Source organism: Trichosurus vulpecula, chromosome 7, assembly GCF_011100635.1.
Source record: "Trichosurus vulpecula isolate mTriVul1 chromosome 7, mTriVul1.pri, whole genome shotgun sequence".
Lineage (NCBI taxonomy): Eukaryota > Metazoa > Chordata > Mammalia > Diprotodontia > Phalangeridae > Trichosurus > Trichosurus vulpecula.
In genome coordinates this window covers 8505915-8568978 of record NC_050579.1, presented here as the reverse complement: position 1 = coordinate 8568978, position 63064 = coordinate 8505915, and the positions used below count along the sequence as shown (strand labels likewise).

The 63064-nt window shown below is 42.5% G+C and overlaps 1 protein-coding gene across 1 annotated transcript; it reads right to left on the bottom strand.

Moving 5' to 3' along the window:
• Positions 1-5035: 5035 nt before the first annotated feature.
• LOC118856154 (UDP-glucuronosyltransferase 1-6-like) lies at positions 5036-46348 on the bottom strand. Its single transcript, XM_036766275.1, has 5 exons — positions 45314-46348; positions 13002-13133; positions 10849-10936; positions 8820-9039; positions 5036-5941 (listed from the first exon to the last, which is right to left on the bottom strand). The coding sequence occupies exons 1-5, from the start codon at positions 46172-46174 to the stop codon at positions 5644-5646; spliced, it is 1599 nt and encodes a 532-aa protein (XP_036622170.1). The 5' UTR covers positions 46175-46348; the 3' UTR covers positions 5036-5643.
• Positions 46349-63064: the final 16716 nt, after the last annotated feature.

Below are 63064 nucleotides of genomic sequence, written 5' to 3'. Positions count from 1 at the left end.
TAATCCTCACCCTCTGAGGCTATGCATTCTTCTAGGAGAATTGAACATGTGAACAGATAAGCACACACAATATCGAGAGAAGGAGAAATGGGGCAGTGGGAAAGGCTTTGAGTTCTAGATGCCAATTGACCATTGCTTTGAGGAGGAATTACACAAGGCTGAAGCAAGGATGAAGAATATCAAGCCAACTGTGAAAGGGCATGGAGGAAGCAGATGGGGTTTGCCCACTGTCTCCTCTGTTGATTCTTTCCTAGGCTTCCCCCTTGACTACTATGAGGAAATAAGATCTATTCCATCACTGTCCTTCTCTTGGTCCCAATTTCATCAGGGCTCAGCCTCATTTCAGAAGCCTGCTGTTGTGACTTTGGTAGCAGCAAATTGTTGAATCTCAGAGCTGCAAGGGAGCTGAAAAGGCATATCTGGCTAATAATAAAAATTAATAATAATAACAACAAGCTAGCATTTCTGCAGTGCTTTAAGGTTTGAGAAGTCCTTCACAAATATTTTGTTATGTATTCTCATAACAACTCTGGGAAGTAGGTGTGCTCACTATCCCCATTTTTACAGATGAGAAAACTGAAGCCTGAGAGAGCGTAAGTGACTTTTCCAGGGTCTCACAGCATGTGTCTGATTTGGGATTTGAACTCAGGTCTTCCTGACCTAAGGAACAGCACCAAGCCTGACACATAATACTTGTTGATTAAGAAGCAGCATGCATCCCAGGATAGTGAGGGGACTTGTGCCTCTGAGCCCAAGAAGACAGACTTCGGGAACCTCTCCTGACAAGGAAGGCCAGACTCAGCTGTGCTCAGAAGAGCAATGAGGGTGAGAAGGAACCAGCACACGTCAAGTGAGTGCAGAAGCAGTGCAGCAGAAAGCCCCCGCCTGTGGGCATTTACAGAAGTTTGGAGTTTTGGCTTTGGCTCCAGGCTAGAGGAGGGAACTAAATATTTGGGGCAAGAGGCACCAGTTCCCATACACCAGAGCTAGAGGTATTACTACAAAAAAATTCGAAGACGAAGAAAGAACCCAACCATAAAAGCCTATTATGGAAACAGAGATGACTGGGGTTCTTCTTCAGAGGAGGATATTGAATTAAAGACAGCTCCAAAGAGCCATATCAAATGGTCACTTGCCCAAAAAGAATTTATAGAAGATCTTAAAAAAGACTTTAAAAATCAAATGACAGAAATGGAGGAAAAACTAAAAAAATAAAAATAAAAATAATCGAAGAAAAACAAGAAGGTTATGAAAGGAAAATCATCCAATTAGAAAAGGAGATTAAGAATCTCAAGGCAGAAAATGACATCCTGAAAATTAGAATTGGGCCAAGTGAAGCCAGTGAAATTATAAGAGATCAAGAAATAATTAAACATAACATGAATAACGAAAAAATAGAAGAGAAAGTGAAACATCTTATGAGAAAAACAACAGATTTGGAGAATAAATCAAGAAGAGAAAATATAAAAATATAACTAAATATATAACTAAAGAATAACTAAAAGTTATGATCAAAGAAAAGAATCTTGATATAATAACACAAGAAATAATTGAAGAAAAATGTTCTGAAGCATTAGAACAAGGAAGGGAAGTAGAAATTGAAAAAATCCATCGCACACCACTTAAAAGAGATCCTATGAGGAAAACTCATAGGAATAACATAGTCAAATTCCGGGAACCCCCACCTCAAGGATAAAATGTTAAAAGCATCAAGATTAAATCAATTCAAATATGATGGCACCATAATTAAAATTACACAAGACAGAGCAGCAGTGACATTAAAGGACCGCAGGTCTTGGAACACAATATATCGAAGAGCAAAAGACATGAGGATCTGGCAGAAAACATCATACCCTTCAAATTTCAGTATTATATTGAATAAAAAAACGTACATTTGACAAACCCTCAGACTTTCAAGACTTTATTTTAAAAATCCTCAACTTAGGACCACCTGGTGGGAGGAATAAAGTGGTGGATCACAGCAAGAATGCAGAGCCTGCTTAGATCTGAGTCCAGTCCTGGCTGGTGGTTCTTGGGGGAGGAGGAGCACTGGTTTGGCAGAGCTTGCTGTGTAGAAATATTTATGAAAACATCAGCACAGCCCCTCAAGCTTGGGACAAAGTACTGTGTACTCTACAAGAAGTCATACACTGACGAAAAACTCAAGGGTCAGGTAGTTGGCTGGGAACATGGCCAGGCAGTGAAAATGGACTCAGACTCAGTCTCAGACTTTGGAATCTTTCTTTGGTGACAAAGAAGATCAAAGCATACAGCCAGAAGAAGTCAACAAAGTCAAAGAGCCTACATCAAAAGCCTCCAAGAAAAACATGAACTGGTCTCAGGCCATGGAAGAACTCAAAAAAGGATTTGGAAAAGCAAGAAAGAGAAGTAGAGGAAATATTGGGAACAGAAATGAGAGTGATTCAAGAAAACTATGAAAAACAAGTCAATGACTTGCTAAAGGAGACCCAAAAAAATACTGAAGAAAATAACACCTTAAAAAATAGACTAACTCAAATGGCAAAAGAGCTCCAAAGAGCCAATGAGGAAAAGAATGCCTTCAAAGGCAGAATTACCCAAATGTAAAAGGAGGTCCAAAAGACCACTGAAGAAAATACTACCTTAAAATTAGATTGGAGCAAGTGGAAGCTAGTGACTTTATGAGAAATCAAGATGTTATAAAACAGAGCCAAAGGCACAAAAAAATGGAAGACAATGTGAAATATCTCATTGGAAAAACCACTGACCTGGAAAATAGATCCAGGAGAGATAATTTAAAAATTATTGGACTACCTGAAAGCCATGATAAAAAAAAGCCTAGATATCATCTTTCCAGAAATTATCAAGGAGAACTGCCCTGATATTCTACAGCCAGAGAGTAAAACAGAAATTGAAAGAATCCAACGATCACCTCCTCAAAAAGAAAACTCGTAGGAATATTGTCACCAAATTCCAGAGCTCCCAGATCAAGAAGAAAATACTGCAAGCAGCCAGAAGGAAACAATTTGAGTATTGTGGAAAAACAATCAGGATAACACAAGATCTAACAGCTTCAAAACTGAGGGATTGAAGAGCTTGGAATATGATATTCCGGAGGTCAATGGAGCTAGGATTAAAACCAAGAATCACCTACCCAGAAAAACTGAGTATCATGCTCAAAGGTAAAATATGGATTTTCAATAAAATAGAGGACTTTCAAGCTTTCTCAGTGAAAAGACCAGAGCTGAATAGAAATTTTGACTTTCAAACACAAGAATCAAGAGAAGCATGGAAAGGTAAACAAGAAATAAAACTCATAAGGGACTTAGTAAAGTTCAACTGTTTTGTTTACATTCCTACATGGAAAGATGATGTGGATAATTCATGAGACCTTTCTCAGTATTAGGATAGTTGAAGGGAATATAGACAGAGGGCACAGGATGAGTTGAATAAGAAGGGATGATATCTTAAAAAATGAAATAAATTTAAGGGGTGAGAGAGGAATATATTGAGAGAAGGAGAAAGGGAGAGATAGGATGGGGTAAATTATCTCACATAAAAGTGGCAAGAAAAAGCAGTTCTGTTGGAAGGGAAGAGGGGGTAGGTGAGGGGGAAATGAGTGAATCTTACTCTCATCGGATTCAACTTGAGGAGGGAATAACATACACACTCAATTGGGTATCTTACTCGACAGGAAAGTAAGGGGAAGTGGATAAAAAAGGGGGGATGATAGAAGGGAGGGCAGATTGGGGGAGGAGGTAATCAAAAGCAAATACATTTGAAAAGGGACAGGGTCAATGTAGAAAACTAAATAAAATGGGACAGAATAGGATGGAAGGAAATATACTTAGCCTTTCACAACATGAGCATTGTGGAAATGTTTTGCATAATGATACATGTGAGAGCTATGTTGAATTATTTGCCTTTCTAGGGAGGGTAGGTGGGAAGGGAAGAGGAGAAAATTTGGAACTCACACTTTTAAAAGCAGATGCTTAAAAAATTATTTTTTTTGCATGCTGCTGGGAAACAAGATATATAGGGAATGGGGCATAGTAATTTATTCTGCCCTACAAGAAAGTAAGGGGAAAGGGGATGGGGGAAATAGGGTGAAAGAGGGGAGGGCTGACTGGGGAATGAGGAAATCAGAATATATGCCGTCTTGGAATGGGGGAAGGGTTGAAATGGGGAGAAAATTTGTAACTCAAAATCTTGTGGAAATTAATGTTGAAAACCAAAATATTAAAGAAAATATATGCAGAGGGAAAAAAAGAAGTGGCAACACTGAGGATGCCAAACAACTGAAACTCTCAGTCACCCAAAGGGAAATGGTAAGAAGCATGGTGATGAAAACAAGGCTGCAACACATAGGCTCCATCTGATCCTGGAGACAAAGTAGGGGGGTTTGAATCTTGGCTTCAGCACTTGCCCACCAGAAAATCTTGGGCTCCCTCCATCTAGTTTCTTACTTTCTCCAGCTGTAAAATAAGGGGGCTAGATTTGATGGCTTCTGCGTCTTCTTGTCAGCCTAGGTCTACAACCCAAAGATCCCACCCTTCTACAGTTTCTGTGGCCATTGAAGAATTGAACCCTAGAAGCAATGTTAAAGAGATTGGAAATGGGGTGGGCAGTCACACAGCAAAGGCTGCAGAACTAAATGGAGAACTCATGTGCTCCACTTGCATGTGCGTTGTGCTGAGATATTAGAAAGAAGGTTTCTAAGACACTGAGTGCTTCAAGCCTGTTGATTATTGATTGGGGCATTTTGACAATAATCCGGAAGAATGAGAAAGGATGGATGGGTTTTAGAAGGAGGTGGATCTTTGGAAGGGGGAAGGAGGACCCACATCAATGGGGTTGCAGATGCATCCAAGTAGATATACATCTAGAGTATACATCTTAGTGGCCCTATTAGGCTGAAAACTCCATTAGGACTGTTGCTGTTCAATAAATATACATTGTTGAATCAATCAATTTAGGCAAATACCTAAAGGTTATCAAAAGAAGCCAAAACAATGCACACAAAAGCAAAAATAAATTCACAATAAAGAGACTCCAGGAAAAATTATTAGTAGGGATTTATTCATATGTTTAGTTTGGTTTTCACCAATATCATAACTTGTGCCTTTGCTACAAACACTGGTTGTGGGTGACTGATAACATTCCGATCCATTTGTGCTAGCAGAGCACCATGTGGGGGGATTAAGTTACAATATGGCTTGGCTCCTTGTTATAATAATTTGTTATAATTTCCTTGTTGCTAAATTGAGGTGGGCTTAATGGTGTTGGAATAAAATTGCTACTATATGAAATTGCAATTATTGGTCCTGGGATTAAATTCTCTTGTGTCTAAATAAATGTTATAGTTCCTCTGTTTTCTGACTAGAGAATCTCTTATACTTCTCGATCCCGAACCATTCAAGCATGTTCATGGTCATCCTCGAGGTTATGAATCTTGCCTTACTTCAATAAGCTCTATGCTCCTACTTCAATAAACAACAAAATAAGATTGAGATTTTCTTTATCAAAAATTGATTTGAAAATGAGTTGTCTGCATGAGGATACATTAGTGTATTTGTGTGCTTGGGTGTGCATGGAATTCTTATGGGTACATTTTCAGAATCCATAGGGAAAACAAACAAATATATCTAGATTTTAAAATGTGGCTCAATGAGACTTAGGTTTGGTGGCTTTCTTAGCTTTTCCTTTTTTACCAAAGCATTTCTGAAAACAAAACTTTAGGCATTTCACAGTAATTAGTACAACAGTCAATACAATAGCCAGGAGGAAAGCAATGACATCCAAGGAATGGTACTGGATCCAGTTGAGGTCATGGGCAGCAGCACGTAAATGTGGGGCCCCTTTGTTTCTCATCACAAATTCCACCCAGAACACAGCAAGGTCAAGGGGGCTGATAGGCCGATCTTTGTGAAGAGCTGACAGACGCATGATGTTTTCCTTGTAGCTAAAAATATTAAAAAGGTAGATTAATGTAAAAAGTCTCCAATGATAAAGACCTATAACCTCTTTAGGTTGCTCTAGAGGAAGCCAAGCTACACAGAAGTTACACTTTCTTTCTTCAATGTTTTCTATTGTTTTCTCAGTGTTATTTGGTCACTTCATAAGAAGTTAGGTACATATATTGCAGAATGGAGGAATTATGCAATCATGAGATTACAGAGCTGGAAGGACTACAGAAGTTAACTAATCAATCATACTGCCGAAGCATTAATATCATCTATGATAGCCTCAGGAAGTGATCACTACTTGAAGACCTCTAGGTATGGTGGATTCAAATTCTTGAGGAGGTGGCCCATTTCCAAAAGAAAGAACTAAAATCATAGATCAATTTCAGAATTGATGTCATTGATTAATTAATTAATTGTTAAATTAACAGCTGGACAAAAGACACCAACATAGCAAAGGATTAGCTACAGATAGGCAATATCTACAGGAATAGCCATTAGGTGGCCAGAACTTCATGGGTGCTAATGATGAAAGGAGTCTCTGGGGATTGTGAAGTCAGACTCCCTCATTTGATAAAGCAGGAAACTGAAGATCAGAGAGTTGAAATGGCAAGTCTATGGTAAGAATGAGAGATAGGATTCATACCCAAGCTTTAGGATTTGAGATTGTTATTTTTCACTCAGTATATCAAGCTGGATTTCTTCAGAAGATCTTCTCACACAAAGAACAGCTGGACGCAATTGATTTATGCATTAGTGCATTGGCAGAAACAGTTTAACTGAACATCAAACACAACCAGGTGAGTAATGTCAAAGAGATTAAAGACAGTGTCAGGGAACAGGATTTAAATTTCAGAACTACAGCTTAAGAGCTAGGAATAATAGATTTAACCAGAGACGTAATGCCTCTAATGAAGCCCAAAAAATAAAATAAAATTGGCTGACTATGTGTGAATTTGATCAAGAAGGCATAAAACAGAAAATAGTGAGAAATAAAATTTTCTGCATATATCCACAGAGCCAGATGCCACGGAATTTAGTAGGTTTTGCATAAGAAAAAAAATAATTATGGAGAAGCCTACACAGAACTGTGCAGTATGCCAGTGGAAGGAAATAACTTCTCCAAATGGAGCAGAGTACATAAAAGAGGATGAAATGACAATGTATATTCAATTCAATTCAGTTCGACAAAAATTATTGGGTTTATATCAAGAAATCGACTCCTGTGAGGAAATCTAAAAACTGAGGTGTGAACCATAGTGTAGAGTGATTGGGGAGGATTGATGGAGGAAGAGACAGAGGCATGGTAGTGGAAGAAGTAAACAGCAGACTGCATGACCAGAAGGAAGAATGATGGTTCCTGAAGTGAATCACAAAGCTAGTATACTGGCAGGATGGTAGAGCAATGGCGCATTTCAGTTACCCGAATACCTTCTAGAAGTGTCACCCTGCATAAGGCAGAGAGCTGGAGCAACTCCTCCATTGTCTTGCTGACCTTTCAAGATGTGGAGTAAATCTCAGGAAGAACCGTTCTCTTGGATCTGAATCTGATTACTGACAGGGAGCTTATTGCTGAAATAAACATAACAGCAAACTTGGGGGAAAAGTGAACACTTCATTACAGTGTCTGTAATAGAGGAGGAAATGTCAAAAATCTTCTTGGTGCCCAAGATTTTTAGCGAGTGAATTTCAGAGAAAAAGAAGGAATGGCTGGCATACCATGGCTTAAAATTCTACAAAGAAAATCAGCTCAAGGAGAGGAAACTGAAAATAATGAACCAAAATTATTTATTTCAGTGAAGAAGAATAAAAAGTGAATTGTCTGAAGATCCTGATGTGGCTACATAGGGAGCTCATCAACTAACTCAGCTCAGTCAATGAATGACTGTGCACTAGGCACTGGGTGAGAAGGAAACCAAAGGTGACCAAACACTGGATAAATCATAGTAGCACCCTCAAAGCTACAAATAAAGGAGGTTGTTGGTTAACTCAAAGGACAGCAAAAAAGGGCTTTTAAAACTGTATTTGGAGAACAAGAGATCAAAGAAGAGAAAAGATCAGTCAGAGGGTAGAAGAAATATGACTAGATCATAGTTCACGTACATCTTTTATGGACTGCAAGGTTGCAGTCTACCACTCAAGAGTGTGACTTGGTGGTCAGAAAGACTGGAAGGGGCTGCCTTGATCAAAGTCGAGTTTCTATAATGAGGTTGCCTGGACATACTGGATCAGGAGTCCTGTGCTCAGACTGGCTACATAGTTTATGAAAGACACTAATGAAGTCAAGCACATGCAGAGGATGATGATCAGAAATGAACTTGAATGTGAATTGCCTGATAGAACTGGGCCTCATTTAGCCTGGAGAAGGGAACGTTTTAGGGGAGACATGACAGGTAACTTCAAGGTTTGAGGGACTGTCACATAGAAGGGAGATGAGACTTGTCTTGTCTGATCCCAGAGGGCAGAAGTAGGATCAGGGAGGGAGACATATCAGAGCAGATTTCCAATTACAGCCATCCCAAGGTACAAGGTGGAATACCTGAGAGGTCATCAATTCCGAAGTATTTGAAAGTTTACCACATGTCAGTTAGGACCAGTTGTTAGGAAGTCACAGAGGGCATTCCTACCCAGAGATATTTGTTTTGAATACTGTACTTCTTTGTTGTGTGGGAGAGGAGTCACTGGAAAGTGACAGCCATGTGCAAAAAGAGCCCCTCTAAGGTATTAATTTAAAATATAATGGAAATCAATGATTGTTACCCAATTATCTTATTAAATATCTGGAGTTGCATACATTAGTTTTGCTCTAAGAAGGGGCACAGCAGCATTAGAGGTTTCTGTAGCAAATGGCCATGCCATCCCAACTTGCTTTCTTACCTTTTATCATTTATAACCTTCTTCAGTGCCTTGCTGAGATCATCAGATGTCATTTCAAGGACGTTCAGGGTCACTCCTGCCCCTCTTGACTCCATGCGTTTAGCATTGTCCATCTGATCTCCAAACAAAGGCAAGGACACCATTGGCACTCCATTACAGACCCCTTCATAGACACCATGAGAGCCAGCATGAGTGATGAATGCCCGGGTCTTCGGGTGAGCTTAGGAAGGAAAATAGAAAAAGAATTCTCCATGAGGTGATAATCTTTTAAGTTGCAGAGAAGAGAATATTTCACAATCTGAAGGCACTAGAAACAGCCACTGTTACTATTATCTGTTGTGGGAAATGAGAGTATTTTTTTCTAAAACATGCTTCATTGGTCAAGTACTAGAAAACACTAGTGACTTGGCCCCTATGATGGTATAATACAAGTTCTGTTATTTGTCCATTTACATGCCCTATGACAGACTTTGTTTCTTGTTGTTCAGTTATGCAGTCATGCCTGATCCTTGTGGCCCCATTTGGGGTTTTCTTGGCAGAGATACTGGAGTGGTTTGTCATTTCCTTCTCCATCTCTTTTTACAGATGAGGAAACTAAGGAAAACAGGGTTGAGTGACTTGCCCAGGGTCACACAGCTAGTAGTAACTGAGGCCAGATTTGAACCCAGGTCTTCTTGTCTCCAGGCTCTATCTACTGCATTATATGGCTGCCCAAGTCTGTAGTTCTTGACCATGATGACCACACCATGGACAGTGGTGAAAATGATTTTGAGCTTTAAAACTTGTCTGCCCATAATCCTCTTGATGACTGATGACTTTTAGCTACTATTTAGACCCTCCCTACCACTCCACAGCACCTTTAAGGAAACACAATTATTTTACTACAACTAATTTACTTAAAGACCATTGTTGTAGAGGTAATACCCCTATGTGTCAGCTGGCCCAATCAGTATTGGATTTAGTCATTCTGATGTCACAATAGCAATGCTTTCTTTTTATTACAAATTCGGGTAAATCGTCTTTAGGTTAATAGATTTCAGGAAAATTGACCTTGAGCCATTATCATGCTTATTAATTCCCAATTGTTGTCATTTTCCTGACTCACATCTATGGACCCAGAATGGGGCAATCAGAGTCAACTATTGGTTCCCCTATCTGATCCCTTCCACAGCCCATACCCATAGTCAGAGCTCCCAGAGTTCCAGAGATGAAAATAATCAGAGTATCTCAGAGTTAGTCCATCTAGTCCAATCTATTGCCACTGACATCTATGTCTCTTTTGCTGGGAAAAAAAGTCTGTGGAATTCCATGGACTACAAGCTTGAGTCAACAAAAAACTAGTGAAAATTCACAGTACATTACTAAACGCTGCCCTTGTCAGACCATGTACGAAACATTGTGCTCTGTGCATAGTGTCACATTCTACAATGGACATTGTTAAGCTGGAAGGCATCCCAAAAAAGGTGACCTGGATGGCAAATATCTTGAAATCCATGCTATATCAGAAATGATCATGGAAATGGGGAAATTGAGCCTGGAGAAGAGAATGCTCCAAGGAGCATATGAGACCTGTGTTCAAATATGTGAAGGATGGCCATGGATTAGTGGAATTAGCCCTTATTGCTTGGCCCAGAAGGCTAAATTAGAAACTGTGCAAAAATACAGTTCAGCCTTGATGTCAGGAAGAAAAAAACTTAATAACAATGAGACTCTCCCTAAGCTAAGTGGAATGAATACCTTGAGAGATTGTGGGTGCATTTTCACTGGACATCTTCAGTCAAAGAAAAAAATGATCTCTTCTAAGGAAAATCATCCAAACGATTCCTACAGAAGTCCAGGTTACAATGACTAGCCTTGAGGGGTCCTTCCCTACAATTTCATATGTACCTTATCTCTTAAAAACCATTAGAGCTGTCCCTGGTTCTGTCTACTGATGGTCACTTAGATATGATCTACAGGCACCTCTGTAACCTCACTTTCACATTCATACTTGATCCCTCCTACCCCCACCACACACTTGAGCACATACCAAGCAGATCATTCTGTGGAAGCCATTTCACAAGTTTGGTGTTCTTGGCTAGATTAGAAGGTGGGGTTCCAGTGTACCGCCACAATACCTTGGAGGAGCAAAAAGTGAAGAATTTGAGAACACTCCATAATGCAGTTTCAACCTAGTTGAAGAAGTAGTGACTACTAAAGACTTGAGATGAATGAACAGAGACTTCAGCCACTCCACCAAAGATAAAATACATCCTTTGTTTTTGGTCTTTCCCCATTTGTGCTCTTTGGAAAAAATATGACTATTTGAAGCAAGAAATCAAATGCCTTCATTCATTGGATAGTTTGGAAGAGTTTGAGGTAAAAGTTGTTCCTTACTGACATGGTGACCCAGGTCAAAGTGACCTGGAGAAGGGTTGTAATAGAAAGAGTTATGACCATACCTGTCCCTGAAATTTTGGAATTTAGACATGCTATGGAAACCACAGATTAATTTGTTCTAAATTCCTTTAGCATGCATCCCAGACTCGTTCTAGAAAGCTTTTTTGTCTCAGGATGAATATCATTTCTAACTCACAGGAAAGAAGTATGGTGTATTTGGAGTCAGTGGAACTGGTTGCCACTTGATTGATACCTGTGTAATTTTGAATGGATATATCCAGGGTTTCCTCTTCCAGCTAATGAGAGAGTTGGGCTAGAAGGCCTCCAGAACTGGAGTGATGACTTTGGGGGCAATATTCCACTACTAAATTGAGTATTCATATGATATAAATTGTGCAAAGTATTTTGAAAATGTAGAAGAATAATTTGTTGGACTAAGGGGTGGGATGTCGTGGGTAGAGAGCACTGAATTTAGAGTCAGGAGAATTAAGGGCTATCTGTGGGACAATGGTCAATCCTTCATCTCTCCGGGCCTCAGTTTTTTTCATTTGTAAAATAGGGGAGGGTTGGTTTTGATAACTTCTGAAATATCTTCCAGGTTCAAGTCTAGACTTCAATGATGCTATTCAGATACTTAAAGTCACAATGTCCAATGTGATATTTTTACTAGGTAGTCAACTTTTTAGTCCTTTTCAAAATATATCTAAGGAAAATGAATATCCAATAAAGGCTGTTCTGTCCTCAATATTAGGGTAGCTGAGGGGAATATATATATATATATATATATATATATATGTATATATATATATATATATATATATATATATATATATATATATATATATGGAGAGAGAGACAGACAGACAGACAGACACAGAGAGAGAGACAGAGGGCATAGGGTGAGTTGAATATGAAGGGATGATACCTAAAAATATAAAATCAACTTAAAGGATGAGAGAGGAATATATTGAGAGTGGGAGAAAGGGAGAGATAGAACGGGGTAAGTTATCTTGCATAAAAGTAGCAAGAAAAAGCAGTTCTATAGGAAGGGAAGAGGGGGCAGGTGAGGGGGAATGAGTGAATCTTACTCTCATCAGATTTGGCTTGAGGAGGGAATAACATACACATTCAATTGGGTATCTTATTCCACAGGAAAGAAGGAGTAAGGGGATAAAAAAGGGGAGATGATAGAAGGGAGGGAAGGTACAGGGAGGAGGTAGTCAAAAGCAAACACTTTCAAAAAGGGATGGGGTCAAGGTAGAAAAATGAAGAAAGGGGCATAGGACAGGAAGGAGCACAATATAGTTAGTCTTTCACAACATAAGTATTGTGGAAGGGTTTTACATAGTGATACACATGTGGCCTATGCTGAATTGCATGCCTTCTTAGGGAGGGTGGGTGAGGAGGGAAGAGGGGAGAGAATTTGGGACTCAAACTTTTAAAAGGAGATGTTCAAAAAATGTTTTTGCATGCAACTAGGAAGATACAGGCAATCGGGCACAGAAATCTATCTTTCCCTACAAGAAAGTAAGGGAAAAGGGGATGGGAAGAGTGTGATGACAGAAGAGAGGGCTGACTGGTGAATGGGGCAATCAGAATATTTGCCATATTAGAGTGGGGGGAGGGTATAAACAGGGAGAAAATTTGTAATTCAAACTCTTGTGAAAATCGATACCGAAAACTAAAAATAATAAATAACTAAAAAAGATGTACTGAAAAAGAAACCAATCCATTTGGGTTCTGGGGGCCAGGGATTATTAGGCTTTGTCTAGGGACATAAAAGAATACAAGTGTTGTCCTTACTGTCTGAGGTATTGTACCCAAAGCTTCAGCGATTTCCATGGCTTTGCTCATTGGGATTTCTGAGACCATAGAGCCCAGGGAGAAGACCACAACTCCGTGTTCCCCAGAGGCATTCACATAGGCTTCAAATTCCTAAAATAAGGGGAAAAAAGCATCTAATTTAGTGAATGTCATACAATCTGTGCACAATATCCTTCTCTGAGCTCATAAAAATCCTGGTTCTGAAAAAGAAAAAAAGCAAGCAATGTAGTTAAAGGGACAGGAAACTGAGAAGAAATCGTATTCAGCGAAAATCTGATAGATGCCACCCCCTCCCACAGTGACTGAATAAACTCCCCACAAGTCAACTATTCCCTTCTACCTTTTTTGTTTGCTTTTTTAATATTTAAAATCAAGTTGTTTTGTTCATGCTCTCCCTCTCTCTCTCTCTCTCTCTCTCTCTCTCTCTCTCTCTCTCTCTCCATCATGGCAATCAGGTACCAGAGCCCACATACATGTAAAGTTTATGAGGTGCTCAGCAGAAGACGAGGCAAACTTACACTAGTGTTGAGGTGTCACACTTTACAGCTTCTCTTATCCTTACCACAAATCCATGACGACGAGGAGTCCCCTCTTTAGATGAAAAAAATCGGGCTCAAAGAAATTAAGTGACTGCCTAAAGCTACTCAGCCAGTGAGTGAATAAAGTCCAGTCTCTGTTCCCAGACAGACCCCACTCAGAATATTCTGAATATTTCATATGGGAGAATAACATGCTAGAGCGTGCCAAATACCGGGATGATGAGAAACCTGTCAATCATGCCCATGAGAATGAGTCTAAAGTACTAGAGGCATTTGCCTTGAGAAGGCTGAGGAGCAAGAGGGAAGAACAGGAATAATAGTTATCTTCAAATACTGAAAGGAGGAGGATTTCTCTTGTTCGTGTTGCCCCAAGAACCAATGAATTAATAAAAAAGCCCTTCATAAGCAGTCACCCCATGATGGGTGCCATGTTGGGTCCTGGGGATGCAAAGAAGCAGTCTCTGGCCCCAGGGAACTTGGATTAAACCAGGATGGAGGGGGAAGTTTCCTTGTATGTGGAGTATTGGAGTTGTTGACTGAGGACTTGCATTTCAACTCCTGCTTTCTACATACAAGGTTTGTCGTGAACAAGTGACTACCCTATTTGCATTTCAGATATCTCATATCTAGTATTTATATCCATGACAGTAATGGTGATGATGATAGCTACTACTTCCACTTTGATTAGTATGTGCCAGGCACTGTGCTAAATAAGGTGGAATAAGGAAGAGTAAGGGGGTTTGACTCAGTGAGATATTTGGCATCATCTTCCTTAAAACTTACCTCAGGCCCAGAAAACTGAGTGGAAGAGCCAAGATGGCAGCTGTAAAGCAGGTACTTGCATGAGCTCCCCCTGAGGTCCCTCCAAAAACCTGTAAAAAATGGCTCTGAACAAATTCTAGAGCTGCAGAACCCACGGAATAGCAGAGGGAAGCAGGGCTCCAGCCCAGGACAGTCTAGATGGTCGCTGCGTAAGGTCTATCACACGAAGTTGGGAGCGCAGGGGAGCAGAGCACAGCGTGAGGGGCACCCAGACCAACCAGACTGGGAGCCAGGCAGAACAGGCCCTTGCACCCTGAATCAGTGAGCTGTGGCAGTTACCAGGCTTCTCAAACCACAAACACCAAAGATAGCAGAGAAGGATAGTGGGAAATGCTGCAGGGAGTGAAAGGAGTTCATGGTTCGGCCACCAGCCCAGGGGCAGCAGAGGTGGTGCAGCTCTGAGGACCAAACTACAGCTGCAGTTGCTTCCAGCCCCAGGCCCACCTGGTGGGAGGAATTAAGTGGTGGACCTGAGTGAGGGTGCAGAGCATGCTTCAGATGAGTCCAGTCTGGGTTGGCTGTTCTTGTGGGAGAAGAATCACTGGCGTGGCAGACCTTGCTGTGTAGAAATAGCTCTGAAAACAATAGTGCAACCCCTCAAGCTTGGGACAAAATACTCTCTACTCTACAAGCAGTCATACTCCAACAAAAAACTCAAGGGACAAGTGGTTGGCTGGGAACACGGCCAGGCAGCGAAAATGAACTCAGACTCAAACTCAGACTTTGGAATCTTTCTTTGGTGACAAAGAAGACCAAAATATACAGCCAGGAGAAGTCAACAAAGTCAAAAAGCGTACATCAAAAGCCTCAGAGAAAAACATGAACTGGCACCAAGGCATGGAAGAGCTCAAAAAGGATGTGGAAAAGCAAGTTAGAGAAGTAGAGGAAAAATTGGTCAGAGAAATAAGAAGGATGCGAGAAAACCATGAAAAACAAGTCAATGATCCAAAAAAATACTGAAGAAAATAACACCTTAAAAAACTAACTCAAATGGCAAAACAGCTCCCAAAAGCCTATGAGTATAAGAATGCCTTGAAAGGCAGAATTAGCCAAATGGAAAAGGAGGTCCAAAAGACCACTGAAGACAATACTACCTTAAAAATTAGACTGGAACAAGTGGAAGCTAGTGACTTTATGAGAAATCAAGATATTATAAAACAGAGCCAAAGGCATGAAAAAATGGAAGACAATGTGAAATATCTCATTGGAAAAACCACTGACCTGGAGAATAGATCCAGGAGAGATAACTTAAAATTTTTTGCACTACCTGAAAGACATGATCAAAACAAGTCTAGTTATCATCTTTCAAGAAATTATCAAGGAGAACTGCCCTGATATTCTAGAGCCAGAGGGTAAAATAGAAATTGAAAGAATCCACTGATCACCTCCTCAAAAATATCCCAAAAAGAAAACTCCTAGGAATATTGTCACCAAATTCCAGAGATCCCAGATCAAGGAGAAAATACTGCAAGCAGCCAGAAAGAAACAATTTGAGTGTTGTGAAACAATCAGAATAACCCATGATCTAGCAGCTTCTACATTAAGGGATCGAAGGGCTTGGAATATGATATTCTGGAGGTCAATGGAGCTAGGCTTAAAACCAAGAATCACCTACCCAGCAAAACTGAATATCATGCTCCAAGACAAAATATGGATTTTCAATAAAATAGAAGACTTTCAATCTTTCTCAGTGAAAAGAGCAGAGCTGAATAGAAAATTTGACTTTTAAACACAAGAATCAAGAGAAGCATGAAAAGGTAATCAAGAAAGACAAATCATAAGGGACTTACTAAAGTTGAACTGTTTTGTTTACATTCCTACATGGAAAGATGATGCGTATAATTCATGAGACCTCAGTATTGGATAGCTGAAGGGAATATATATATATACATACATATATATATTTATAAAACATATCTAAATATCTAAAATGATATCTAAAAAATCAAATTAAGGGATGAGAGAGGAATATATTAAGAGAGGGAGAAAGGGAGAGATAGAATAGGTTAAATTATCTCACATAAAAGTGGAATAAAAAGCAGTTCTGTTAGGACAGAAGAGAGGGTGGGTGAGGATGAATGACTGAATCTTTCTCTCATCGAATTTGACCCGAGGAGGGAATAACATACACACTCAATTGGGTATCTTATCCCACAGGAAAGGAGGATGGGGATAAAAAGGGGGGACAACAGAAGGGAGGGCAGATGGGGGTTGAGGCAATCAAAAGCAAACACTTTTGAAAAGGGACAGGGTCAAGGGAGAAAACTGGATAAAGGGGGATGGGATAGGAAGGAGCAAAATATTGTTAGTCTTTCACAACATGAATATTGTGGAAGGGCTTTGCATAATGATACACATGTGACCTATGTTGAATTGTTTGCCTTCTTAGAGAGGGTGGGTGGGAAGGGAAGAGGGGAGAGAATTTGGAACTCAAAGTTTTAAAAGCATACGTTCAAAAAAATTTTTTTACATGCAACTGGGAAGTAAGATATACAGGCAACAAGAAATAAGGGAAAAGGGAATGGGGGGATTGTTGTGAAAGATGGGAGGATTGACTGGGTAATGGGGCAATCAGAATATATGCCATGTTGTGGTGGGGCGGGGTAGAAATTGGGAGAAAATTTGTGATTTTAACTCTTGAGAAGATTAATGCTGAAAACTAAAAATATTAAATAAATAAATAACAAAAAAGGATTTGGAAAATCAAGTAAGAGAAGTAAAGAAAAATGGGGAAGAGAAATAAGAGTGATGCAAAAAAAAATAATGAAAAACAAGTCAATGACAACATATACCATAATAAAGTCAAAATGGGTACATAATTTAGGAATAAAAGCTGATAATATAAGCGATATGGGAGAGCAAGGAATAGTTTATCTGTCAGATTTATGGGAAAGGGAAGAATTCATGACCCAACAGGAGATAGAGAGCATTATAAAATGCAAAATGGATAATTTTGATTATGCTAAAATGAAAAGTTGTTTTATAAACAAAGCCAATGCAACAAAGATTAGGAGGGAAGCAGAAAATTGGGAGAAAATCATATCTGCCTATGTCCCATAAAGAGAAGATGATATGGTCATAGGAACTAAGTGTCTTCTACTCCTCCCGTCTGCTGATATGAACATTTTTGTCTTCTTGGTCAGAAGCAGATCTTGGTATGTACATCATTGGATAAGAAGAAGATTTGAACCCTGATCTTCCTCATTCCATGGCCTCCTCTCTACCAACTCTGCCACACTGCCTCTCTGTCTTAAATCATTTCTCCACATGTGTTTACTGAATTGAATTGGCATTGCAATTGAAACAGAAATTAGTCTATTTTCCCCAACTTCCCACTCCTCTTCACCCAAATCCTTCCATCTCTGTTGATGGCACTCCCAGCCTGCCATTGACCTGGATTCACAGCCTTGGGTTGAGTCTTTCCTCTCCTTCACCCTCAATCTCCAGTCAGGTCTCATGCCTTATTGAGTCTTTGTTCATATCATCTGTCAGGTGTCTTGCCTTTTCTCCACTCACAGCCTGCAGCCTCCTTCACCTTGCACTTTGTCCACTATGCTATCTTGCTGTCCTCAGTACTGTAGGCTCATAGACTGAGAACTTGAAGAGACTTTAGAAGCCACTGAGGCCAAGCTCATTTTTCAGGTGATGAAACTGATGCCCAGAGAGTAGCATCTCTGTCCAGTAAGTGGCTTCCCTAGCATCACAAAGTAAGAAAATGTTTGAAGGCAAGTCTTCATGACTTCAGGTCCAGTTTCTATCCACCAAACCAGATTGCCTCTCATTTCTGAAATGAGGGGAGGGTCTAGACTATTCAATCTATGAGCCTGTGAGCCCATGACCAACACTCCAAACACTCATTGAAGAAGCCCAAGCCTCTGTACTACATCTCCTTCATTTGACTAAAGAGGAAAATAAACTGCAAAATATTGGACTCCTTTATCCACACAGCCGGTCAATGAGTGAACCAGGTCGGCTAATTTCTAAGGACCTGAAATACTGGAGAGCTAGAGATAATGAGAACAGAAAGAAATCATGACAAAAGTGTTTGCAAAGAAAATCCCTCAGCCAGATCCCTCTGCCTCAGTCCAACCCCACAGTTCTGCTTATTTCACAGAAATTTCACAAAACTTATAAGGCAATCTTCTGGGCACACCCTCAGACACCAAAAGTTTGGGGACTAATTAAAAAAGTACCCAGATTTTCTCTTAGAAACAAGATGTTCTAATTAACCCATTGGAAGGCATCTGCAATGTTGGCTAACACATCACATACCAAACTGAGTGAGCTGCTTGGTACTGGCACAGTTGATGCCCCCAATAAAGACCATATTTGGCATGATGGGTTTAGGGTAATCCATCACAAAGCCTGTCATCATAAGCCACACAGATCCATGGCTCAGAACGTCCATTATACTCATGTCTCTTTGAAGGAAGCCAGCCTTGCAAAAGGTGAATATATCATATGGCACAACCCCTCTGGAACAAAGGGTATAGAATGTTCTTTACCCACTGTAGGAATGTCATCAGGTCTGTGTTTTCTGTGGCCAGTCTGGGGACATAGGAAAATGGGTCCGAGCACCGAGTGCTTTCAACATCTAAACCACAGAGGAGTCCTTGCAAGATGTGAACAGCTGGAACGGACAGATACTGTGTCCGAAGGGCCCCACAGGGAGAAATAGGATCAGTTAAAATGGCATCATAGTGGGCCCCTTCCAGGGACTTCATCAGGTCCTTGTTATATAATAACTCTTTATGAAAGCCAACATAAACATCACGGCCTTTCTTCATGGCTGTAATTATATAAAAAAAGTTTCTGGGTCAAAGATATTATGGAAATAATTGTGCATCATTTCATGGAAAAGGTCCTTGATGAAAGTTACTGAAAAGGTTTTCAAAGTGTAGGACTCTCCTTGTCTGATATTCAAGAACACCTCCGGTGCTAGGACTACACTTTGATGGCTTCTCAGACTGAGCTCCTGAACCACTTCACTCATTCTGAGCCAATGGCTGCTATCGAAGGGGATCACCAGCAGATTCCCTGCTTTGGCAAAGTCCAGGCAGACAGCACAGAGAGCCAGCCCCAACAGAGCCCAGGGCCAAGGTCGGATCCCTGTGGCTATCTCTGCAACATCCAGGATCCCTCAGAAAGAGCAGTGTCTGTAAACTCTCCTCTGTTCCCACTCATAACCTGGCAGTTTTGACAGCCCTGTGCTTTATATTTATCTGGTCATGGAAGCAATAAATTTCATAAGGCAGAAGGTAATTGGAAGAGAGATTGGACTTTTCCTTCTTCACATGTATGGTTGGTTGACTTCTTTAGATTAATCATTAAAAGAAATGTCTCTCCCTCTCCATTGTTCTCTCCTCCTCTGTACCAAAAATATACTCGAGGCAAAAGTGCCTTGACAGCAATTGTACATCAGAATCAAAGTATCCTAAGAATTGTGGAAGAAGGGGATTTAGAAGTCATCTTATCCAATCCTCGCATTGTACAGAAGAGCAAACTGAGCCAAGAGAAGGGAAAAGACTAGCCCAGGAACTTGGCTGTCCACTCTCTTGCCAAGTTTCTTCTCCTCCCTTTTCTGCCCATTTCCCATTAGCCAGTTGTCTGCAACACACTGAATTTCCTCCTCCTGCCTTATTACTTACTCTCTTATGATGTGGTTTCTCTTCCCATCTGACCTGGCTTTTCTGCTGCACTGGACACTGGTGTCCCCTGCTTCTTCCTTGGATTTTTCTGTCCATTTTCTGCACCCTCTGATTCTCTTCCTTTCTCTCTAGTTTCCTCTTTGGCTTTCTGTGTGTTTCATTCTTTGAAGAACCCAAGGCCTCTTCAGCCATCTGATGTTCAGTTTTAAGGTCTTAAGGGAATGGATCCCCCATTCCTTTCTCACAACTCTTTGTACCCTGCTCTCTCTAGTCTACAGTGTGTGTCTGATCATCCCTGCCTACGTGCAATAAAAAGAAGATGACCTGGTCATAGGACCCAAGTGTCTCCTACCCTTCCTGTCTGCTCATACTAACATTTCTGCCTTACTGGTCAGAAACAGGCCCCAATGTGTAATTCATTGGATCAGAGGAAGACTTGAACTCTCAACTTCATCACTCCAATGCTTCCTCTCTACTATCTCTGCCATGATGCCTCTCTGAAATGATTGCTCTAGAAGTGTTTGCTCAATTGAATTGGCACTGTAATTGAAACATAAATCAGTCTGTTTTCCACAATGTCCCACTCCTCTTTACCCAAACCCTTCCATTTCTGTCTCTCTGGTAGAACCTTTACTTTCCGGGCATCCCTCAGGTCTCAGTTCACACTTCACCTGCTTCAGGAGGATTTCCTCTGCTCCCCAGCTTTGAATTCTTCCTCTCTACCTTTACATTCCATCCACTGCACACATTCTGATTGTGCCTCATTATTTGCACACTGTCTTCTCCCATTAAAGTGTCTGCTTCTATAGGGCAGGGAAGATTTTTGCTGTGTGTCCCAGAGCCCAGCACAGTGCCTGGCATGTAGGAGGCAGTTCATAATGGCCTGTCACTAAGTGCCTCAGTGCCTGAAACAACTATCAAAGTCTAAGAACAAAGGAGGAATTGCCAACTCTTTAGATGGAGGGAGTTCCCATCCCAAAGAATTATCTTGCACTGATAAAAAAAAGAACAGCAGCCAAGAGACCTTTCATTGGGGTCAGGGGATGATATGAAGTTCGTTAGTTAATCTTTTGCCTCTGGCCAGGAGGTGGCTGCCACCAGCTTCCAGATCTCATTCAGCCAAAGGCTGGGGCCAGGTGCACTTAGGCCAGGGGATAGGACCTGGGTCAGGGGGCCAAGGTTGGATAATGACCACCTTGGACCAATCTTTCCAACTGTCTCTGCCTCAGTTTCCACTTGTGCAAATTAAGATAATTATCATGCCCACCTCACGTAATGTTGAGGATCCAATGAGATAATGTATAAAAAGTGCTTTGTGGTGTCAGCTATTTATTATTGTCATAGTTGTTCTCTCACCAGGCCTGCGGAGGAAGTACATCAGCATGGTGGAGATTGGTGAATGGTGGAGGTAAAGACAGCACCATGGGATGACCTGAACTACCTGCTTGGGTGGATACCATCACTTGAAAACAAAACTGGATCTTTGCCTCTAAGCACAAAAAAGAGATTGGGGTCCTTAGCTTTAAAATAACAATGGTGTGCCCCTCCCAAGGCTGAGGTCAGGCAAACCCAGATAGCAAATTGACCAACTGAATGTTCATGTGACTTAGGGTCATAGGCCTTCAGAGCTGAGTGGAAGGTAAAGAGGTCATTGAGTCCTACAGCCTCAGTTTATAGAAGGGGAAATGTGAGCACCACTGTGGGGTGACTTTGTGGCAGATTTATGACTCACCCCTAAGCTGTGCTCCCTCTTATACCAAATGGCTTCCTTCCCTGGTTCCAGACTCCTGTGAGCCTTTTGGCCTGAGCCCAGAGGAGCTGGATTGGTGTGACTGAGTCTGTTCCATATAGATCAGATCTGTTTAAAAAGGTACATCCTGGGATTAGGAAGGTCTTTTTCAACTGTGCTAAATGCTAGATATACAAAGAAAGCCAAAAGACAGTCCCTCCCCTCAATGGGCTCACAGTCTAATGGGATAGATGATGTACAAACAACTATGCTCAAATAAGACAAGATAAATTGGAAATAACCAGCAGATGGAAGGCAGTAAGCCGAGCAGGAGGTCACCTTTGGCATGGAGTGGGTCAGTGAGGAGGAAGTCAGGATATAGGGCACCTTGTTGGAGAAGACCAGAGAAGCTAATATTTCTGGGTTGAATAATCATGGGGAGGGGTATAAGGTGTAAGAAGTCTGGTCCCAGGAAGGGAGGACACAGATGAGAAAGGTCTTTGAAGACCAGAAGATTTTTATTTGATCCTGGAATGGGGAGCCCCTGGGCTTTACTGCATGGGAATGGTGGTGGTGGTGATATGGTCCCACTTGCCTTTTAGGGAGATTAGCTTGACATCTGTGAAAACGATGGACTGGAGTAGGGAGAGACTTGTGGCAAGGAGTGCAACCATTAGGCTATGGCAAGAGTCCAGGGGTGAAGTGAGATAAGGAAGGCCTACTGCAGGGTGAGGACAGTGTTAGAGGGGAGAAGAAGGGGAGAGATACTAGCAAGTAAATATAGGAGGAGAAAAATTACCAAGATGAAATTAATAGGACTTATCATAAGCCATATTGAATGGGGGGTGAAAGAGAGTGAGCAGTCAAGGATAACACTTCACCTATGAACCTGGGACCTGGGAGGATGGTAGTGCCCTTAAGTGTAACAGGAAAGTCAGGAGGAGATGATGGTTTGCAGAGACAGAAGGCGTTCAGTTTGGGACATGCCAGCTTAAGGATATCTGCAAGCCATCCAGTTTGGTGTATACAACAGCCAGTTAGAGATGTGAGACTAGAGATCAGCTGAGAGGTTAAGGCTGGATAATCTGAGAATCATCAGCATAGAGATAACATTGGGAACCATGGGAAATGATAGATCATGAGGTGAAATAGAATAGGAGAAGAAGGCTCTGAACAGAGACTCATGGGACACCCAAAGGAAGTGGGCATGACCTGGACAGTGATCCAGCAAAGAGATTGAGAAAGAGCAATTCAGGTGGGGAGGAGAACCAGAGTGTGTGGTCATGAAAATCTAGAAAGAAGAGAGCAGGAAGGAGGAGAAGGGGACTGATGATGTCCAAGACTGCTGAGAGATCAAGAAGGATGAGAACTGAGAACAGGCCATGGGATTTGGTCATTATGAGATCATTGATAACTTTGGAGAGAGCAGTTTGCGTTGAAGGATACAGTGAGTACCCAGACTGCAGAGTTAAGAAAAGAGTGAGAGAAAATAAGTGGAGACTCATGTTATGAATGACCTTCTCAAGGGGTTTAGCCACAAGAAACCCAGAAAGACATAAGACAATTGTCCACAAGGATAGATAGACCAAATGAGGATGTATTGAAGAAGGGAGAGAGTTGGGCATGTTTGTAGGCAATAAGGAATTAGCCAATAGCCAGGGAGAGACTGGAGAAAACAAGATGGAAGGGGATCTCTTGTGCAAGCAGAGGGGTCTGACTTGGCAAAGTAAATTCACTTTTCTAAGGCCACACAGTTAGACAGTAGCAGATCCCAGACAAGATCCAGGTCTCCTGATTTCATATTGCACAAAACACTTGGGTAGTAAAACTACTGAAGAAACAAAGAAATCACTGCAAAAAGCTGTTTGTAGGCAAACTATTCCCATCTTGATCCTCACCTCTACTTTGTCTCTATAGAGCTGATAATGATTTTCTTGGACCACCCTGGATGATCTTACCTTTGGAGGCTAATTAAGTATACAATTGTGTTTTCTCTTAAAATGAATATTCTTGAATTACCCCCTGGGTAGCATCTGCAATGTTGGCTAACACATCACATACCAACCTGAGAGAGCTGCTTGGTACTAGCACAGTTGATGTCCCCAATGAAGATCATGTTTGATCATGTCTTCACAAGCCACACAGATCCATGGCTCAGAACGTCCACTATACTCATGTCTCCTTCAAGGAGTTCTGAAGCCAGGCTTGCAAAAGGTGAATACATCATATGCCATTTCATGTTATGGGGAAAAGGGTATAGAATGTTCTTTATCCACTCCTCTGTAATGTCCTCTGCTCTATGTTTTCCGTGGTCAATTGTTTATGTGTTCCTACGTGTGTGAATGGCTGTTCACCCCACCCACAAACACATTTTCTCACATCCTCTATCCGTTTCTCTCTCTCTCTCTCTGTCTCTCTCTCTCTGTCTCTCTCTCTCTCTCTGTCTCTCTCTCTCTCTCTGTCTCTCTCTCTCTCTCTGTCTCTCTCTCTGTCTCTCTCTCTGTCTCTCTCTGTCTCTCTCTCTCTCTCTCTCTTTCTGTCTCTCTCTCTCTGTCTCTCTGTCACTGTCTCTCTCTCTCTCTCTTTCTCACACACACACACACACACACACACACACACACACACACACACCTCTTCATATCTACAGCACCTAGTGCAGCACCTGGTATGTTAGGCACTTCATCAATGTTTGCGGACTGACCGATACTGCCTAGACAATTAAGACAGAGTTAGAGATGGAGGAGAGTATTGTTTACTATTTTATATAAATGTGTGTAAATTTTAGTTATAAGAAAAATTCACTTCCAAAATCTGTAATAAATATTTCTCAGATTCAGTAAATATCTAAATAAATATACAATGAATAAATAAGTGTTCCCATCTGCACAGGGTTTGGCAGGTACTGCAGGGGCTCCCCCTAATAGAGGGAATAATGTTTCCTTCTACATTATTGTCCTAATCCTTCTGCATAAACTCCTTTATCACAATAATCTCTGCACCTTCCCAGGTAAGTAATTTTCTTATTTCACTTCAGGCAAAACTGAAGGTAATGTCCACCTAGAACACACAAACTCTTACAAGGAAGAGAGTTGGCAGCTGTCCAGGGTAATGGCCATAACATAGACCCTACACCACTCCCTGCACTTCTGTCTTAGAGGGCAACACATTCAGAATTGCTTACAAAGCCCAGGCTGTAAATTAGGAAGTAAATTGGAGAGAGCATTTGCCTCTCTAGCAAATTCTTCTCTTTATTAAGACTCAACTACATCCTAACGCTCATTCATTTACTGCTCTCCATGTGAATTCAAACTGAGATATCATGGAAACTGAAATTGACCTTGGAGCAAGTACAATCCACAATTTCACAAGCTAATTTGATATGGCACATTTGGGTTTCAACTATATCAACAGAAGCTGCAAATGTTGAGCCAAGAAAAGGAAGAGTCTGGCTCAGTGTAATGCTCTTTTGAAGGTAAGCACCATGAAGGCTAGATCTGTGCAGCCTCAATAGCTTGTATGTGAGAAATCTTCATTGATTATTGAATGGACACTTTAAATTCTCTCATGTTTGATATTTAATGGGAGAAGATAGAAATAATGTTGACTAGAAAAAAGAAAACATATGTTCATCGTAAGGCACCTGGGTATAAGGCTTCTTACTTGCATAACATGTGCTGAGTCAATTAAATTCCCTGAGTTTTAATTTCATGGGCTCTTAAATTAAGAGTTTGAAGAGATTATAGTGGTAATTGATCCAAAATTCACCTTATAGATGATGATAGTAAATCTTAGAGAAGTTAAGTGGCTTTTCCAGCATCACACAATGAGGAAATGTTTGAGGTGGAATTTAAAATCCAGGCCTTCGTGCTTGCAAGTCCAATGTTCCATCCACCAAACCAACTTACCTCTCATCATTTGTAAGGTGATGGATTGGACTAGATTGTCTCTGACATCCCTTCAACATATAAGCCTGTGAGTCTATGCCAACAAACCCAAAGAATCACTTGAGAAGCCTGGGTTTATATCGTACATCTCCTTTCTTTAACTACAGAGGAAAACAAACCCAAGAAAAATGAAGTCATTGTGACCAAAGGGCTTTCTGTCAGTGGCAGAACCAGGACTAGAATGCAGGTCTTCTGATTCCTAATGGCCATAAAGTCTGGAGAATTAGAGGAAAGGAAAACACAAAGAAATCACTACAAAGAAAGATGTGTGAGAAAAAAAAACTAATCACACATTTATCCCTCCCCAGTCCATCTCTACAGGCCTGGGACCACATGGAGCCATCTATCTAGGAGACTCATTAAAATGTAATGAGATTTATTGATACAGAGTGAAGTGAGAAAAACCAGGAGAAAATAATACATAGTAACAGTAATATTTTACGAAGAAGAATGACCTAGCTCTTCACAGTAATGCAATGATCCGAGGCAATCCCAAAGGACTCATGATGAAAAATGCTGTGTGCCTCCAGAGAAAGAACTGATTGGTGTCTTAATACTAAATAAAGACTGAAGCACAATATTTTCCTTCCTTCCTTCCTTCCTTCCTTCCTTCCTTCCTTCCCTCCTTCCCTACTTCCTTCCTTCCTTCCTTCCTTCCTTCCTTCCTTCATTCTTTCCAGTCTAATTTTCTTGCACAAAATGACTAATAGGGAAATGTTTTACATGATTGCACATGCATATTCAATATCAGATTGCTTACATATCTCAGGGAGAAGCAGGAGATGGAGGAAGGTATAGAATTTGGAAATCAAAACTTTAAAAATGAATATTAAAAACTGTATTTCTGTGTAATTGGGGAAATATTAAGAAAATAAAAAGTAACAAGATTTTTCTGTTGAAAACTATAGTTAAAAATGAAAATCAGAATGCTATTATTTGACCAACAGGTATCAACTAACATGATGGCTTGTTACATGTCACATATCAACTTGTGAGAGCTGCTTTGGATTGGCACAGTTCATGCCTCCAATGAAGATGGTGTTTGACATGATTGGCCAGGGGTATCCAGCAGAAAGTCTGACCTCATAAGCCACACAGATCCATGGCTCAGAACATCCACCATATTCATGTCTCTCTGAAGGAGTTCTGAAGCCAGTCTTGTGAAAGATGAAAAAACATATGGCATGCCACAGACTGGAGCAAAGTATACAAAATGTTCTTTACCCGCTGCTGGAAAGTCATGTGATCAGAGTTCTCAGTGAATATCCTCGGAAAATAAGAGGATGGATCAGGACACCTAGTGCCTTCAGCTGTGAAATCACATGGGATTCCCTGGAAGAAATGCACGGGTGGAATGGAGAGATAGTGAGCCAGGATAGATCCGCAAGGAACCACAGGATCAGTTAAAACAGCATCATAGTGGGCCTGCTCCAAGGATTTCATCAGTTCCTTATTAGATACTAAGTCAGTACAAAAACCAAAATGCCTGTCAGCAAAATCCTTCATGGCCCCAGCCATATCAGAAACCATTTCTGGAAAGGTGCTCTTTCAAAGCGCAAATGAGGATTTTTCTGCATATTATGAAACTGGTCCTTGCTGAAAGTGACTGGAAAGGTTTTCAAAGTGTAGAATGGCCATTCTCTGATGTGCATGGACAGCTCTGGTGCTAGGATGACACTTTCATGGCCTCTCAGACTGAGCTCCTGGACCACTTCATGCATACTGAGCCAGTGGCTGCCATGCATGGGGATTGCCAGCAACTTCCCTGCTTTGGCAAAGACCAGGTAAGCAGTAGAGAAACCCAGCCCCACCGGAGCCCAGGGAGAATATTGGAGCCCTCTCACAATTTCTACAAAGTTCAGGATGTCTAAGAAAGAGTAGGGTCTCTAAACTTTGCCTTATTCTCTTTCACAACCTGGCAGTGTTAGGCTTTATCTTTATCAGGTCATTTTGGAGTAAATCAATGAAATGAAAGATAATTGGAAGAGAGGCTGAACTTTTGGTTTGTTACATTTATAATTAATCTCTTTAGATTAACGAATGAAAAAGAGTGAATGTCTCTTTCTCACTCACCACAGATTTTTTCTCCCCTGTGCCAAAAATGCACTTCATTTTCTGACCTCTCTGGCTTGGGATGGGATCATGGAATCATAGAGCTTGAGTGGGAAGGAACCTAATCCAAACTGCTCATTTAAAGATGAGAAAACTGAGAACCAGTGAGGTTAGGAGGTTGGTTAAGTCTTACATAGGCAGCAAGTGACCAAGGCAGGATTTGTACCCAGGCTTTATGACTCTTCTCAAAGCCAGGGCTCTTTCTACTCTGGCAAGTTCCTTGTTAACTCTGAGTCCTTTAAGACCATGAAAGGGGACTGACTGAAAGTGGGCGGAGCCAAGATGGCAGCTGGAAAGCAGGGACTAGCATGAGCTCCCCGCCGTGTTCCTCCAAAAACCTATAAAAAATGGCTCTGAATCAATTCTAGAACTGTAGAACCCACAAAACAGCAGAGGGAAGCAGAGCTCCAGCCCAGGCCAACCTGGATGATCTCTGGGTGAGGTCTATCTCACACTGAGCTGGGAGCTGGGAGCTGGGAGCTGGGAGCAGAGTGGAGAAGAGCCCAGCGTGAGCAGCGCAGACCAACCAGACCAGGAGCCAGGCAGAGTGCCCTAGCACCCTGAATCAGTGAGCTGTGGCAGTTACCAGACTTCTCAACCCACAAACACCAAATACAGCGGAGAAGGTTAGTGTGGAAAACTGCAGGAGTGGAAGGAATTCGCAGTTCGGCCACCAGCCCCGGGGCAGCGGAGGTGGGACAGCTACAGCTGCAGTTGCTTCTGGCCCCAGGCCCACCTGGTGGGAGGAATTAAGTGGCGGATGAGAGCAGGAGTGCACAGCCTGCTGAAGATCTAAGACCAGTCCCGGTTGGGGGTTCTTGGGAAAGGAGGAGTGCTGGTGTGGCAGAGCTGGCACATCCCCCCCCCCCAAGTGTGGAACATAGAACTCTTTAGTCTACAAGCAGTCATACCCCTCTGAAAAACTCAAGGGTCAAGTTAGTTGGTTGGGAATATGGCCAGGCAGCGAAAACGCACCCAGATTCGGTCTCAGACTTTGCATTCTTTCTTTGGTGACAAAGAAGACCAAAACATACAGACAGAAGAAGTTAACAAAGGCAAAGAGCCTAAAACAGAAGCCCCCAAGAAAAACATGAACTGGGCCCAGGCCATGGAAGAGCTCAAAAAGGATTTGGAAAAGCAAGTTACAGAAGTAGAGGAAAAATTGGGAAGAGAAATGAGAAGGATGGGAGAAAACCATGAAAAACAAGTCCATCACTTGGTAAAGGAGACCCCCCAAAAAGCTGAAAAATACACTGAAGAAAAACAACACCTTAAAAATAGACTAACTCAAATGGCAAAAGAGCTCCAAAAAGCCAATGAGGAGAAGAATGCCTTGAAAGCAAGAATTAGCCAAATGGAAAAGGAGGTCCAACGGACCACTGAAGAAAATACTACCTTAAAAATTAGATTGGAGCAAGTGGAAGCTAGTGACTTTATGAGAAATCAAGATATTATAAAACAGAACCAAAGGAATGAAAAAGTAGAAGACAATGTGAAATATCTCATTGGAAAAACCACTGACCTGGAAAACAGATTCAGGAGAGATAATTTAAAAATTATTGGACTACCTGAAAGCCATGATGAAAAAAGGAGCCTAGATATCATCTTTCAAGAAATTATCAAGGAGAACTGCCCTGATATTCTAGAACCACAGGGCAAAATCAAAATTGAAAGAATCCACAGATCGCTTCCTCAAATAGATCCCAAAACGAAATCTCCTAGGAATATTGTCGCCAAATTCCAGAGCTCCCAGATCAAGGAGAAAATACTGCAAGGAGCCAGAAAGAAACAATTTGAGTATTGTGGAAACACAATCAGAATAACCTAAGATTTAGCAGCTTCTACGTGAAGAGATAGAAGGGCTTGGAATAAGATATTCTGGAGGTCAATGGAGCTAGGATTAAACAGCACTTAAACACTTAAACAGCAAAACTGAGTATCATGCTCCAAGGCGTAATATGGATTTTCAATAAAATAGAGAACTTTCAAACTTTCTCAGTGAAAAGACCAGAGCTGAATAGAAAATTTGACTTTCAAACACAAGAATCAAGAGAAGCATGAAAAGGCAACCAAGAAAAAGAACAAGAAAAACAAATTGCAAGGGACTTACTAAAGTTGAACTCTTTTGTCTACATTCCTACATGGAAACATGACATGTATGATTCATGAGACCTCAGTATTAGGGTAGCTGAAGGGGATATGCATATATACATGTTTATATAAGTGAATGTGTATGTACGTATATATGTATGTGTATATACATATATATATGTATATGTATATATATATATAATAGAGAGAGAGAGAGAGAGAGAGAGAGAGAGAGAGAGAGAGAGAGAGAGAAAGAGAGAGGGAGGGAGAGAGAGAGAGCAGACACAGGGTGAGTTGAAGATGAAGGGAAGATATCTAAAAGAAATAAAATCAAATTAAGGGATGAGAGAGGAATATATTGAGAGAGGGAGACAGGGAGAGATAGAATGGGGTGGATTATCTCGCATAAAGGTGGCAAAAGGAAGCAGTTCTGTGGGAGGAGGGGAGAGGGCAGGTGAGGGGGAAATGAGTGAACCTTGCTCTCATCAAAATTGTCCTGAGGAAGGAATACCATACATACTCAATTGGGTATCTTACCCCACAGGAAAGAAGAGGGAAGAAGATAAAAAGGGGGGGAATGGTGGAGGCGAGTGCCGATGGGGGTGGAAGTAATCAAAAACAAACACTTTCAAAAGGGGACAGGGTCAAGGGAGAAAATTCAATAAAGGGGGATGGGTTGGGAAGGAGCAAAATATAGTTAGTCTTTCACAACATGAGTACTGTGGAAGGGTTATACATAATGATACACATGTGGCCTATGTTGAATTGCTTGACTTCTTAGGCAGGGTGGGTGGGAAGGGAAGAGCGGAGAGAATTTGGAACTCAAAGTTTTAAAAACAGATGTTCAAAAACAACAAAAAAATGTTTTTGCATGCAACTAGAAAATAAGATACACAGGCAATGGGGCATAGAAATTTATCTTGCCCTACAAGAAAGGAAGGGAAAAGGGGATGGGAGGGGAGTGGGGTGACAGAAGGGAGGGCTGACTGGGGAACAGGGCAACCAGAATATATGCCATCTTGGAGTGGGGGGGAGGGTAGAAATGGGGAGAAAATTTGTAATTTGAACTCTTGTGAAAATCAATGCTGAAAACTAAGTATGTTAAATAAATAAATTAAAAAAATAGAAAGGAGACTGACTGAAGATTATCTCAACTATCCGATAGGAAAAGTCAGCAGCAGTTTTAGAGAGGAATTCTCCCTGGGAGCCATCAAGGCCTCTGGTTTAGTCCCAAAACCCAGCAATCTTCCCTGAACTTTGTTACAGAAACTGTGAAAATTGAGATGCTGACCTGTATGCAAATGCTGCTTTGGCCACTGTTTACCGCCAAGCTTTGACCTTTGGGCCTCTGCACTTTCTCTTCTTAGCTTATCTTCCATGTACTCTATAGATATCTTGTATATGCCCAGTTGTGCATATCCTGTCCTCCCCTCATTGAAGTGTAAGCTTCTTGAGGGCAGGAGCTGTGTTTTGCCATTCTTTGTACCCCCTGCCCTGGCATAGTGCCTCATAGAGAGTAAATTCTAATTGATGCTTGTTAACTGCCTGACACTGCGTAGACATTTAAGGAACAGAGGTGAGGCGGCAGCAAAACCCTGTTTTGGGCTCTTTTAGTAAAATGTTCAGAAATTTTAATTATAAGAAAAACCAAATTTCTTTCAAAATCAATAACAGATATGTCTTATACTCAACAAATATACATGGTTGGCCACATAGAAATAATTCAGTGAAGAGTAACACTTGGGCCTTGACTTTGGTGCAGGCGAAAGCCACATGGGCTTCTCCTTCTAGAGGGACCTCTCCTTAGCTGTTCCCATAACACATGCTGAGGGAAGAGCAAGGGCTTATGAACTGCTTATTGACTTGTTGACTTAGAGCCATTCTCCTTCTCTTTCTGGAAAAACTTCTGGGATTGTTCTTCTTTATCCTACAGCTAACCACCTCTCCTGCTCTTCAGAGAAACTGCTTCCCTGTTTCACTGAAAGGGTAGGCCAGGGAAAGATGCAAACACAATGGATTGGAGGAAGCATCAAAACTGGGCTGCTGTCCAAGGTCCTCGACTGAACCAGGACACCACTACACTTGCAATTGTGCTTTGAAGAGCAATACATTCAGAATGGCTTAACAAGCTCCAGGTTGTATCTTAAAAAGTTCACATCCCTATATACTGGAAAGAGAATTTATAGCTCTTTCTGTTACTGGCCACTCAACAGTCAAAGAAAGTCAAAAACCAGAGGAGCTAGACAGAACTTTAGAAGTTACATTGCCTAGCCTTTCACAAATCACTTTAGATGTGGCATATTTTAGATTTCGAGTATGTCAACAGAATCTCCAAATAGTTGTCCTCGATGCAGACAGTACAGCTCTATTGAATTCCCAGCAGAATTTAAGATACTTGAGGACACGTATCACTTAATTTTTGTCTGTGGACCCATGGTAACTTGCACATAATAAATAGTCATTAATTGACCAGATCAAGCGAAGACCTGTGAGTGGGTACAGGTATGGAAAGTAATTTGGAATTATACACAAATACTTACTAAATCCTTTGACCCAATTATGCCACTGCTAGGCCTGTGCCCAAGAGAGATCAGAGAAAAAAGAAAAGGTGCTTCATATCAAAAAAATACTATGTTTTGCAGCTCTTTTTTATGTTGGCAAAAGCTAAAGTCCCTTATCATGAAGGAATGGCTGACTGATCTGTGGCATTTGCATGTGAGGGAATGCTATCATGCTATACAAAATGATGAAAGAGATGATCTCAAAGAGATGTGGAAAGGCTCGTAGGAATTGATGCAGAATGAAATGAGGAGTCAAAAGAACACTTGATGCCATAACATCAGTAGTATAAAAAAGAATAGTTTTGATGACCTCTATAAATTGATAAAGAATATAGCGATCAGTACCAGAGGAAGAATTGTGAAGAATGGTGAAAAAAAACACTTTAAAACAAACAACTTTGAAAATCATAAGAACTATAATCAGTAGAATGAACATTATGGTTCCAAAGGACTGATGATGAAACATGCTATCCATGAAGGAAGGAGATGGATTCAGAGTGCAGAGTGAGGCAGAGCTGTATTCATATACAGCTATTAAGAGAATGTGTTTTACTTGTCTGTGCTTATTTCTTACAAGAAACTTGATCTTATTTTCTTTATTCCAATGGAGTAGATTGTGGGAGATATAGAAAACAAATTTCTCTTGATTTCTTTTTTAAATAGGGAAGTAAGATGGTTGCTAAAGATGTGAAATGTATGCACTTTCAGATTGAATTATTGTATAATATTAGTTTTACTTAACTCTTTTGCTTTGTTACAAAGGACCTCTCATAAAATGGAAGTAACCTATAAATGTAATGTAAAAACAAAACATCAATAAAACCTTAAAAATGAATTAACCTAAGAGTCACTGAAGAAATCTGAAAGACAATACTGAGAATTATCTATTTCCATCCACAAAATGCTGCATAACATAATTCTCTCTCTCTCTCTCTCTCTCTCTCTCTCTCTCTCTCTCTCTCTCCCTCTCTCTCTCTCCCTCTCTCTCTCCCTCTCTCTCTCTCTCTCTCTTTCTCCGTCTCTCTCTGGAATAGGGCATTGGGAAGATGCTCAGAGACCCTAGCATAAAGGTGGAGAGGGCCAGTTCTGGGAAAGTCCATTCTGGGATATAGATACAGGCCAAGTTTTCCCTGGGGGCTGTTCTTGCCCTTGGGCTGATAACTTAGCACGTGGGCTCACCATACCCCCCCTCCCCATCAGCATACACATGCTGTTTAAGATGAAGGTTCTTCAAGCCTCCTCGATATACACATGCTGTCTCCAAATCCTCCACAGCACACACGTGCTAAACACCACCTGTGGGCTATTAACACAATATTGTTTACAGCAAAAGGGAACAAAGCACGTGGAAGTCATACTATGCAAATGTTCTCACATGTGAATTTGTTGATTCTGCTTGCCTAAAAAAAGTATATAAATCCTGTCCCTCAGTTTAATAAACGGAGCTGTCCTTTACTCTTCCACCTGGCCTGTGTTTTCTTTTCACTCTCTGTGGCATCCTTTTCACTCTCTGGTAGCCATGGCCACTGGCAGCAAGTAAGAGCATAAAGGCATCCTGTATCTTCTTCTGTATGGGGTGGAGGAGTCCCTTTTAATTGAATCGATATCCAGGTCCACATTGGGTCTTTAAAATTGCCAGAATGGGACAGTTTCTCTCTCCTGTTGCGTCTGAAGGGTGAAGATTCCAGTTCACTTCCAGAGCAGGTGCCACGAACTGAACCAGGAGGGTAGGGGGATACTTTTCCCTCCACACCTCCTCCCCCCTCCCCTTGCCTTTCTCTTGTAGCCTTGAGCAATGGAACTACAGTCTCTGGTTGCTTTGTCCTTCTCCTTTTCAGGTGCTGGAAGTGCTGCCCATGAGACCCAGGAGTCTGAGTCCTAGGAGACTTGTAGCCAGGAATCCAATTGGATATTGCAGTTAGCCAGCCAGGGAAGGTCAAAGAAGTCAGGGTGCCCAGGACATGAGCCCAGGGTGAGGGCCTGGACTTGAACTTGGGATTAGGTTCTGTAGGAACTGAACTCAGCTGGGGACCTAATCTTCCTTCCATTCACAGAGACTGAGGTGGTATGGTGTGTGAAGGATTCAATCCCATGAGTTGGGTGAATAAATTTATATACTTGTGAATATACTCTGATTTGTAAAAGCTAATCTGACTGTTAGTGGCTACACTGGGTGAACATCATTGATGGGAGTTAGAGACATTTGCCAAGTGCCTAGACCTCCCTAATTAGCCCCAGAGGAAGGTTCAAATGTTTCTCAACTGGTGTTTAGGCAGTGGGGCCAAAGTGGTCACTGCTACATGTATACTTTTAAAAATTCATATTTGTGGGGCAGAGCCAAGATGGCAGCTGGAAAGCAGGGACTAGGGTGAACTCCCCTCCAAGTCCCTCCAGAAACCTATAAAAAGTGGCTCTAAACCAATTCCAGAGCTGCAGAACCCACAAAATAGCAGAAGGAAGCAGGGCTCCAGCCCAGGACAGCCTGGATGGTTGTTGGGTGAGGACTTTTGCGTAAGGGGCTGGGAGCAGAGCAGAGCCCAGCATGGGCCGCATGGGCCAACCAGACCAGGAGCCTGCCAGAGCAGGCCCTAGTGCCCTGAATCATGAGCTGTGGCAGTTGCCAGACTTCTCAACTCACAAACACCAAAGGCAACAGAGAAGAACTGCAGAACCCACAAAATAGCGGAGGGATGCAGGGCTCTAGCCCAGGACAGCCTGGATGGTCTCTGGGTAAGGTCTATCCCACATGGAGCTGGGAGCAGAGCTGAGTGGAGCAGAGCACAGTGTGGGCGGTGCAGACCAACCAGACCAGGAGCCAGTTGGAGCAGGCCCTAGTGCACTGAATCAGTGAGCTGCAGCAGTTAACAGACCTCTCAACCCACAAACACCAAAGACAACAGAGAAGATTAGTGGGAAAAGCTGCTGGGTACAGGGGGATAGAGTTAGTGGTTCAGCCACCGTCCTGGGGGCAGCAGAAGTGGGGCAGCTACAGAACTACAGCTGCAGTTGCTTCTGGGCCCAGGCCCACCTGGTGGGAGGAATTAAGTGGCAGATGAGAGCAGGAGTGCACAGCCTGCTGAAGATCTAAGTCCAGTCTGGGTTGGGGGTTCTTCGGGAAGGAGGAGTGTTGGTGTGGCAGAGCTGGCTGTAATACCTCTGAAATCAACAGTGCATCCCCCCAAGCTTGGAACATAGTACTCTTCACTCTACAAGCAGTAATACACCGCTGAAAAACTCAAGGGTCAAGTAAGTTGGCTGGGATCATAGCCAGGCAGTGAAAACACACCCAGATTCAGTCTCAGACTTTCTTTGATGACAAAGAAGACCAAAACATACAGCCAGAAGAAGTCAACAAAATCAAAGACCTATAACAAAAGTCTCCAAGAAAAAACATGAACTGCTCTCAGGCCATGGAAGAGCTCAAAAAGGATTTGGAAAAGCAAGTTAGAGAAGTAGAGGAAAAATTGGGAAGAGAAATGAGAAGGATGTGAGAAAACCATGAAAAACAAGTCAATGACTTGCTAAAGGAGACCCAAAAAAAATACTGAAAAATATACTGAAGAAAACAACACCTTAAAAAACAGACTAACTCAAATGGCAAAAGAGCTCCAAAAAGCCAATGAGGAGAAGAATGCCTTGAAAGCGAGAATTAGCCAAATGGAAAAGGAGGTCCAAAAGACCACTGAAGAAAATATTACCTTAAAAATTAGATTAGAGCAAGTGGAAGCTAGTGACTTTATGAGAAATCAAGATATTATAAAACAGAACCAAAGGAATGAAAAAGTGGAAGACAATGTGAAATATCTCATTGGAAAAACCACTGACCTGGAAAACAGATTCAGGAGAGATAATTTAAAAATTATTGGACTACCTGAAAGCCATGATCAAAAAAGAGCCTAGATATCATCTTTCAAGAAATTATCAAGGAGAACTGCCCTGATATTCTAGAACCACAGGGCAAAATCAAAATTGAAAGAATCCACAGATCGCCTCCTCAAACAGATCCCAAAAAGAAATCTCCTAGGAATATTGTCGCCAAATTCCAGAGCTCCCAGATCAAGGAGAAAATACTGCAAGCAGCCAGAAAGAAACAATTAGAGTACTGTGGAAACACGATCAGAATAACCAAAGATCTAGCAGCTTCTACATGAAGAGATTGAACAGCTTGGAATACGATATTCCAGAGGTCAATGGAGCTAGGATTAAAACCAAGAATCACCTACCCAGGAAAACTGAGTAACATGCTCCAAGGCAAAATATGGATTTTCAATAAAATAGAGGACTTTCAAGCTTTCTCAGTGAAAAGACCAGAGCTGAATAGAAAATCTGACTTTCAAACACAAGAATCAAGAGAAGAATGAAGAGATAATCAAGAAAAAGAACAAGAAAAAGAAATCACAAGGGACTTACTAAAGTTGAACTGTTTTGTTTGCATTCCTACGTGGAAAGATGACATGTATGATTCATGAGACCTCAGTATTAGGGTAGCTGAAGGGAGTATGCATATATATATATGTGTGTGTGTGTGTGTGTGTGTGTGTATACATATATATACACATATATATGTGTATATATGTATATGTGTGTTTATGTATGTATATATGTATGAGTATATATATATAGAGAGAGAGACAGAGAGAGAGAGAGAGAGAGAGGGGGGGGGCACAGGGTGAGTTGAAGATGAAGGGATGATATCTAAAAGAAATAAAATCAAATTAAGGGATGAAAGAGTAATATATTGAGAGAAGGAGAAAGGGAGAAATAGAATGGGGTAAATTATTTCGCATAAAAGAGGTAGAAAAAGCAGTTCTGTTGGAAGGGAAGGGAAGAGAAGTCAGGTGAGGGGGAATGAGTGAATCTTGCTTTCATCAGATTTGACCTGAGGAGGGAATACCATACACACTCAATTGGGTATCTTACCTCACAGGAAAGAAGGAAGAAGAAAATAAAAAAGCGGAGGATGATAGAAGGGAGGGCAGAAGGGGGAGGAGGTAATCAAAAACAAACACTTTCAAAAAGGGACAGGGTCAAGGGAGAAAATTGGATAAAGGGGGATAGGTTAGGAAGGAGCAAAATATAGTTAGTCTTTCACAACATGAGTATTGTGGAAGGGTTATAAATAATGATACACATGTGGCCTATGTTGAATGGATTGACTTCTTAGGGAGGGTGAGTGGGAAGGCAAGAGGGGAGAGAATTTGGAACTCAAAGTTTTAAAAACAGATGTTCAAAAACAACAAAAAAAGAGTTTTTGCATGCAACTAGAAAATAAGACACACAGGAAATGGGGCATAGAAATATATCTTACCCTACAAGAAAGGAAGGGAAAAGGGGATGGGTGGGGAGTGGGGTGACAGAAGGGAGGCCTGACTGGGGAACAGGGCAACCAGAATATATGCCATCTTGGAGTGGGAGGAAGGGTAGAAATGGGGAGAAAATTTGTAATTCAAACTTTTGTAAAAATCAATGCTGAAAACTAAATATATTAAATGAATTAAATTTTTTAAAAAATCATATTTGTTATATCCGGAGGAGATATCATTAATGTTGATATTTTCATATAGAAAATATATGTTCAGGGTCTTGCTGCTGAAACTGAGTATGATCCTCCAGGGAGGAAAACAGATATTTAACTAAATAGAGGACCTTCAAGCACTCCTGATTAAAAGACCAAAACTAAATACAGAAATTGATCTCTAAACATAAGACTCAAGGGAAACATAAAAAGAGAAATAATAAACAAGAGAAAACATAAGCGAATCAATGAAGTTGAAAAGTTTATATTTCCATATGGCAAGGTAATATGTGTAAGCCCTAAGAATTTTTTTAGAAAAAGGGCAATGAGAAGGAAGTATACATAGAAAGAGAGTGTGGATACAAGGTGACATTGATGGGATGATCCCCCCGAAAACAAAACAAAGGAGTGAGAAAGAAGACTACACTGGAAGAAGAAGGTGTGTGTGGTGGGTGGGGTGGAGATAGAATGAAGTAAATTATCTCACATAAAAGAGGCAGGAAAGAGCTATTATAATGGAGGGGAGTGGTGGGAAAACTTTACTCTCATGAGAATTGACTCAAAGAGGGAATAAGATACACACTCAATTGCATGCAGACATCTATTTTACCTTATAAGGAAGTAAAAAGGGATAGGAATAATAGAAGGGGGAATGATAAAAGGGAGGGCAGACTGAGGGGAGGCCGACATCAGAAGTAAAACATATGTAAGGAAGGACAGGCTGGGAGGAAGCTTCTTGTACAAAATGGCTAATATGGTTTTACATGATTGTACATGTATGATCTACATTGGATTGCTTACTGTCTCAGGGAAGGGAGAGAGGGAGAAGTGGAAGGATAGAATTTGGAACTCAAAATAAGAAAAAGAAATGTTAAAAATTGTTTTAAAATGTAATTGGGTAAAAACTATAATATGTATATAGTATATGTATATGTATGTATACATATATATATGTATATATATATATTAATGAAAATATATGTTCATCATGTAGCACTTGCCTCTAAGGTTCCTATCTCCATGACCTGTGGCAAATCACTTAAATTCACTGAACTTGAATTTTACTTTGTTATAGTTGTTCAATCCTTTTTAGTAATGTCCAACTCTTCATGACCACATTTGGAGATTTCGTGGCAACGATACTTGAGTGTTGCCATTTCCTTCTCAAGCTCGTTTTACAGATGATGAAACTGAGGCAAACAGGTGAAGAGACTTGCCTGGGTCACACAGGTAGTAAGATGAGTCTTCTCAAATCTATTTTTTAAAATTATTTTTAGTTTACAATATTCAGTTCCATGGGTTTTGGGGTTCCAAAATTTCTCTCCCGCCCTCTCCTACCCACTTCCCCCCAAGATGGCATGTAATCCAACAGAGGTTCTATATTTACCTTCACATTGAACTTATTTGCATAATAGTCCAGTTGTAAAGAAGAATTATAACCAATGGAATAAATCATGAGAAAGGAGAAATGAAACCATAAAAGAAGAAAAAAAAGAGAGCACATACTTTGCCTCCATCTGCATTCAGACTCCATAATTCTTTCTCTGGATGTTCATAGGTTTTTCCATCTTTTGGGGCTGTATTTGAACCTTGCATTGATGAGAGGAGTCAAGTCTATCAAAGTTAGTCCTTACAGGTACCGTGTATCTGTAATCATGTATATTGATCTCCTGGTTCTGCTCCCCTCACTCAGCATCAGGTTGTCTAAGTCATTCCAGGTTTTAATGGAGTTCATCTGCTCCTCCTTTCATATAGCAGAATAGTATTCCATTACATTCATATACCACAATTTCTTTAGTCATTCCCCAATTGATGGGCATCCCCTTGATTTCCAATTCTTTGCCACCACAAAAGTAGCTGCTATAAATATTTTTGTACATACAAGTCCCTTTCCCACTTGTGTGATCTCTTTGGGATACAGCACTAGAAGTGGTATTGTTGGGTCAAAGAGTATGCACATTTTTATATAGCCCTTTGGGCATAGTTCCAAATTGCTCTCCAGAATGGCTGGATCAGTTCACAGCTCCACCAACAATTTGCCCATATCCTCTCCAGCATTTATCATTTTCCTGTTTTGTCATGTTAGCCAATCTGACAGGAGAGATGTGGTACCTAAGAGTTGTTTTGATTTGCATTTCTCTAATCAATAGTGATTTAGAACATTTTTATATGACTATAGATATCTCTAATTTCTTCCTCTGAAAACTGCCTGTTCATATCCTTTGACCATTTCTCAATTGGAGAATGACTTGTATTCCTATAAATTTGGTTCAATTCTCTGTATATTTTAGGCATGAGGCCTTTATCAGAGACACTGATTGTAAAGATTTTCTCCCAGTTTTCTGTTTCCCTCCTAATCTTTTGTTTATACAAAAACTTTTCAAGTTAACATACTCATAATTATCCATTTTGCATTTTGTAAAACCCCCTGTATCTTGTTGGGTCATGAATCCTTCCCTTTCCCATAAATCTGACACGTAAACTATTCCTTGCTGTCCCAAATTGCTTAGAGTATCAGCCTTTGTTACTAAATCAATCCTAACCCATTTTGACTGTATTTTTGTATACGGGTCTTGTTGAATCTAGATATGGCACTCTGTCCATTGTGCTATCTAGCTGCCTTCAGTTCTATAGGTTTGTAGATTTAGAAACCAAAGAGAACTTAAAAGTCATTGAGTCCAGGCTCATTTTATAGATGATGAAATTAAAGCCCAGAGAATAGGCGTCTCTGTCCAGTAAGTGGCTTCCCCAGCATCACAGAGGGAGAAAATGTTTGAATCTAAGTCTTCATGACTTCAACTCCAGTGTTCTGTCCATCCAACCAGGTTGCCTCTCATCATTTTTAAATGAGGGGAGGCACTAGATGGTTTCTGAGGATGTTTCAACCTATGAGTCTGTGATCCTATGACCAAGGACTCATTGAAGAAGCCCAAGTCTGTGTATTACATCTGCCTTATTTGACAAAAGAGGAAAATAAACTGCAAAGAAGCCAGACTCTTTACTCGTGGCCACAGTGTCAGTCAGTGGTAGTACCAGGTGTCCTGATTCGTAAGGACCTGAAGGACAGGAGAACTAGAGGCAATGGAAACACAAAGAAACCAAGGCAAACAGTGTTTACAAACAAAACCACTCAGACAGATCCCTCTACCTCAAGCCAACCCCACAGTTCTAATTCAGAAAATGTCACAAATCTTATAAGGTAATCTCACCACACCCTGGGTCTCCAAAAGTTTGGGGACTAATTAAAAATCTACCTGATTTTCTGTTACCAAAAAGACACTCTAATTAACCCACTGAGTGGCACCTGCAATGTTGGCTAATGAATCACACACCAATCTGAGAGAGCTGCTTGGCACTGGCACAGGTGATGCCTCCAATGAAGACCATGTCTGGCATGATGAGCTTAGGGTAATCCATCACAAAGTCTGTCCTCACAAGCCACACAGATCCACGGCCCAAAACATCCACTATACTCACACCCCTCTGAAGGAGCTCTGAAGCTAGCCTTGCAAAAGATAATATATCATGTGGGCACATTATTGGGCAAAGGGTATAGAATGTTCTTTACCCTCTGTAGGAATGTCATCTAGTTTGGAATTTCTGTGGCCAATGGGGGATACTGGAAGATGGGTCTGAACGCTGAGTGCTTTCAGCATCTAAACCACAGGGGAGTCCTCTCAAGAAATAAACAGCCAGAATGGACAGATACTGTGCTATCAGGGCTCTGCAGGGAAGAGGGGCTTCAGTCACAATGGCATCATAGTGGGCCTCTTCCAGGGACTTCATCAGGCCCTTGTTATAGAACAAGTCCATACAAGAGCTAAGTTCCATGTCACTCACCATCTTAAAGGGTATACCAATGCCAAAAATAATCTCCTCAGAAAAGGTTTCAGGTCAAATTCAATTAGAAATGAGACCCCATTAACTCTTGAAAAGTTCTTTGCCAAAAGTGACTGGAAAGGTCCTCAAAGAGTAGGACTGGCCTTCCCTGATGCGCTGGGACAGATCTGGTACCAGCACATCACTTTGATGGCCTCTCAGGCTGAGCTCCTGAAACACTTCACACATGCTGAGCTAGTGGCTGCCATCCATGGGGATCGTCAGCAGCTTCCCTCCCTTTGACAAAGCCCAGGCAGGAAGCACAGAAAGACAGCCCCACCAGAGCCCAAGACCAAGGTCTGAGCCCTGGGGCCATCTCTGAAACATCCAGGATACCTCAGAAAGAGCAGGGTCTGTAAAACACACTCCTTTCCCTGTCTTAACTACTGTGTGGCTTATCTTTGTTTGGTTATGGAAGCACTAAATTTTATGTGGCAAAAGGTACTTTGATGAGAGATTGAACTTTTGGTTCTTCACTTACATGACTGACTTCCTTAGATTAATCATTAAAAGAAATGTCATTATCTTCCTCTCCCTCTCCATTGATCTCTCCTCCTCTTAACCAAAATATTTCATTTGCTCACTGATCTGGTGTCAACATATTACTGGTGAGGATCAATGTGCAAGAGAAGGCATAAGAGAATTATCTAGGAAATGTGGGCCAATAAGACAAGGTGGGCCACTCTTGAGGTGAGAAGCTCAGATCAAACACCAATGGATAACCCAGAAGCTGCTCCAGTTCTCCTGAAGTATTAGAAGACCTAAAGAAAATTCACTTAGAAAGCAACAGTATTTCTAAGAAGACATGGGCAATAACCACCCTGGATGAGCAAGTAAGGAAGAGTGTGATTTGAGGTAGTGGAGGGAAGGTGTAGCACAGACTCCACAAAGTGTCAAATACAGTCTTATCTGTCCCACTTCACTGAACAGAACAACCTCCCCTGGGGTCCCACTGCTCAGCTTTCCCCACCACACTGCCAGGTCTAAGATGATCAACTCCTTCAATGCAGGGATCACATTTCTTTGATCTTCATATTCCTTATCACCAAGATCCATTTATATTTTGAGTACAGGGGCCATATTGCTTTTCCTTTTATATCCACAACCTCTCTGCTGACCTGCAGGGTCACATTCTCAAAAGCCTATAAGACATCCTGACCTGGATGTCCCAGAGACATCTTAAACTTACAATGTCCAAAGCAGAAGTAATTCTCTTCCCCCCAAACTCTCACTTTAAACTCCCCTTTTACTGCTAAGGGCACCACCGTTTCCTCCCCCCAACCCAAGCACACAGGCTGGAAATCCAGGTGACATCCTCAACTTCTCACTCTCTTTTTTACCCCCTATTACCAATTGGTCACCATGTCCTCTCAAGTCTAACTCAGAACCATCTCTTGGATATGCCCCCTTAATTCTGACCCTCCCCCACTCTGCTATAGCCTCTCCTCACCACATTCAAAGTCCTTCCTCACCAGCCCCCTCCTATCTTTCTAGTCGTCTTACAGGCTAAGCCCCAACAAATACTTTTGGATCCAGTGACTGGCTTCCTGACTATTCCACAAAAAAGACCCTCCATTTCTCAGCTCTGGGAATTTTCTCTTGCTGTCCCCCAGTGCCTAGAATGCTCTCTTTCCTTTGCTCCACCTGCTGACCTCCCTGGCTTCATTTATGTCCCAAACAAAATCCCACCATCTCCAGGAAGCCTTCCTTGACTTTTTTTACTGCTCTTTTCATCATCTCCTAACTTGCTCTGCATATGTATGTTGTCTCCCCCCTTAGACAGTGAGTTTCTTGGGGGCAAGGACTGTCCTTTTGTCTTTCTTTATATATCCAGCACTTTGCGCAGTCTGACATATAGTAGGCTTTTGATAAATGCTTATTGATTTGACCTGACATCACCTTGAGAGCCCAATACAATGCCTTGTACAGAGTAGAGTTAATAAATACCATTTGGATGAATGAACAATCTACAAGTTGCTGACTGGCCACTCCACTTCTTCATCACATGTGGTGCCATGCTAAGTACTTCCCTGTTGCCATCTCCTACATTCTCATCTCCCCTCTCCCATAGAGACAGTAGTATAATCAACACGGAGACCCTGAACAGAGGCTCAGGAAACTGTCCCTCACACACTTTGTGATCTTGGCTAAGTCACTGAATGTCTCCAGCTCTCAGTGGCCTCATCTGAAAAACCTGATATTCAATCAGATCTACTGGAAGATTTCTTTCTAATCCTGAACCTTGAATGCAGATTGAAGCATTCTTTTTTTTTACTGTCTTTTTCTCTTGTGGGTTTTTTTGCAAGATGACTACTATGGAGATACATTTTCTGTGACTTCACATGTGTAGCTGCTGTCATATTGCTTGACTGTTCAAGGGGTGAGAGGAAAAGAGATAATTTGGAAATCAAATTTTTAGATAAAGAACGTTAAAAAAATTTGTTAACGTATAATTGGGAACAATGTAACAAAATAAATAAAAATATATAAATAAAGATTTCTTTCTGTTCTAAACTTTTAGGATTGGTCCCATCTTGCCTCCCCAAATTGATTTCCTGTTCTCCTCAGCACAAACATTTTCCCCAAGGATCATTTATCTAGAGTTGGAATAGATAATCTAGTCCAATCCCCTAATTATGCAGATGCAGAAACTGAGGCCCGAAGAGAAATGACTTACCCAAGGTGACTCAGAAAGTAACAGAGCTGGGATTAGAAACTAGGTTATAGTTCTCAATAGAATAGATAGAAAGAGAATCAGGAGGGACCTCAGAGAGCAGCAAGCCCCAGTGCCTCACTTGGCACATAAGGAAAATGAGAACCAGGAAGGAAATGTGACTTTCTCAGGTCACTCAGCAAGTATGTAGTAGGGATGGAACATGCACATGAATCCTGCAGTCCATGGCTATTACTATTCCATTCCTTTCTTCATTCCCTCATTCCTTCCTCCCTCCTTTTCTTCTTTCCTTCCTTCCTACCTTTCTTCCTTCCTTTCTTCCTTCCTCTCTCTTTCCCTCCCTCTCTCCCTTCCTTCTTTCCTTCCTCCCTCCCTCCCTTCTTTCCTTTCTTTTTTCCTTCATTGCTCCCTTTCTTCATCCCTTCCTCCTTTATGTCTTTCCTTCTTTCCTTCCTTCCTGCTCCCCCACTCCTGCTCCCAGGCAATGTCCTAGTTGTTCCCTTAGTTGGAAATTCCACCCCCTTCTCTATTGGAATAGAGTCAGTCAGTCTGCCCCCTGAGTCAGCAGACATGCACAAATTCAGGGGACCAGCATCTCCTCTGTCCAGAACAACAACTGTGTGATTTGCTGAGTCAGTGATGGGGAAAGGGGCCATCCACTAATTCATTTCAATGGATGTCAGTTCCAGCCAGCAAGCATTAACCAGATATCCATTGCTGGCAGGGCCTAGGCAGGGGTAGGAGATAGAAGAGCACAAGAAAGCAAAAATGACAAACCTGTTCCAGTCTTTTCCTTTGTTTGCAGTTTATTCCTCCAATGAAGGCCATGTTGGGCATGATGGGCCTGGGATACTCAAACACAAAATCATATCTCAAAAGCCAAATGGATCCTTGTCCATAGAGGGTTGGCAGGTTCACCTCTCTCTTTAGGAAGTCAGCAGCAATCTCTAGGTATTTTGTGTACAAGTCCTTAAAGAGGAGGGTCTCTAAATCATTCACCAGGAAGTTGATCACTCTCTGGTAGAAGGTCATGTGGTGAGAAAAGGCAGTGTAGCACCTGGGGATGAAAGACACGGGGTTGGGGGTCCTGCTCATCGTGTGCTCCAAAGCACAGGGAAAGCCTCGGAAAAAGTATACAGAAGGTATGGACAGATGCTCGGCCAGGATCATCCCACACGGCAATGCTGGGTCTGTGAAGAGGGTGTCAAATTGGCTTTCTTCGAGGTATCTGATGGTCTCATGGTCCTTCAGCAGGCTGTCACAGTTGAGGAAGAACATGTCAATGACAAGATGGTTATTCTGATACTCAACCCAGGCTGCGCTCAGGAAAGACCTCTCTGCAAAGAGATTATGGCCAAATGTCTGGAAACGCTTCTCCAGTTCATCCTGGGGGTAGGGGACAGGGTAGAGTTTTCTTTTGTAGAATTTTGATTCTTTAAGGAGCAAATTTACTTCAGGCACTAGCACCACAATTTCATGCCCCTTCTTACTTAGCTCTTCAATCACATCCCGCATGCTGAGCCAGTGACTTCCATCTTGAGGGAAAACCAGGAGTTTCTTATTTTCAGCCATGCCCCAGAATATTAAGAAAAGGCTTCCTACTACCCAATACAAAGGGAGAACAATATGAGCCTTCATCTCGTAAATAAAGAAAAATCTCTCTTCTCTTCCCACCAAACTGAGGCGGAGTTTTGTCTCCAAGCAGACCTAAGTCCACAGATTAATGTTTATCTTTGACTGGGCATGCAAAGTCATGTTGTAAACACGGTCCTTGCTTGAAAAGATGCCTGCCTAATTTCAACACCCACATAGACTGTAGATCAGCCTTCACTTCCAGGAGGCCAAATCACAGGGCTCTGCCCTCAGCCACACCTTGCATAGTCCTTTTATGGGTAAAGATACTTATACAGTGTGTTTGACAAGTTTGGAACAGACATAAAAGTAGGCGAGGCAGTTAATATGTTGGGTGATGACCAAATTCAAGCAGACTTCCAAGGGCTGAAAGAATGGTCTGTCTAATTTCAAAATATAATATTCAAGAGATATAAATCTAAAGTCTTATAACCCTTGGTCTAAAACTCAGCAGTACAAGTACAACTTAGAAGATGAGGTTGGCTTTAAAAAGGATGGTTGTCTTAGTGGACCTCAAGCTCAATAAGCATCAAGCATGGGAAGCAGAGGCAAAGTAATGAACCATAACTAGTCTCAAAGAACAAGAGCATACAGTTGCAGTTAGAGGAAGCTAAGAGCCTCTTTTTTCTGTTGCCTTGATCCCACCATGTTATGTAGTATCATGTCCAATTCTGGGTACCATATTTTTAGTGGTCTTTTAACTTGTTTTTTTTTAGTATTTTGGTACCTTGCATTTCAATACACTTCACTTTTTTCACACATTTCAGAATATGATTTGAGAAGCGAGGGCTCCATCGGCTTCCCTAGATTATCACCTAAGAGATCTAGGACTCAAAAAGAGTGAAGAACTCTAAGTCCAGGGAATGGTGAACAGCATCTCAAAGGATCAAGAAGCCATGTCACAGAGGGAAGGAGACCCTCAAAGAAATGAAGCTCTTATCCTGGTGAAGAAATATCTTGGATGACCAGAGGGTGAAAGAAGCAGCTCATTTGGCCAACCTGCATGACAAACAGCTCCTCCCACTCCCCTCAGGATCCCAAGCCAGTGAGCAGGACATGGTGGCCATCATCAAAGATCTGAAGAGCTGCCATGTGAAAGAGACTTCTAGAGTTCATCTATGAGTCTCCAAAAGGTAGAACTGAGACAAATGGATGAATGGTCCTGAGGGAGATCATGGCAGAATGGAGAATAATAAGGGACCTCAGAGTACATCTGAGGAAAGAGAGACTCGGGAGGTTTACATCTCTTCTGAACCTAGGAAGCACGTGACTTCTCCCCACAAAACAGTTCTGGAGTAATCATGGCTGGATGTCACCCCTCCCCTTTCTGGTTTAAACAATAACCCTGCCAGACATCTGGGACAGGTGCTTGACAAATGTTTAGATCAAGGCTCAGGCCAGTACAGTTACTTGTCCAGTGTCACACAGCCTCTTAGATAGGCTCCTTCTATCCTCATGTAGCCACCATCCTAGTTCAGACTCTCATACCCATTCACTGGGACTAGGGAATAACTTTCTAAAACAGGCATATCGTGGAATCAGGGATAGTGTCCTGGACCTGGAGTCAGAAGCATCTCAATTAAAATCTGGTCACAAACAGGGTGTTACAGATAGAAGATGATTTGTTCTAGGACTCTTTTCCTGTGAATCCCCTTGAAAAAATGTGAATAAGGGAATAATAACCAACTTCTACATAGTATTGTCTAGGCAAGCACAAGGACCAACACCAGCCTTCCCCAGAAGGGTCCCTGGGAGGTAGTCAGCAAAGCAAAGGGAACTGGAACATCCAGCAGGTGGTAGTAGGGAGCTATATCTTCACCTGAGTTGGACAAAGGAACCACATCCCAAGGGACGATTCTTAGGGATATCAGATATGACCCCTGTTCCAGAGAAATGGGACCAAAGGACCTGGGTTCAAATCCTGTTCTTGTGCGATTTTGGCTCCCTTTCTTTGTGCCTCAGTTTCTTCATCTGTAAGGTGGGGAGATTGGGTGAGAAAGCTCCTAACGTCCCTCCCGCTGAGCATTTGGGAGAGTGCCCTCATCCCCACATCTCTCCAGTGGGGGTGGTGATCCAAAGAAAGGACACCCAGAGGCTGTTCCACAGGGCTGAACAGCAACAATGAAGTGGGATAATCCATAGGACAGCTAACAACACGGGGAGATGACGAGATTAGGGGCCAGATGGCTCCTCACTAGTCTGGGCTTGCTCATGGCTCAGCACATGTGTTGGTTCCCAGGTCTCTGTGGGCTTGTTCTCAGCCTCACCCGTCCTTCCTATGACTTCGGCTGCTGGCCCCAGTGGAGCACAAAGGGCGCTTGCACAGACGCCCCGGGGCTGATTCTTTTGTGTCCCATTTTGGAATTTTCCCAGTGAACATAGCTCTGCTGCTCAAAGTCCTAAGTCCATCCCTACCCAGAAAACCCAGCTATGGAAAACGACAGCTTTTGAAAGCTTTGGAAGAAGCCTGTTTTTTACTGGACTTAAATTAGCTCATCTCTATTAAATTATTCCAATAAGAACCTACTATGAAAAGCAGGATAGCACCTTGCAGAGTGAAGAAAGGGAGAAAGGTGTGGGTTCAACCCCACCCCACCTCAGAGTGGCTGTATCAACAATGCTCAGTACCACTGGGCAGATGAGCAGCCCTCAGTGCCCCTAAGACTCTAAGGGGCAGAACAAGTGCCTTTCTGTGTTAGCTGGACTTTTCCCCCCAGTCTGGGACATCTGGCAGCAAGCTCTTCCTTCTGAGGTTCATCTGTAAGACTGGTAGAGAAGAGGGTTGGACTCTCATGTGTGGTCCTGAGTGTTGGACACTGGGGACACAACGAGGAAATTCTGCCCTCAAGGAGCTTCTGTTCTACTATACCCAGAGTGATGTCCAGAGGGAGGATCAGGAAAAACTCTGGAGGGCAGAGTAGCAGGCAACATGGCTAAGGCCGGGAGACAGAGAGTCTAGAGCTGGGCCAGCTAGTGAGGCCAGAGGGGGTCAGGATCAGAGCTGGGTGGATAGCAATGTTCAATGATAGCCATCTTCCTGGCAGGATTGTAGCTGGGGACATCAGAATGTCCTGCTTGGTCCCCCCTTCATGATGCAGAAGGACCTTGGCTTCACAAAGGCCAAGTCAGGGTAGTCCATGATCTAGGAGGGCCCCCTGGCCTGCAAGGCATCTTGTACACTCATGCCTGAGGACGGGCCAGTCAGGCTAATTTCAGAGAGCCCCAGCCACCCACAAGGATCATTTGCTAAGGTACTGAGGGATCAGTGAGGCAGCACGGTGGCTTCAAAGAATAGGGTTCAAACCCTGCTTCAGATTCATTCGGACTAGTCACCCTGGGCAAGACCCAGGTATAATCCTCAGCTCTCCCTGCTGGGCCCAGAAGCTTGCGAGAGGTCTTTTGTGCAGTCCCAATGACCGAATGAGGCAGCACTCTGCCTCCCACTCTCTACCAAACACACCGCCAAGACTCAGCTGCAGAGCTGGCCTGGGAAGCTTTTGGCTTAGTCTGTCGATCCCAGAGCTTCATTTCCTAATCAGTTCCCTGGGTCTCTGAGGAAGGCACTGTCCATAGACCAACAAAAGACCTTCTTCAGGTTTGCATTTGGCAGCCCTGCTCTGGCAGCTTCACAGATCAGACAACAAGCTTCTCCAGGAACTCAGTCAGGTTATTACCATCGTTTCTGGATTTGGGGAAGTCCCACACTCTGAAGAAGGCTGCGTGAATGATACCATCCTCAAAGAGGCCAGAGACAAGAAGAAAGGCCTAGATATACAGCCAGTTGGCTGTACTGAGGATAGAGGTCCAGCCTTGGAATCTGGAGGACCTGAGTTCAAAGCTGGCCTCAGACACTTACTAGCTGTGTGACCCTGGGCAAGTCACTAGACCGCTCTCTACCTCAGTTTCCATATCTGTAAAATGGCTGTAATAATAACACCTCCCTCCCAGGTTGTCATGAGGCTCAGATGACAGAATGGATGGGAATCACTTAGCACAGTGCCTGGCACATAGCAGGTGCTGATAGAAATGGTAGCTATTCTTATTATTACTATTAATGGGAAAATGTGGGGCCAGAGGACCTGAGTTCTAGTCCTTTGTGACCTTCAACCTGGCTTTTTGTAGGTGCCTAATAAATGTCTATTGATTGATTGATTGCAAACCCTAAAGTGCTCTGTAGCTGCTTGCTGTTATAGTTTGGTTCTTGAGGGAAGCAGAGAAAGTGGACCTCTCTGCCCTTATTGCAGAGGTGGGGGCCTATGGATGTTGGAGAGTGTACACACTGTCTGCTATGGTCTATATCAGGGCTGTCCAAAATATTCAGCCTGCAGTGCAATTTTATGCGGCCCACCTGTGGGTTTTAATTCTCATGAGCGAAAAATAAAATAATAATTTGCATGGAAAGTGTATTAGATTTTTTAATTCCATCGCCAATAAATAGCTTCATTGATATTAATTTTCTTTGGGGTTTTTAAGCAGTATTACAGATGGAACATATCGCACGGAATTTTCAATCGATCTGTGGGATGCGTTCCTTCTATACAATGCAGACTAGTCAGTTTGCACCTACCTTTACACTGTTGTGTTGTTGCTTTGTTGTTTTGTGTTTGCTTTCACGCTTTGTGCCTTTGCCTGTCATGTTGATGACACACATTCTCCCATTTTCTATTAGTGTACTTTATTTTTTATTCTGGGTGTGGCACTCAAATAATTATTTTATTTTAATGAGGTCCTAAGATAACCTAAGGTTGGACATCTCTGGTCTATATATTGCTTTATTTAGCTGCACTGCTTCTCTGCGCCACCCCCCCCCCCGCCATTTTGTGTTGTTTTAAGGGATGGTTCCCTGACGAGGGGAAGAGGAAGGGATATATTGAGAAAGGAAATAGTATGTAAGAACAAAAAGTATCAGCAAAAAGACAAAAATTTAAGTCCCCTCAGATCAACTATTTCAAGGAAAATTCAGTTGAGAAGGTGGGTTGGGAGGGACTTTGGACTTTCCAAAACAAGACCCAGTGAGAAGAAAAAGGAGATGCTCCAGAGCTAGGCCACTGTGGTGGGCCTGGGTAGGCAGGGTTGGGGGGGCAGTGGGGGCAGGGCAGCAGGAACAGGGAGGGGTAGCCCCAGGTTAGGCAGGATTTCCTGGGTGGGGATGGCCAAAAAGGAGAAGAGAGTGGGAAGAAATCACTCCCCTCTTGGCTTCCTATTTGAAACAAATATTCATTTGCTAACTACAAGTGAATCTCAATTATTTCTACCTGCAGAAGGAACCTCCCCAGACATCACCATTCAGGCCATCTTCACTTGGGCCATCCCCTACAGTCCTCCCCCACTCTGTCATATGTATGTCCCCACTATAATGGAAGCTCCTTGAGGGCCAGGACTGAGTTGCTTGCTTTTGTTTATGTCCTCAGTGCATAGTCTCTCTCTCTCTCTGTCTCTCTCTCTCTCTCACTCTCTGTCTCTCCTCCCTCCCTCCCTCCCTCTCCTTCTCTCTGTCTGTCTGTCTGCCTGTCTCTGTCTCTCTCTCTGTCTCTGTCTCTCTCTCCCCTCTCTGTCTTACTATCTCTCTGTCTCTCTGCGTCTCTCTCTCTGCGTCTCTCTCTCTCTCTCTCTCTCTCTCTCTCTCTCTATCCTTCTCGCTCTCTTTCCTTCTCTCTCTGTCTCTCTCTCTCCTTCTCTCTCTCTCTCTTTCCACATATATATATGATATACATATGCATAATACATAATACATATGACAATAAACCTGTCACCATATCCTTCTGTTGTCTGTTTTGATTCTGACCAAAGGCACTGGCAGAATCCCCCAAGATCCTCACCATCTCACCTGCTGACTCTTCTTTACCCATCTGCACACTGGGTGTTAGGCAATTTCCTTCTCACCGGTTACCAAAGAAAAGAGGGGATGGAGATTTGACCAGTGATTTCACTATTGTAGCGAATTTACAGGTGAGAAAACTCCTTCTCTCAGTGCAGGTTGGTGCCTTCTTTGCAATCTATAGTCTTGGAGAGCTGTCTAGAGCCCAAGAAGTTAAGCGACTTCCCTGGGGCCACACAGCCACGGGGTGTCAGAGACAGGATTAGAACCCAGGTCTATCACAGCTCCAAGGCTGGCATGCTATGTATCACTCTACCACCCAGCTTCCCACCACAAGCACTGTCTCTTCTCAGAATTCTCCTCCTTTCTCTGTGTCTTCAGCTTTTGTTACACAATGAAAAACAAGCCAACCCACCCCATCTCTCCAGATCCTCTTGAGCTTGTACTGGGAATCATCTCTCCCCATAGTTTGTCAAGTTCACATAGACACGAAGAATCAAAACACAAGGTCTCTCCCAGACTCCATTGGTAGAAGCCTACATATTCAGGCAGCTCTCACCCTCCCCTTCACAGACCCTTCCTCACAGGTCACAGTTCCAGCATCCACCTTGGCCTTAACTGCAAGAAAAGGGGCTTTGCCTCTAGTCATTTCCTCTAAGCCTGTGTGTCTGATTTAATGCATTTAAAAGCATGAGTCAGAGATAAGCTCCATCCCCTTCAGCAGACTGCCTCCCAAAAGGGTACAGGACTTGAGAAGAACTCCTGGGTCCTCCTGTCTCTTCAGTACATTGGATCGGTTATCTAGGGAGGGCACCAAATTCCTTTGGGGGTAGTAACAAGCTCACCCAATGGAGTTAGGCACAGATTAACTTATTAGTTTGGCCCTTGACAGACTAATTGCCAGGATGGATTAAAGATCAATTAAGGCTTAGGGTCCCTGCTGAGCTTCACCACAATCCTCACAAGTCAGAGATGTAGGTAAAAGTGTCCCAATTTTACAGGCAAGAAAAGTGAGTCTATGAGAGATGAAATGGCCTCCCTTAAGGTAGTGTGGCTGCTTAGCATTAGAGGCAAGACTCAGACCAAAGATCCAGACTCAGAGCTGAGCATCCACCCCTTTCCACCATGCAGCACTGGATTAAGGGGGAAGGCTGGGAATTTCACAGAAAAAGATGGTAAAATCTACTTTTTCCTCTCCATCACACCATCACTTCAGTCATAAAGCTTACAAAGAATCTGAGTCTCTCATTCCAAATTGAGTTTGGCATGGGAACATGGGGTTATCTAAGCTGGGGAGCAAGAAAGGAGCCTGCAGCCATTAAGTCCAAACCCTGATTCTACACATGAGCAAGCTGAGGCCAGAGAAGCTCAGTGATTAACCCAAGGTGCAGCAAGGAGTAACCAGCCCACAGAGGACTTCCTAAAAGATTGAAGACTGTAGACACCACCCTCCTCTCCTCTACGAAATCCCACATCATGGAAGTTGACTAGAAAAAAAAGACAGGGGCTCTCTCAAGAAAAGCTCTACTTGGGCAGCAGTCTAAGCCTTCACCAAGTACAGCTGGGGAAGCTGGCTAACAGTCAGGTCTCAGCAACTAAATAGTGTATGGGCCCCAAAGGTCTTTGCCAGGCACATCTCTGAGATAAGTGGGAACTGGACAACTTGGATATTGGCTATTTACCTGTGCTCCAAATCCACTTGACCTGCTTTCCTATCATTTACTGCTCTCTCCTCTCTGTGCCGATGGTAGTCCGACTTTACATATAAAGTGTTTTTCTTTCTAAAAAACACCCTGTTTGAAGTGCTTCAGGCTGCAGAAAAAGAAACATATTGCTCTACACAAACTTGCAGAGGTGTTGGGGTTGGCTTTCTGAGGCACCCCAGCTCACTGCCAACCTCTTCCTTGGCCTTTGATTGCTACCAAGGTGGGAGGACTTGATCACACCCTTGAGGACACTTGAGAAATGCTCCTTGACGGATTGCTGACCATTACCTAGAAGAGAGAATTCAGGACATTTGGAGGTTAACAGGGTCAGCTAGGAAATCCCTTCTCTTCTCTGTATTACTGCTGAAAGTCTTAGAAAACCAACCAACCAAAGGGCTTTGTAAACACAAGTCCAACTTCGCTCTTGGAGGGCCTGCCCCACCTCAGGCACATGGAGAAGTTCTGCTCTCACTGCCCAAGGCTGAAGACATCAAGAGGAACTGGACAGAGCAGAGCAGCCCTGGCATTTTTGAAAAGGCTTGATATGAGTATAGTGATTGTCTATTCTGACAAGTTAGGATTCCCAGGGCTTGCCAACCCAAAGCCTTTTCCTTTTGCCTGAAGTGGTTTGCTAGATGTCCCCTGTACAGGACAGTCCACTCTCGGCCTCCATGCCTTTACCCAAATGAAGTCCTCTCCCTCTCCTCACCTCCAGCTCTTAGAATCCCTAACTTCCTTCAAAGCACAGCTCAAGGACCTCCCATGACCCAAGACCCTAGAAGCCATCACAGCAGCTCCCATGTGGACGGTTTAAATAGACTGCCAAGTCAGAAACAGCAGAAATGAACAAAAGTAAATGCATCGATTAGGATCCTAGGTGTGGAGCTGGAAGGGGCTTCAGAGGCCATTGAGAAGAGAAATCTGCCACATGTGTACTCCCTACAGGGTGGGACCATCACCCTCCTCAGACCTCAAACTATCATGTGAGGAAGGGGACGTGGCTCTTAGGAAGTTGAGGTTGGAAAACACTGTAAGCGTGCTTGAAGGAATGACTGGGCTTATGATCTGTTGATTCTGTAGCTCCCACCAATAATCAAGTTGTAGGCCACCCATATCTGCCCATCTCATAAGCCTTAAGTCTATATGCCCTCTCATAAATTTTCCATAGGGGCCCACCCCTTGTGATAGAGGTCTTCCTTTATTTATCCATCTATATGTGCATGTATGTATATATCTATGTATGTATGTATGTATGTATCTAAATATGTATGTATGTATGCTTGTATGTATGTATGTATGCATTTGTGTATCTATAAATCTATCTATTTTTGGCCATAGCAATCCACTATCAAAGACTGAGAAGAAATCTGCACTGGGGGTAGCACAATATAAAGATGAGAAGACCCACTTGAGTGGCCTTTCGTAGGGATCTCAAAGATGGGCAGATTCCAAGAGAAAGAAAAGATTACCGCTGTCACTTATCCACCCCGCCCCCAAGTAAAGCAATCATTCTGTAATCATTCACTCATCCAACAATGAAGAACCTCACTACATGCAGGGTCCTGCATCTACAAAGTTAAATGTCATCCAAGTGCTCTTCTCAGAGAGCTTACAAACTAATGGTGGGGGAGGAGGGACAAACGACCAAGTTGAGTCTTAGAAGACTAAACCCAGAGCCAGAAGTCATGGAGCCCAGCTCTCTCCCTTTACAAAGTGAGTTCCCTGAGCCCTGAAGAAGCTAAGTGATTCCTTCAATGTCCCAAGGGTAGCAAATGCAGATTTGGGCAATTAAAGAAAAACCATTGAGGCCACCTCCACTCTTTCCTCTCCCCCATATCTCATTGGATAGAAGTTCCTATTGGACACAGAGAGGGCTTACCTCAGGCAGAAATCTACTTGGGTGGCAGTGTAAGCCTCCGACAAAGATCATGTTGGGCATGACTGGCTGAGGAAACTCGAAAACAAAATCATATCTCAACAGCCAAATAGTGTCCTGCTTCAATTAGTCCCTGATGCACATGTCCCTGTGAAGAAACTTTGAGGCCATTCTGTCAAAGGGGTACTGAAGTAGTAACAATACCAATGCTGCATGGTGGAGATGAAGACATTGACCAGTCTTTGTGGGAAAGTCATATGATCTATAAACTTGGAAAAGAGCCTGGGAACATAGGCAGGTGGGGTCAGACATCGGGCTGAGTGGTAGTGCAAGCTGTGCATCAGCCCACGGGTCAAATAGATGGAAGAAAGCGAGAGGTGCTTAGTGAGGATCATCCCACAGATTGACAAGGGGTTGGTGAGGAAGGCATCAAAGTGACTCTCTTGCAGGTCCTGGATGAGCTCAGTGCTCTTCAGTAAATTCTCACATGAAGTCTCCATAAGCTTCGTAAGTAACCCTAGACTTTGCAAAATGTCAACAAAAGCCAGCAGCCATGCATGCTTCTGGAGTCTGGCCAGCACAAAGACATGCAGGGCTTCACTGAGCTGCTCCTCTGTGTATGGGACCTGGTACATTTTAGTGGTAAAGGTGTCATGGCTCTGAATCTGCCAGTTCTTGTGGGGCAAGAGGACTGCCACCTCGGGGTCCCTTTGGCTGAGCTGCTCCACAACAGGAAGCAAGCTGAGCCAGTGGCTGCTATCCTTGGGCACCATCAGCAGCTTGTCCCCAGAAGCCAAGGCAAGCAATGGCAGGAAGAACTTGAAGACAAGAGACTCCTGCTGGGACATTTTCCCTAGAAATGGAGACACCTGGAGCCTGCTGGGCATAAACTGAGCAAGGCAAAAGAAGCCCAGATTTAGTAGTGACTGTCAAGGAGATGAGCTCAAACATTGACCCTGGAGTTACTCGTTGATGGCCATGGCTCCCTGCCATGCCTTTGGTCTAAGAGAACTGAAGCATCTCACCCGATTGATTGTTAGTACTTGCCTGCAAGCATGAAACCCCCTAAGGACTTGGATTTAGCTGTCATTTAGTCCAGGGGTGGGGAACCTGCAGCCTTGGGGCCACATGTGGCCCTCTACGTCCTCAAGTGTACCACTAAAATTTAGTCCAATTACTTATCAGATTCAAAAATCCTCCCCCACTTCCCCACACAGTTCAACCAAACCTTTATCCACATTAAGCTTCAACACCTCCACTGATGGTGAAGTCACTGGTACATAGTGGGTACTTAATAAAGATTTGATGAATGAGTAAATGAATGAATGAGGCAACTTATTTCATTTTTGGACACCTCTAATTGATAGAAAACAACTGCCAAAAAGGGCTGCTAGATGGCGCCATAGTGCATAGAGCACTGGACATGGATTCAGGAGATTCATCTTTCTGAGTTCAAATCCAGCCTCAGTCACTTACTAGTTGTGTGACTCTGGGCAAGTCACTTAACTCTGTTTGCCTCAGCTTTCTTATCAGCAAAATGAACTGGAGAAGGAAACGGCAAACCACTCCAATACCCTTGCTAAAGAAAACCCCATATGGGGTCGTGAAGAGCCAGATATGGCTGAAAACAACTGAACAACAATAGAATACATCTAAAGAAAAGTGATACCAATAAGTACATGGTAGGGGCAAGTAGGCAGAGGAAGAAGGAAGAAGGCAAACTGTTGCTTTCTTTACTTTTTTCCCCCCAAATTTCACCTAAAGCTATTCCTGTCAGACCAAGGAAATGGATGGATGAACATTGCATCCTCCTTCACTTTCTGCCAAGTCTTCCAGGACCCATAACTCAAATGCAGGACTTCAAAAGATCAGGAATAACTCACAGTCCCTCCAAGGTGAAGAAATTGTCTGAGCTTCTGTGGACAAAAATAATTCCACTGTGGGCTAATTCTCTCACAGGAAGAGATACTTAATGTCAGTTTGTAGGATCGTAGATCAAACGCAGGAATGGACTTCAGCCGGCATCCATCCAGTTCCCCCCTCCCTTCATTTTACAGATGGACAAATGAGGTTCCACTTTCCCTCCATTTAAAGTGACTTGTCCAAAGTCGCACAGATAATGAATAGCAAACTCAATGTTCAAACCCAACTCATACAATCATAAATTTAAAATCAGAAGAAACAAACAAACAAACAAACTGGTCCTTGCCTTTGGGACACTTATATTTTATCTGGGCAACAACATGATTACATAGAAGTATATCCTAAAAATACACACAATAGATACAAGGTCATTTTCTCATAGAAGAAAGGTGCTAGCAGCTGGGGGCTCAGGAAAGCCTTTGTAAAGGTAGGTAATGGTGCTCGAACTCAGCTTTGAAGGAAACTGGAGATGCTAAGGGTGAGGAGGGAGTGCATTCAGGTCTCATCTACACATCTAATCACTTCCTACTTAGCCTCTCTGCCTCGACTCTCCCTACTCTAATCCAGAACTTCTGAAACTTTTTCCACTTTTGACCCCTTTTTCCCTGAGAAATTTTTACATGACTGCAAGGATATAAAATATTTACTGATGATAAATCATAAGGAAATTTAATTTAAAACAATTTTTGGAATACATATAATTTTGCCATTTGTTAAATATGAAAGTAAATTTCCATACTAATGAGATGGATGTGCTTGTTTATTTTTAAATTTTTACATTTTACATGGTGAAATATTTGATATTGCAGGACACAGAACATTTTTGTATTTATCAGAGTTGAGTGAGATTTTGATTTTATAATTGTCAATGCCAAGAATGCCACTTTGCATAAATACATAGAACAAAATGGCAGAAGTATGTTTAGGGCCATTTCAGAAATTGTTGGAAATTCTGTTCTAATCCCAAGACAAAATCCTTTTAACAATTTTGTATATACAATAAAAACACTGCAATTCATAGCATACAGCAGTCTTGAATCTCAGCCAAGGTGTTTCTGGCAGCGTTCATTGGCCTCACATCTTGAGACAGCATGAGCAGCAAAGTGCACATGTTGTGTGTTCAGAACCAAGGCTGCAGTGAAGTCTCTTCATGTAACATGCGCAAGCACTGCCAGAAATGCCTTGGATCCATTATGCATTTGATTTTGAATTAATTTTTGATTATTCCACATTCAAAAACCTTTTACTGTAGTCAAAATTTTCACTGCCCCTGCACATGTAAGCATGACCCAGACTAAGAAGCACTGCTCTAATCCACCCTCTACCCATCTGCCAAGGTGATTTTACTCAAACTGAGGTCTGAACATGTTACTACCTGGTTCAATAAGCTGCAGCACTTCCCTATTATCTATTACTATGTAATAATTCATGAAGACTGAGGGGATTGCTGAAGCCCTGTCAAATGCCTGCATCTTACTGAAGTCATATCACATTCTTGGTTTCACGGAACAGCTTCCAAAAGTGGGTTCAATTTCCTTTTTCAGATGTGTGGAACTCAAAGGAGACATGATGCCTGGAAGGGATCATGCAGAACTGAAGGAGACATAGTCAAGAGCCATCATTCTCAGTCTTTCCTCCCCTGCTCAGCAACACAGAGAAGATGGTGCCAGGAGGGACTTTAGAGCTCAGACCATGGACAGGGGACCCCACCATCTGCACAGCTTGCCCTCTGCGGAATTCCCCAATGTTTACAATATTGGCCAACGAATGAGAGGAGGAATGCGTTAATCACCCCAGCCAACAGCACAAAAAAACCAAGTTACACTTGTTTGGGGCTATAATGGAAATCTGAGCTAAGGCATGAGACCCTCCATAGCAGTTATGCCTGTATTTGTCTGCACTCACTCCCAAGCCTGAGGTGGAAATCAGGCTCTAGATGTTCATAGATGCTCTCCTCACTTAGCTAAAAAGGAAGATCCTCAGAGGAGAGTAAAACATAATCGCCTGACTGAGCCACAAGAACAGGGTGAGCTGCTGAATTACCTTAGGGCAAGCTGACCTGCAAGGGACTTGGAGATCATTCAATCCAACCCCATCATTTTTCCTTTAACAGAGCAGAATTATGGACCAGATAGTGGGAGAGACTTGTCCAAGGCCACACAGCTCCTCATCAATCACAGATTCAGCATCAGAAGGCACTTTGGTCATTCTCTAGTCCAAATCTCCCATTTTACAGGGGAGGAAACCAAAGCCCAGAGAGATTAAGTCACTAGTCTGAGGGATATGGGTAGTAAATAAAAGAGCTGGGATTTGAACCCAGGTCTTTTGACTCCACATCCAGAGCTCTTTCCTTTTACTGTGCCCCACGCCATCATTTCACAGAGGATACCAAGGCCCATTGTCCAGAGTCACTCAGTGGGTGAGTGGCTAAGCCAGGAAGATAACCAGATCTCTTGACTGCCTGGCCAGAACACTTTCCTTCCATCCATCTCTTCTATCCATGTTTCATGTTCATGGCATAGCTTAACATTGATAAATCAAATAGAGGAGGAGGTTGGCACTGGTGAGGTAGTGGGCTGGCTTCAGTGTCTGGACCCCCTTGGCTCAGTGTTTGCGTCTGACACCTGCTGATGGTGTGACCCTGGACAACGAATGGGTGAATGACAAAACATTTTTGAAGCCCTTATTACATGCCAAACATCATGAACTGGGAATCTAGTAATAAAATGAACAAACGCTTGCCCTCAAGAAGCATTTATTCTAATGGAAAGACAGCATATATAGGGGACCAGGGGCCATGTAGTTCACCTAATCTCTCAGTGCCCTAGGCACCTCTCCAAGGCTATAAGTTTGCAAAGCTGGTTCACATAAGTATTGGTAGAAAGAGGCAGGATCTCCATACTGCCCCCCCAGCCCCTCTACAACCCCAATATGTGTTGGATAGAGCACACTCATCATTTTCAGGCTCAGGGAACAGAGCACAACCAGATCTTTGTTTTTCTCAGGTTTTTTCTTTCATTAAGTATTGTGTAACCACCAAATTTGGGGCAGCTAGGTGATGGAGTAGATAGAGTGCTAAGCCTGGAATCAGGAAGACTCATCTTCCTGAGTTCCAATCCAGCCTCAGACACTTAGTAGCTGTGTGACCCTGGGAAAGTCACTTAACCCTTTTTCCTCAGTTTTCTCACCTGTCAAATGAGCTGGAGAAGGAGATGGCAAACCCTTCCAATATCTTTACCAAGAAAACCCTACTTGGAGTCATGAAAAGTTGGACACAACTGAAATAAATGAACAACAATACCATCAGTAGCCTGAGTGCCTCATTTTTATCATCATGGGGATTTCTTTTGCTTGACTGGACTCACTGGTTGCAAGGGAGTGGGGAGGAAGGGTGTCATCGGGAAATTATGGAGGTATCATAAAGACAAGAGCCTAAGCATAATATTCAAAAGGAGAACAGGGACAACAAGGCAATTGTGCCTCCAGCACATGATTCACAGAGCAGGGAGCTAGGTCAGCTTTGAGCAAAACTTCTGGAAATGTTCCTCAAGGTCAGTGTTGATAGATTTCCACTTCCAGGGCATCCTCTAACATTGTTTTTTATTGATGAAAGGAATTCTCAGAATGATAATTCTCTTTACAAATGCAAATGGGCCACAGCTCTGCTTCTTAGCGAGTTGCCTGGAGACACTGACCAAGTTACTCAGTCACACAGCCAGGATGTATCTGTCTGAGGTGAGATTCAAACCCAGGTCTTCCTTCCTCAGAGGACAACCCTCTATCCAGCATACCATGCTGTCTCTCCACTAATTAGTATAAATCTCAACAAAAGAAATGACCATTCGTGAGATTCAAGTGTTGGACTTTAAGTCAAGAAGTCCAGGGCTCAGCCGCTGCCTCTGATATTTACTAGCTGAATGATCATGGGTGAGTCACTTAACTAACCCCAGCCTCAGTTTCCTAATCTGTATATATAGCAGTTCTTACCTCCCAGAGTTATAAGGATCAAATGAAGAAATATTTGTAAAGTATTTTTGCAAACCTCATTAAATTGTAAGTCCCTAGAGGGCTGAAAGTGCCTTTTACCTCTTTTTGTGTCCTCAGAACCAAGCACAGTGCCTGACACACAGTAGACACTTAATAAATGTGTATTGATTGATAGAAATCTTAACTACTTTGACCACTACTATGATTTTGATTATGATTAAGAAATGACTGATAAATGTGAACTGAAGGCATCTTGACTTGAGGCATTTGGAAAATCTTCCTCCTGCTCCCATTCCTCCTCCCAACCCTAGACATCTTGTGCACAGAGAAGATGACTCACCTTAGATAGGGGCTTTGCCTCATGGCAGGTGATGCCACCAACAAACACCATGTTGGGCATAAAGGGCTTGGGGTAGTCAAAGACAAAGTCACTTCTTATCAGCCAGATGGATGTGTCTCTGTACAATTCCTTCATGGTCATGGGCCTTTGGAGAATATCAGTGGCAAGATCCAAGGTGCTTGTGAAGAAAGAGGAGCAAAGAGCCAATTCCTGAAGGTAGGAAAAGTGATTCCAGAATCGTTCCATGAAGGTCATGGAGTCTGGGAGCCCAGTCATTACTCATGGGACATAAGACATGGGGCTAGGGCTCTGGGTTGCTTCCTCTTGGTAATGGCAAAGGAGCCCCCGCATGAAGACCACCGATGGGAGGGAGAAATATTTGGCCAAAATAAAGCCACATTGGTCAAAAGGATCAAAAAAGATGGCATCAAATGCACTCTCCTTTATGAATTGCAGCAGCTCAGGGCTTTGAAATATACTCTTGCAGTGTGAAAACACATACTCAAATAACAATGTGCTGTTTGGGTTATTTATCAGTAAGAGCAGGTCTTTTCTGATGTTGTCCCACTGGTTATCAGCAAATCTCTTGAATAACTGGTTGTAGTCTTCCAAGCTATAGTGGGGCTTATAGGTTTTCACAGTGTATGGGGCCGATGTGCCCAGCCTCCAGCTCACCTCGGGAATGACCATCACCACCTCATGTCCTCTCTGATGTAGCTCCTCCACCACCGTACTCATGCTGAGCCAGTGGCTCCCATCCATGGGTACCACCAGCAGCTTGCCTGCCTCAGCCAACCCTGCCTCAGCCACCAACCAGCAGGAGAAACGTCCAGAGGGGAAGGAGGCTACCAGGCTGAAGGAGAGAAGCCATTAGAACCAGAAGCACAGAGAAAGCTAGGTGTTATGTGGGGCTTCTGAGTCCTGGGGAAGCCTACCAATGAAAAGGAGTGGAGGGAAAGCTGCCAGGATGAAGGGAGGGTGCCCATCTTATATAATGATGGCATTAGTCAATGATTGACTAATCGCATGTGCTAATAAGGGCACACTTACTGAGCACAAATAGTCTTTAGTCATCTAGGAGGAGCATGTTTCAGTCCCAAGTTTGGTCATGGTCCATAAACGCCTCTGACAGGACTGATGAATTGGGTAACCACACAGGGGAGCACTTGCAGGAGACTTCATATGGAACTTTGAAAAGATCAGAAATTTGGAGTGCGCAACCAGCATTGCCCTGTGTGTGTCAGGC

What these genes read in the sequence shown, in the direction of transcription:
- LOC118856154 (XM_036766275.1), bottom strand. Translation starts at nt 46,174, where the DNA reads ATGAAGGCTCATATTGTTCTCCCTTTGTATTGGGTAGTAGGAAGCCTT. An exon ending in TCCACAGAATGATCTGCTTG is followed by an intron (nt 9,040 to 10,848) that starts GTATGTGCTCAA and finishes TTCCTTCCTAAG; the next exon opens with CTCACCCGAAGACCCGGGCA. An exon ending in AAGGTTATAAATGATAAAAG is followed by an intron (nt 5,942 to 8,819) that starts GTAAGAAAGCAA and finishes TAATATTTTTAG; the next exon opens with CTACAAGGAAAACATCATGC.